Source organism: Urocitellus parryii, chromosome 1 (assembly GCF_045843805.1).
Source record: "Urocitellus parryii isolate mUroPar1 chromosome 1, mUroPar1.hap1, whole genome shotgun sequence".
NCBI lineage: Eukaryota > Metazoa > Chordata > Mammalia > Rodentia > Sciuridae > Urocitellus > Urocitellus parryii.
Genome location: NC_135531.1, coordinates 155,242,633 through 155,314,721, shown reverse-complemented (window position 1 = coordinate 155,314,721; position 72,089 = coordinate 155,242,633). Strand labels below are relative to the sequence as shown.

At 39.3% G+C, this 72,089-nt stretch overlaps 1 protein-coding gene across 1 annotated transcript; it reads right to left on the bottom strand.

Moving 5' to 3' along the window:
• Window positions 1–32,879: 32,879 nt before the first annotated feature.
• On the bottom strand, window positions 32,880–71,624 carry LOC144255599 (arginine--tRNA ligase, cytoplasmic-like). The gene is given in 17 exon segments (XM_077800361.1): window positions 32,880–33,026; window positions 33,802–34,049; window positions 34,442–34,614; window positions 54,317–54,409; window positions 54,412–54,427; window positions 56,773–56,882; window positions 57,354–57,532; window positions 59,950–60,054; window positions 61,360–61,489; window positions 63,606–63,726; window positions 65,051–65,064; window positions 65,066–65,173; window positions 65,622–65,722; window positions 66,522–66,630; window positions 68,066–68,254; window positions 71,221–71,365; window positions 71,590–71,624. Coding segments are annotated over 17 exon segments (1,986 nt in total). The 3' UTR covers window positions 32,880–32,916.
• Window positions 71,625–72,089: the final 465 nt, after the last annotated feature.

Genomic DNA, 72,089 nt, shown 5'->3' with positions numbered 1-72,089 from the left:
TGGTTCATAAGTAAAACAAATCTCCATTAGCAGAAGGGTCATGAAAAGGAATATGAGGAGAAGTTAGCATATTTTTAATGCCAATGATTTGAAGAAAGACTGCTGCAAGTACTTTTCTCTGTATGTGGGGAAGCTGGGGGTTTCCCCTTTGGTTCTTCTCTTTATACTGATTAAAATAAGGAAATTTAAGTATGGTAAATTGATTGCATGTAAAAAATGCAAAAGATTGCTTGGATTGTAAGATACGGGAATTAATTACTTTCTAAATTTCTTTTTTCCACCCTATTAACATTGATCACTTAGTGCTATTTATCAACCAATGAGGAATGCTGAGGGACACTTTATTACATGATGAACTTCATAATGTGCTTCCAAAGCTCTGTAACCCTATTGTAATCATTTTGCCACTGGACACACATGCTCATCACACACAATATACTTTTAATATGAAATGGGAAAAATTATTGAAAATGAGAACATAATTGTGATCAGGACAAAAAGCTGAGGTTAATGAAGTCAAAATGTTTCAATGAAAATTGTACATACTGGTAAATATTTTTGTCTCCAACAGTTGTTAAAAATTATGAATGTATGTCATTTGCACAAATAAATTCTTATCTACCTCCTTGTCACCTACAAGACATTTGGCATTTTGTCCTCCTGTTGCCTTTATAAGAATGTATTTTTCTGTCATTTTGTAAATTTCTTTGCAAAAAATTCTGTGTTGTTCTTTTGATGCACTTATGCCAATATTTGATAGACAAGTTTGTGCATATGATAGTGGACTAACTTTTATTCTTGTCAGTAGTACCCTGATTTCTCTCAACTGTAGCTACAAGAGTTCCACCAATTGACCTGAAGTTTATGGCTAGTCAATATCATTTTACTCTCCTTTGCTTTTCATTTAATTTATTCATGTTGAATATAATCTACACCCTCATTCACAAACCTTGAGGGGACATTTCCCTCTTCTCACAGTTTCTCAGAGATTCCCCTTACACTGGGAGTCCTCACAGTGGGTATGAAGGCAGGAAAATCCAATCTAATACGTTTCACTTCTTTTAGGATCTGATCTCCTCCACTGTATTTTGCTCTTTCCATATCTTTTCTCTGCCTGGCTTAATGGCCCCAGACAGATCAGGGGAGCTGCACCTCCAGCCTGATCTGAATGGCCCATTGCCCTCAGTGCCTACCCCAGCTAATCCTACCTTGTCTAGAGGTCTGAGTCCATTTATTTTTTTTTTCTTTCTTAATTTTACTCATCAATAGTTTGTAGTCTTATGTGCACAGATTGTTCACCTCTTAGGTTAAATTTTGTCCTGAGTAGTTGATACATATTTTTTTTAGATTTGTTCTTTCTAGTTGTACATGATAGTAGAGAATATTTTGACATATTTATATGGAGTATGATTTGAGACATGTTATTGTGATGCCTTCAGCTTTTCTCCTCTTCCCCTGGATTGTTTTGGCTATTCTTGGTCTGTTATTTTTCCAAATCAATTTTAGGATTGTGTTTTTCCTAGTTCTGTGAAGAACATCATTGGCATTTTGATGGGGATCACACTGAATATGTACAGTTCTCTAGGTACTGTGATACTTTTGACAATATTAAGTCTTCCTATCCAAGAACTGGGAGGTCTTTCCATCTTCTAAATTTCTTCAACTTGTTTCTTCAATTTCTTTCTTCAGTGTTCTATAGTTTTCATTGTAGAGAATTACATTCTCTTGGTTAGATTGTCATTTTTAAAAATTTTTTTGAGGTTATTGTGATAGTTTTATTGATTTTTTTCTCAGCAAATTTATTTTTGGAGTGTAGGAAGGCTATTGATTTTGATCTTTTATCTTAGTATTTTGCTAAAGTTATTTATCATCTCTAGAAATCTTCTGGTGGAATTTTTGGAGTCTTATAAATTTAGAATCTTGTTATCACCAAATAGAGATAGTTTGACTAGTTCTTTTCCTACATGTATCCAATTAATTTTCTTTTTCTTTCCTGTGGTGAGAGATATATACCCATGTTTTGTTCCTGATTTTAGAGAAAATGTTTTCAGTTTTTCTCCATTTAATATAAAGTTGGCTTTAAGTTATTCATATACACCCTTTATAATGTTGAAATAAGTTCTTTTTAATCCCTATTTTATCCAATATTTTTAACATGAAGGAGTGCTGAATTTTATCGAAGATATTATTCCACATGTATTGAGATGCTCATGTGATTCCTGTTCTTAAATATGTTTATTGTATTTATGTTGTTTATTGCATTTACTGATTTATATTTGTTCAACCAACCATGCATCCCTGGGATAAAATCTAGGAGATTCTTCTGTATTACCTTCTTAATGTATTTTTAAATGTGATTTGCTAAAACAAATGTTAAGAAATGTTGCATCTGTGTTCATCAGGGACATTGTTCTATAGTTTTCTTTTCTTGATGTGTTTGTCTGGTTTTGGTATCAGGGTTCTACTGGATTCATAGAATGTAATTGGGAGTGTTCCCATTCTTACAATATTATGGAAAATTTTGAAAAAGACTGGAGTTAGTGTCATTGACATAATGGACAAGTGTAATACCTTGGGGAAGAGACAGATGATCAAGATCTCTACAAACTAAGCTGTGACACAGACCTGGAAAGTTTTTGTACCTCTGAGGAAGGACAATGAACGTACACTGCTGGCCTTGTCAGCTGAGAGCAAATTGTTTCTGGATAGGAAAAAAAGCATTTTCCAAATCAATAGCCACATACCAAGTACCAGGAGTCACCACCTGAATAATCGTATGATAATAAACTTCCATTCTCTGAGAACCATCTGTCTTCTGCTCAGACCAGATAGGAGAGTTAAATGGGGCTGTCATGGGAATCACCACCCCTGCATCCCTCAAGTCCTTGATGTTGGCATAAATCTCTACAATCCTCCAGGGATGCGCTATTGCTGTTGATTCACTATTTTCCCAGGTATAGGCAATCTCAGAGGTTTTGCTTTAGACTTTCCCACCATAATAGCCCTCACTCCACAGATTAGAGAACCAATGTGTGAATTTTTCCAAGTGCGAAGTCTATCTATCCTGATTATATGTTTTGAGACTCAGAAATAACCACAGGATATTGGGGGGGGGGGCACTGGACCCACTGTGAGTTGGACCTTGGCCAAAACTTCACTGATCATCTGACCTCCATAAGCCCTTACATGTAGTGGAAGGGTATAATGACGTTTTGGATCTCCTAGAATCAATATCACTTCAAAGCCTGTGTCTAGTTGTCCCCAAAAGTCTGATCATTGCCTTTTCCCCAGTGTATAGTTACCCTGGTAAAAGGACTTAGGTCCTTTTGGTGAAGGATGGGAGAAAGATTAACAGTAAAGATTTTTGATATTGTACCAAGGTCCTCCCTCAAGGGGACCTGGCCTCACCTTCATTCAACAGGTTCTGGATCTGTAAATTGATCCAAAATTGGGAAGTGGTTAAGTGGCCGTGATTCTCTGGTGTTGATTTGAGGCAGACTTTTGTACAATTTTCCCTGGAAATTTTCTGTTAATATAAGTCAAGTAAGAATTTGGTGGGTTTCCCATTTATGTGGCTTCTAGAAACACCATGCTTAATTAACCAACATCAGAGATTTACAAGAGTTAGGCCATTGTGTTCATTTCTTACTCTTTGCTGTCCATTATGCTAACTATGACCACCCCATCTTTGTCACCAAAGGGGCACTTTGTCACCAATGAGGCCACTTGTCCTCTTTCTACCTGAGATTCAATCATGCCCATCACATTGTAGTCTTCCATTGATTGACCCCAGCTCCCACAGTAAAGACTGGCATGCAGAGAAGAGCAATGACAGAGCCCTTCAGGGATGCTGTTGCTCCACTCATAAATGTGTTTCTTATACTTTTGGTGAAGCACACATGTTCTGGACTGTCCAGGTATAGAGGAGAAGGTGGCACATGACAGATCCACTCCAGCATTCCAATCTCTTTGAGACTCTGCATTTCCACATCAATAAAAAAAACAAGGTGAAAGGATATTTGCAGAGTTGACACAAAGTCTAAAGACCATGCCACTCACCAGAATCTCACACAAGAGATTTATTGTCAGTAGCACACCAACAAGGCTGTTCTTCTGAGGAGAGCAGCAGCCTGTCGGCACTCACATAGCATCTTTAGAGCCCACAAGACGAATTTCATAAGCTATGTAAGAGTTGTGTCCTAAGATGGAGTGGGGTTTATCCTTTAGCAGGCTGTGTGGATGGCCTCAGGTCTGAGTCTAAGCAACTCCATTTTAAAAACTCCAGTTTGAAACTTGCAGTCTCACCAGGCACACCTATGGAGCCCTGCAGTGTATCCCACAGACACCAACAAGTCACTTCTTCCACCCTGACAAACTCAGAGTGAAGCCTCTGGCAGGCTGTCTTCGCTTAATAAGAGGGAAAGATGAAAAGTTCAGGCTCTGACCACGGACCAGATGTTCTAACCCAGGGTAAGTGATGTCACTGAGAGGCCCTGGTGGCATTAAAGGGGAGTGAAAAGCCCTAAAATTTGGTATAAATAATGGAGCAAATGAACAGATATTCAGTCAGCTGATGCCCTCACTCTGAGAGCGTGATGAGGACCTGGACAGACATCCCCAAACTTTTCACCATTTGCTGATCCTCTGCATTTTCCTCACCACTCTCAGACTCTACTGCAACATCTTGAACCTAGTGAAAGCTACAACTTGTCCCCTATGACCCTCTCCTTCATTTTCTCCACCGACTATCAGCTCCATCCCAAGAGAAGCCTGCCTTGGTTCCTGACCTGATCACCATGGTCTGAGTGAGTGTGCATCTGCTGGACTTAAAACCTAAGGCTGGAGACTTTTGATCTGACATCTGAGCTTAGCATGCAGACGGAATATCTGTCATGATCCTGTCATGATTAAGTGTGTTTGCAGTGCTTAGAATTAATCTAGAACTGTTTGTTCTGAATTGATTATATCTATTGGTGTGCTTAGCATTAAGAGTTGTGGTTTTCTTGATTAAGAGCCTATAGAGAAAAATTTTATTGAGTGATTTGAGTAAATAAAGCATTGACTAGGGCAGAAGCATGTGGACATTCTTTATTTCTCCCCTTGGACTGCTTAACTCTCACCTTTTTTCCATCCCAACATAGATACATGTTCTTATGGAAAGTTAAGCAGCATTGCCTCAGAATCAGAACTTTGGAACCTTTAGATAAAATGGCTCCTGACCTAAAATGGTGATTCCAATGCCAATATTGATCTGATCTGATTCTAATACAAGGATGTCAGTCATTTCCAGATCACTTATAGTAGGTCATCTTTGGACCCATACATCAGCTGATCATCTGAACAAACTAATAGTACCCTTTTAAACAATGCAAGTTATTACATTAAATCTAGAATCTCTGCTTAATGGGCCAATATCAATAGACTCAGCCTGACCAAAGTTTATGTTCCTCCCACCATTATCCCACACTCTTATAATCCATTCCCACACATGTTCCCCAGACCCCTACTTGTATAAATTAGAAAACCCAAGAAGTTCCTTCAGAGTGTGGGGTACCTCCTTGGGGGTCACACTCTGTACCTCACCTCTAGGGGCTGCTTAGATTTGGATCTAGTTATAGGCCAGGAGGCAAAAGTGGGTGGTGAATGTGGGTCCTAAGGAGTATGAATATCTTCATGCTGAGCAACTGAATCACAGAAGGTTTTTACTGTTTCCAGAAGCAAAGCAGGTCTAGTTCCCTCCAGTGAGGGTGGAGAAACCAATGCCACACAAGGTGTGGGTAGGGATGTCTCAGTTGTGGCTAAAGTGGGGGCTCAACAACTTCTGGTAAAGTAAACCCATCAGAGTATGGGAGATGAGTAACCCCAGCACCTTCAGCCTCCTCCCATACATCACCATCTAAATTTGCAGGATCCCATTCTTTTCCAAGCAGTGCCCTCACTTTAACTGCAGACACCTTCCAAGGCTGAGAGTTAAACTTCTGCGTAATTCAGCCAATTGCAGGATTAGGGTTTGTGTTTGGTTTTCAGCAACCTCAGCCCTATGACTACAAGACAGAGAGTCTCCTTCAGAAAACACTTAGCAGCTTTCAGATCAGTTATGCATGACTGCAGCTAAGAAACTGAATTTTTGAGATGATAATTCTCCTTCTTAGTTCACTCAGTAAAGCCAGAATCAACCAATCTACTGCCGAAGCCAAGTGCCAATGTCTTGGCTTGGCACAGAATCACGAGCCACCACACAGCTTTGTAGGTTCAAACAGCAATTCTTTATTCCCGATCTCACACCAGCCTCCACACACGTTCAGGGGCAGTCTAAATCTGCCCGCACAATTCACCTACTCCACGAGGCTTTTTCCAAATCCCATTGAGAACTCAATGGGAATAAGCAGCAGGAACACCCTAATCCCAGCAGTAATAATCTTCAACCTCAACTTCCCTAAAACCCATATTCTTAAACCGGGAAACGCCTTAAACCAGGAACACCCTAAACCCAAGGACCGGGATACTTCCTCAAACCTGCAGGATACTTCCTCAAACCTGGATCCACCCTCGATCACCTTGAGCAGGGTCATCTTTCTCAAACACACAAGCAAGGTCGCAGCAAATTTCCAAGGCAAGTCCATTTAACATGGGGTACACTGGCAAGGATTACGATGCGTCAATACCTACTTGGTAATGGCCCTTAGCAATCTACATCATAATATTTCTTAGGTTTTCAGAACTGCTCAAAGATATCACATATAGAGTCACTGAACACCTTGATTGTTTTGAAGAGAGAGAGAGAGAGAGAGAGAGAGAGAGAGAGAGAGAATTTTTTAATATTTATTTTTTTAGTTTTCCGTGGACACAACATCTTTATTTTTATGTGGTGCTGAGGATTGAACCCAGTGCCCCTCGCATACCAGATGATCACGCTACCACTTGAGCCACATCCCCAGCCCCATGCCTTGATTTTTACAAGTGGCAAATTGGGAGTATCAAATTCATTTACTTCACAAATCTCTTTAAACAATTCACACCATGGATTATCAGTACTCTCCATAGTACCAGTAGGAGAATTGGTAACTTTAGGTCTAAACAATTCAGCCAATTCCAGAACCTCAATTATACACTCAATTTATAACCTAGTGTCCTCTTCTCTGTCAAGGTCCTGTCTTGGAAACCAGAGTGTGAGGCCTTTAATTTTGGTCAGTTCTTTTCAAGACTATTTTTAGCTTTTCAGCACAGCTTCATTCTAAATAAATTTTACAATACTTTTTTTCCTGAACGGAAAAGAAGGCTAAAATTTTTGACAATGATTGCATTGAAGCTGTAGAACATTTAAAGATCTATATTTTTTAATAATATTAAGACTTCTTATGCTAGACACAAAACATCATTCTGCTTACTTATCATATTTTTTATTTTGACATTATTTTTGTTATATTTTCATGTAAGAATCTTTAAGCTTTTGATTAAATGTATTTTATATTTTTTGATACTGTGGTAGTAGGACCAAATGTTACTCTAAATTACAAAGTCCTAACAGGTATAATTCTACAACAAGGAGTCAAGAGGTTTCAACTGTATTTCAATTAAAGTATTGTAAATAATAAATATTTCATCTTATTAATATAAATTAATTTATCTAAATTCAAAAATTTATAAGGGTTATTATTTCAAGGTATAAACAAAAAAAAGGATCAATGGGTTAATAAATTATTTAAAAAGTTCTAATATAAAAATATATTTAATATAAAACTTTTCCAGATAAAAAAGTCTTTATTTGATAAAATATAATTATAATACATTTAAGTAAACAACAAAAGGGTCTAATTAAGTTATATAAATGTCTATAAATAAAAGGCAAATATTAAAAGGTTTATATGTAACTAAGTTGGTTATATATGTAACACAAATAGTTAAAACTATTCAAGGTTGTTTTCTAAGGACAAATATTAATGTACTGATATATTTATATGTTAAAATGACAAAAACTTCTAAAAATATTAATTACATTATGTCTGTTAAGTTTTATCCCCTGTAACAAGTAATCTTGGAGAAACTAAGGTTTTTACATCTGTGGTTAAACAGCAACTGTTATTTTAAAGAATTGTCCTACATTAAAAAGTCTAGATTTTCCTTTAAAAACTAATCTTGGTTAATATAAAACATCAATGAAAGTGTGGTACATTACTCTTCTTTATGGATTAAATGTGTTCATATCTTTCAGGTAAACAAATCTATAAGGTAAAAGGTTTAAAGGTACATTTTATCAAGCTGGTATTCTTCAAACTAAAATTGTAAATGGTAATTTAAACTTATAAAGATAATAGATTTTATTGGGGATTTATTTATATTATTTGATGTTTTATAACCAAATCTTATGTTAACTTTTACACTAATATATAAAAATTTAAAGGTATTTTAAAAGATAATGAAAGCCTGATCTGTTTAAAGATTAATATTATAAAACATTTTGCCACTTTTCTACATGGAAAAAAAATGTTAAGGGCTCTCAGCCTTTCCTTAATTAATGCCTCAAATATATGTCATATTGTGCTAGCTAACATTCATACAGAGTCAGAAAACAATATAAGTAAACTTTATAAAATGATATCTAAAAAGAGAGACAAAGATCAGCTTTAGAACTAAAACTCTTTACCTAAGATTGTGAAGAGCCCTGCCTTACCTGAGATAAGTCTCTGCCTCCCACCTTACAACATATCAGAATAACTTCAAAGTAGGCCAGATTTCAGTTAAAGTTATATTCAAAGATTAATTTTATTACAAAGATTACTGTGATCTCAAAAATATAATGAAAATATAATGTATAACCCAGCCAAGGTTCAAAATTATATACAAGCTAAATAAGTTTTTACTATCATCAATTTCACTTTGTATTTTCATTATGACCAAAAAAAAAGTGACCACAATACTCAGAGCAACCAAGAGACCTTTACTGTGACAACATCTGATTAACACAAGAGAGAGAGAGAGAGAGAGAGAGAGAGAGAGAGAGAGAGAGAGAGAGAGAGAGAGAAGGAAAAAGAAAAAATGAGAGATAGGGAAAGTGAGAGAGAAAGGAGAGAAGAGAGGAGGACCTGGCAAGAGAAAATTTTTATAGCCAAAATCTAATGTGGTATCTGGATCTGCAAGCTGCCTTGTTGGTGTACAGTGATTGGATCACAGTAGATGCTAAGGTGTCATCTTCTGCCTTCAGGCAGATCTCCAGCATTAGATAAATTAATAAATAAAATAAGGATATTGTGTTTTGTAAAAATTAACTGTAAAGTTATAAACATTAAAGTTAAAGCTCAACATTCTTACTTTAAAACTGGTAAAACTGACTTGCTGGATGTTTAAGACCAAATTTAAATATTAAGGTTAAAATAAAGAGGCCAAAGAAACCAATATTTGGCTCTTGCCCTCTGAGTCAGGCTGAACCCAGGACAGGGGGAAAGCTTTGCAACTCTGGGCCACATAACCTCCCAATAAGGGAGATTAATGAGGCCACTGAAGAACAGAAAGCCAATGAGTGTCCATGCTGCAAAAGAGGAGGGTCATTGAAAAAGGAGACATGCCTGATGCTTCCAAGGGAAGCCATATGGTCAGCAAGACCTTGACCCATCCTAATGCAGATGACATTAACAGAGCTAAAATGCTGCTCACAAGTTCCCAAAAAAATGTCCTCCAAGGAAACTCAGGTGACTCTTACCAATAGATAGGAACAAGGTCACTGTGACCAGCTTGGTCTTGAACACCTAGCAAAAACAGTTAAAACCAAAGCACAGTCATTCCTGGACATTTAAAAAGAAACAACAGTTATTATAATGTAACTTAAAATGTACACTAGTGTTAGCATCCCCCCCAAAATAAGTAAGACTGTGTAAGAGGGGTCCGGCAGAGTGTCGGAGGGAGAGACCACACAAGAGACTTACTCCATGCAATTGGCAAAAGGGGATTTATTGGGGATCCATTCCAGCGCGCTGGGGCTCCGTGCTTACTCAAGAAGGGAGAGCAGCCCAGAGCCCAGAGCAAAGGTCAAGCAGAGCTTAAGTACACTTTTTGGAGAGGGCGGTGGGCTTTGCATACATCAGAACAAATCATCATGAGGCGCGGGAAAATTGAACAACAACTCTGAGACGTGATTGGCACAATCATTGGCAGGAACAGGTGGGGCGGGGGTGATTCGTCATTCCTAAGCAGGTTACACATTCAAACTGATTGGTTCGGGCCCTGTGAGGAACTGCACAGGGCCCTAGGCTAAACGGCCAGTAGGGCATTGTTTTAACTATCTCAGGAATTCCAAGTTCTGGGTGTAACAGAGGAACTTAATAATACCTAATCTTTTACATTCAAGCTTTCCAGCTTAGAACTTTACCCTTTCAACTGGAGACAACAGAAGAAAAACTCTTAGGCAAAAATGCCTGATAACTACCAATAAACATTTTATTCAGTTTAAGGCCTATAGATCTTCCTAACTTCCTACATAGGTAGTTGTAATCAATGTTTATTAATAAAATTATCTAGCCCTAAGTAACAAAAGGATCTTTATTGAACACAGAGGTCATGCCAAAACGTATTTTTACAAAAATCAGATGACATTAACTAATTTAACTAAATGTTGTGTCTACATTCCTGATAATTCTGACAATGTTAAAGATTTATGTTCCCTAAAAAAAGTGCCTTATTAGGCTTTGTTAGGCCTTGTAATGGGGACAATTTCTCAGGTCTTCTATCTCCTGGTAAACAATTATTAATTTCTGTCATTTTCATGATATTCATGGACAGGTTCCAGATGCTACAACTGCTATTTTGTGTTAATCTTACTTCAGCACTCATGTCTTTTTGTTTCCCTCATAGAAGAGCCCACCCCAGGTGACTTTACATCCTGTTCTTCCTGAACCAGACTTTTACCATGGACTCCTTGACCCACTCAGTTTCTAAAAAGGGACTCCAAATTGCTTGCCCACTGCACATCACCCCCTTTCAGCTGGAAGTAGCAAGAACGGTCATTGCCCTTTTCCTTTACGGCAGTTGGAGGTCCCTAATATTAGAGGAAAAATTACAGTCAACATAGATATTCGCCAATATGTCTAGCTCAGGAAGATGTACCTGGGAAACCATTCCCAAGATCACCCTGGGTGATCTCCCATAAAGAGACACTTGCTTCCACAACCCAACTTATAAGTGGGACAACTCCCCATTCACCAAAAATTGTGCTTCCCAGGTCCCACTTTGAACTCCCTGCCTATATCTCCAAACTTTCAATAACTCTGAACTATGTAACCTACTATTTTGATGGAGTAAATGGAACAGAACACCTGGACTTATTTAAAGGCCAGGGCCCATTGATTTATCAACATAGACTGGCTGACATGCCCTATTTTAGTTCCCCTCCTGGCTGGTTTGGGAAGTCCTTCAGCCATCAAATAGATATAAATTTAGAAAAAAACTAGAAAGGTCAATCTCCAAAGTAAAGGTTTCACTAGATTCTCTGACAGAAATAGTCTTACAAAACAGATGAGGTCTAGATGGTCTCTTTCTGAAACAAGAAGGACTTTGTATGGCTCCAGGAGAAACTTGTTTCTCTGCAAACTATTCTGGGATAATAAAGAACAGTTTGGCGCTTGTGAGAAACAGGTTAAAGGAAAGAGATGAAGCACAAGAGACTTCAGGCAATTGGTTCCAAAACCTATTCTCACTGTCCCCTTGGTTGACTACCATCATTTCAGCCATAGTTGGGCCCCTAGTCCTACTCCTGATTGGGATTAGGACCCAGCCTTTTAAAAACCCTCCTAAACCATATACAAAAGAATGTAGGTGAGGTCAGGCTTATGGTCTTGGGAGCCCAGTATAATCCCTTAGACACAGAAGGATGAAAAAAAAAAAAAAAAACCCGAGGCCTAATGATGTGCAAGATTGACATCAAACCTACTAAAACCAGTGAGGAATGTGGTAGTAGGAGCAAATGTGACTCCATCTTGTTTTATGACTTCATCCTGTAAAACAACCATTCCAAGTAGAAGAGTCATGACTGGAGCAAGATGTTATTTTCCTTTTGCTATAGAAACCTTTAAGAACACGGAACTACCTAATGGGGCATTGTTTCTGTAACTGGGGTGACTGGGCTAACTGTGATTGGTTAGGCTTCCCCTCTGCTTAATTGCACTGTCCCGCTTCTGTAACCTGGCTTGCTTGCATTGGCTAGACCCCCCGAACATCCCTTTTACAGTTTTCAGGCATATAAGGAGTGCCCTTGCAATTGTAATCTGGCTTGCTTGCATTGGCTAGACCCCCCAAACATCCCTTTTGCAGTTTTCAGGCTTATAAGGAGTGCCCTTGCAATTGTTCAGGGCTGATCAGGAGAATAGCTTTATGTTCTGGTCAGCCGCCACAGGTGTGCTGCAATAAAGACTTGATTCGATTATATGTGAGTGGTCTGGAAGTCAGTTCATGAAAACCTGGGACGAAGCTTTAACTATAACAATACAAAAATCAATGAAATCACTTTCTTGGTTTCCATTTTTGATTAGTCATTGTTACATGTAAAATACTGTGCTGTATAAATTCTTTTTTTATTTCAATCTCTATGTTTTATTTATTTTGAAATTAAAGGTGAATTTTTAATGGCACATTTGTGGTGTATGTAATTTCCGTAATTTATCCTGTTAGTTCATTTGAGACAATTTCCTGTCATAGATTCGTAAATTTATTTATCAGACTCCTTTATATCAGACCACATACAGGTGAATTTTCTTCTCCTCAGATTCTGTGTTTGTGAGCTTGCTCATTGTGATTTTCCCACAAATGTGACTCTGGACTCTGTACTTGCAGCCCTTAAGGACCACTCCTAAATGCAAGAACAGTGAACTATCTGAGTTACCCCGCAGTGCACACTCCTCGTTTAGGAAGGAGGGAGCAGGACTCTGCCTTCTTGTTTGGGCTCTCAGTTCATACACTAATGTCCTTTTCTCTGTCAAGGTCCTGTCTCAATGCTGTCATTATTCTGCTCTTGGTGCTTTGCTGTACAAAATGCCACCTAGGTGAGGTGTTAGGTGCTGTCCAGTGTACCTGACAAGCCTTGGGTTCTGAAATATCCTACTAGGAGAATACACAGGTGTGAGGAGCTTTGAGTGGCTTGTGTCACAGTGTTGACGGTGATGATCTCAGTGCTGTTGAATGAACACACAGGGTGCATTGAACAATACCTCTGTTCCCAGAACAGGGTCTGTGTGGTTTGTGAGAAGGCTGTGATCAGTTTTGATCAGGGTTGTTGGGGCCTAACTGCATTTCTTATGAGAGCAAAGAGACAGTATTTCCTAATTCAGCATTTTCAGTTTCATTAGAGAACATATCAACCGTGAGGAGTTACAATAGTTTGTTTCTCTTTGAGGGTGTAGTTGAGGCCTAGTTTGGTGGTGTACACCTATAATCCCAGGGACCCAGTGTTAAACCACGATGCAAAGAAAAGACCACCAATTCAAATTGTAAATCAAATTAAAGCAAGCTTATCTTTGTATATACAGGACGTTGGCCAGGACTGTCTCCCAAAAACCCCGGCTAGAAAGTAGCACCCTAGTTCTCTAGGATCACAGTTTTATAGCACAAAAAGTTTCAAAGGTGTGTCATGAGAACTTACACATAACAGGATTTTCACAAGCATAATACAAAAGAAGATAGAAAGTTAATTATCTACATGGCTTAAGATTTAAAGGTAGGGACTAAGTTTAGATCTCAACATCAGAATTTATGAGGTACCATTGATGTTTCAAAGAGGGTTGTTATCTGGTCAGGGAAAGCCAGGCATGGGTGAGTTCAAGGCATAGGCAGAAATTCCACATAAGTTTAGAAATTGCAGTAATTTATAGTAAAACAAAAATTAACTTTTCATGACTTTGTGACGAGATGGCTCCCAAACTTAACAAGGAATTAGGCTGGATTCATCACAAGGAGTCCAAGGCAGAAGAATCTCAAGTTCTAAGCCAGCCTGGGCAATGTAGAAAAACCATGCCTCAAGTTAAAAAATTAAAATTGCTATGAACATAGTTTAGTTAAATTCCCTGGGTTCAATAAGCAGAAATAAAGAAAAACAAAGAGTGCTATTAAAAAGAATATTCAGAGTGGTATTTATTTCCATATTATAGAGGTATAATGAAACAACAAAATTTGTTTACATTTAATTTGTATGATGATATATATATATATATTTCAGGTATATAGGAGAAATTTTGAGCCCACAGAATTATGTGGAACATAAATGGAGTGAGGTTGGCTGGGGTAAGTAACTTCTGGTCAGCTACTGCCCAGCATAAATATTGCACTCCAGGGCATTATATACTTGATGGTTGCAGAGGGCAGATCCTAAATTTTCTCACCACAGACATAAAAAAATAATGATAAATATGTGAAGTGGTAAACGTGCTAATGTGTCTGAATGTCTCCTGCTTCTTCTTCATATCTCTGTCCTCTGGATAGAATGGAATGTCCTAGTGTTCTGTTGAGCAGTAGTGCTGAGAGAGGGTACCTTGCCTTATTCCTGATCTTAGATGCACTGATTTCAGTCTCTCCATTGATCATGTAATTTGTACTTCATTTGGTTAATTTGATGTATTACACTGATTGATTGATGTAAGTTGAACCACCCTTGCATCCCATTTATAAAGCCCACTGGCTCAGGAGTATGACTTTTTAAAAATGTGCTGTCCAATTCAATTTGCTTTATTTTTTCCAGGATTTTTGTATTACTAGTTCCTTGGGGATATGACTCTTTAATTTTTCTTTTCTTGTTATGTCCTTCCTTGTGGTTTCAGGGCAATGATTGCCCTCTCAGAATGAATTTTGGGAGGGCTACTTTCTCTTCAGTTGTTCAAAAGAGTTTGAGAAAGATTGCTTTAAACTCTTGAAATGTTTTCTAGAATTATCTAATAAGTCATCTCTCTAGTTTAATTTTTCAAAGGGAAGATTTGCCAATTAAAATCATCTTTCTAAAAGATCAAACTATCAAAGTTTTAGTTTCACATTATTTGAAAAAAACATGTTAAAGTAAGCAGAATTCTCTCACAGAAGCATGTGAAGTGCTGCCTCTTAATGCCAGGAGCTGAGTTCTCCCTATGGCAGCACAATTAGCCCAACAACCTCAGTACTCTCTCTTCTTTCTTGGCACATTGCTCTTGCAACATGCTTTGGGGCACTAATTTTCTCAGTCCTTTTGGCCACCTAATTTCTCCAAAGATACTGCCTGCATCAGAATCCTGAGGCTTACATCAGATTCCTCTGGGTGTTGCCTGCTAGGTGCACCAGGGTTCATGTGGTGGGGATTCTCAGTAGGCAGAACTCTGAAGATGAGCTCCCAGAGGTTATCTGCCATCTCCTTAGCTTAATGAGTCTCATGAGTATCCTTCAAAAACTTCATTTGCCAGATTCTAAAACTTTCCCTCATTATTCCAGCCTTTGCTTGTCTCTGTGTTTTGCTCATTATTGTGCTTCTGTCCTGTGTGGCCCTCTAACTATACCCAGAGGGGTTAGAAGTGGTTGCTCTGAGTGAAGGCTGTCTGCAACTTTCCAGGCCTGCAATTCAAAAATCTCACCATGAAGACCAGTGTTGAAAATATTTTCCCTTAAGCTCCTCTCCAGAAGTTTGATAGTTTCAGGCCTTACTTTTATGTCACTGATGCATTTCAAGATGATTAAACATGTGATGTAAGAAAAGAAGACAGTGTCATTCTTTTACTGTGGGTATTCCTTTTTTCCTCAGCAATGTCTGGAAGAGACTCCTCTTTCACAATGTGTCTTCTTGGTGCCCTTGTTGAAATTTTTTCTACCTGACCACATATATTTGGCTTATTTCTTAGCTCTCTACTCTGTTCCATTTATTTAGGTTTCTACTTTTGTGCCTGTGTTGTACTGTAGATTGCTATGGCTTTGTAAAAATTAGAAAGTGTAATGCCTCCAAATTTGTTTTTCTTTCTCAGTGTCTCTATGAACATTTCAAGTTTTTGTGTCTCCATAATTTTTTTTCCATTTTTTGTGTGAAGAATGTTTCTGAGATTTAATAAAGACTCCATCAAATCTACATTTATTCAGGCAGCTTGGATATTTTAACCATATAAATTCCATATAATATCCATGAACATATGATATATTTCCATTTATTTATTTCCTCTTTACTTTTTTTTCACCAATGCTTAGTTTTGAGTGTAAAAATCATTCACTTCCTTGCTTAATTGATTTATAGAGTTATTTTTATGCAATCAGAAGTGAGGTTATTCTCTTGATTTCCTTTTCTCCTAGGTAATTATTTGTGCAGAGAAGTACTACTGAATTTTGTATGTTGATTTTTTTCTAGATTTTTAAAATTAATTAATTTATATGTTCTAATTTGTTACACATAACAGCAGAATGCATTTCAGTTCATACTCCACAAATGGAGCACAATTATTCATTTCTTTGGTGGTACATAAAGTAGAGTCACACCATTCATGTCTTCATACATGTACCTAGGGTAATGATGTCCATCTCATTCCACCATGGTATGCTGATTTTGTATCATTCACTTTCCTGAATTTATTTATTAGTTCTAAATTTTTGTGGTGCCTTTGAAATGTTCTACATATAAATTATGTTATCCACAAACAGAAATCATTTTATATCTTCCTTTTTGATTGGGATGACTTTGATTCCTTTTTCTTTTCTGATAAAAGTTCCTTTTTCTTTTTCTGTTCTTCCTAGTACTTCCAGTACTGGGAGGTAGAGCTGTGAGAGTGGGATTCCCTGTGCTGTAATGCAGAATCCAGCCTTATGTTAAAGTCTTTAACACATTTGAGTTGGTATATGAAGGAAGTGCTGGGAGTTTTCAGTGCTATTCTGCATGTAGAAATCTGGTTGTCCATATACCACTCTTAATCCTCATACTAATATTTCATAACTTCTGTGTATTATAACTGCATTTTAAAAAGGGGTTTTGGTTTGTTTGTTTGTTTTGATTTGTCTTTAGTGGTGCTGGGGATTGAACAAAGGGGCTTGTGCATGTAAGGCAAACACTTAATCTACAGAGCTATACCACAGTCCCTGAAAGTTTTTAATGCTGACATGCATTTCACTTTCTATTAATACAAAATGTGTCCTTTCACATATTTCTACATGTATAATATTATTCTTTTTTTATGTTCATTCACTTTAGGCTTGTGTAGCCCTGATGTCCTCTTTACCTATTTCCTTATGATATATGTCTTCTCTCAAATAAGACCAAAGAATATATTATATTTAAAATAATATATTAATCTATTTGTTTATAATAGGTTTTAAATATACTTTTATATATTAGGATTGTGTTTGACTTTATAATATATTATATATATTATACTTTATAATATATTATTTATTCTTCTTTTGTGTGTATATTTTTGTGCATTATACTTTTGTGTACTAGCGGGACTTTGTTACATATTCACACATGCACACACTATAACAATGTAATTGGCCAATATCATTCCTCAGTACTTCCCTTTTTCCTCCCCTCCTCCCTCCTCATAAAAACTTTACTCTACTGATCTCATTTCTATTTTTAGGAGACTTTCCATCTTTTTTTTCTTTTTTTCTGTCTACTTCCACTTATACACTTGACCTTCTGAGTTTGACTTATTTTATTTAACATAATGATCTCAAGTTTCATTCATTTTCCTGCAAATGACACAATTTCATTGTTCTTTGTGGCTGACTAAAACCTCATTGTATACATACAACACATTTTCTTTATCTATTCATCCATGGATGGACACCTAGGCTGGTTACATAGTTGGAAGCTGTTTTGAATTGTGCGCTATAAACATGGGTCTGCATGTATCCCTGTAGTCTGAGAACTTTAATTCTTTATAAATCCTGAGGAGTGGTATAGCTGGGTCAAATGGTGGCTCCATGCCCAGTCTTTCATGGAACCTCCATACTGACTCCCATAGTTGTTGTACTAATTTACAGTCCCACCAACAATGTAAAAATGTTCCTTTCCCCCACTTCCTCTCCAACATTTATTATTATTTGAACTCTGCATAATTTCTCTGTGTATCTCCCCTACAGGAATGTCTTTAGGTCACTTGAACATCTCTATCTGGTTTCTGAATGCTCAAGTCTTCAAGTGCCTATGTGTGGAATACCTTTCCATTCATCCGTGCCTACTGTGACTTCTTTCTGCCATGTTTTGTAATTTTCTGTTCATGAGCCTGTCACCTCCTTTTCCAAGTTAATTCCTGAATGTCTTATTGTTGTACCCTTGATTAATAGTGTTGCTTCCTTGGGGTCCATTTACAGAACACACATAAGTGGTTTGAAGCCCAGCTGTACCCACTGCCTTTGGCCTCAGTGAAGTGAGCCTTTCTCATGTCATTTTGGAGATGAGACAGCTGGTTTCCCATCTCACTGAGCACAAATCCAACAACCCTGCAGCTGCTGGCCAGCTGTTTAGCACCACGGTGAAGTATACAAATGCCCCCTTTGCTGTGTTTTCTTTACATTAGCTAGTTCCCTGAGAAAGCCTACAGATAATGCTCGTGGATCTTGATGAAGGCAGAGTCCCATGGTTTCTCTCCCCAAACTTAACTCTTTCTCCCTGTCACCTCCGACTCTCAGTTGTCACCTGACACCTATGGAACATGAGCAAAGGAGAGAAGTACATTTCTCCTCCTCTGCCCTCTGACACACCTGAACATGATGTTCTCCAGTTAGAGCTCCTCCAGGGAGTGCCCACCTTGGACTTTGGCCACTATCAAGAGAGAGACCTGAAATCCATATTGGAAGGAAATCAAGGCAAAAGACAATTATGTTTATTCTTTTTGTTGCTATTATTAAGAATATTTTCTTTATTTCTTCCAATTACTCCTGGTTATGTTATAGAAATCACTGTCTTTCTCTATGGTTTGCATTCTGCATCTTAGCTGCACTCATTTATTAATTATAGCAATTTATTGGGAAAACTTTAGGATTTTTTTAAACAGATAAGATCATGCTATTGGAAAATTAAGATAATTTTGTCAGTTATTTTGTTAGAGGTATTTTATTTATTTTTATTTAATTCATTATTCTGGCTGTGACATATAGTTATTCATTAAATGAAAGTTGTTAAAGTAGGAAATTTTTCTTGTTCTGATCTTAGAAAGGAACTTTCAGACATTCATCATTGGTCATTGTCTTTGCTTTGAAATTTACTGTAAGACTCTGACTGTTCAGAAGTAGTATCCTTCTTATTATTCTTGCTATTCAAATTCTATCCCTGTTCCTAAGGTATCCCTAAGTGGATTCCCATTTCCTTCAATTTCCAGTTTAATAACCTATCATGAAACTATACTGAGTTTTACAGAGTGCCTCTTCTCGACCAGTGGAGAGGATCATCAGTGATTTTTCTCCCTTATTCCTGCTATTGTGTATTGTGACGTGATAGATTATGTTTGTGTGTGGGCATTGAAACTCTCTTGCTTTCTGGGATAAGTGCCAGTTATTTATGCTGTGTAACACTTTCAGTGTGCTGTTAAACTCTGTTAGATAGTACATTTCAATGTTTTATTAGTATAATCCATTTATTCATATGTTGGGGTTTATTATGACATAGTCATATAAGCATGGAACATAATTTACTCTAATCCAGTCCCCAGTGCCTCCTCTTTCCCTCCTCTCCTCCCTCCCTAGTTCCACTTCCTCTGCTCTTCTGATGCTCCTACTGCTTATAAATCTGTTAAATTGATCTCCATAGATACCCATAAAGGTACAAACTCTGTGATATACTCAATATGTAGATAGCACAATTTGATAAATTCATTCTACCATTCCTCTTTTCTCCCATCCTTATTCCCTTTTTCTCAGTTCCCTTCCTCTATTCCACAGACTTCCCTGCTTTTTGATTGGATTTCCCCCTTTTTTCTAATTTTGCTCTTCCACACATGAGGGAAAGCACTCAATCCTTGATTTCTGTGTCTGTCTTCTTCACTTAGCATGATTTTCACTAGTTCTATCCATTTACCTGAAAGGGCCATGATTTCATTCCTCTTTATGGCTGAGTCAAACCCCATTGTGTTTTTGTACCGCATTTTCTTAGTCCATCATCTACTAACAGGCTTCTGGTCTAGACCATGACTGGCCAGAGTGAATTGCTCTGCTGTAAACATTGATGAGCCCACTTCCCTGTAGTATGCTGATCAATACCAAGGAGTATTGGATCAATACCAAGGAGTATGATTTAAAAAATACTCACCAGGGATATCTGTTTTGTGTTTAATATTCTATTTTTTTTATCTATTAGATTCTTTATTCATTGGATTAGAAATACAGTTTAAAGGAAATGATTCTATAAATCATTAAGTTTAACTCTTCTGTGCATACATACCAATATAAATATAGTTGACATCCAGATAATGAAATTATGATAAAATGTTTTGTGGTAATGTTTAGACAGGTTAAAGCAATGACTTTGTCCTGAATAAATCATGTCATTATATTTCCACCATACAGGATTTAAGTAATTTGTCTAGTTTTACCAAAATAATTTGGCAGAGGTTACATCAATTTACATTTCTGCCAACATGTTATAAGAGGGTTCATTTCTCTTATGCCTTACATAACATTGGATATTATCAAATTACTTAAATCTTTGCCAATCTAGTTAGTGAAATAGCATCTTTTCAATTTCCTTTTCTTTTTTATTATATATATATATATATGTGTGTGTGTGTGTGTGTGTGTGTGTGTGTGTGTGTATTCATTCTAATTAGTTATACATGTGATAGTAGAATGTGGGTCAGATGGTGGTTTCATTCCAAGTTTTCTAAGGAATCTCTGTACTGCTTTCCAGAGTGGTTACACCAGCAGTTTATGAGTGTACCTTTTTCTCTGCATCCTCACCAATGTTTATGCTTGTATTCTTTTTTTTTTTATTGTTGGTTGTTCAAAACATTACATAGTTCTTGATATATCATATTTCACATTTTGATTCAAGCGGGTTATGAACTCCCATTTTACCCCGTATACAGCTTGCAGAATCACATCAGTTACACTTCATTGCTTTACATATTGATAAACTCATGTCTGTTGTATTCTGCTGCCTTTCCTATCCTCTACTATCCCCCCTCCTAACCCTCCCCTCCCCTCTTCTCTCTCTACCCCCACTACTGTAATTCATTCCTCCCCCTTGTACTGTTTTTCCCTTTCCCCTCACTTCCTCTTGTGTGTAATTTTGTATAACCCTGAGGGTCTCCTTCCATTTCCATGCAATTTCCCTTCTCTCTCCCTTTCCCTCCCACCTCTCATCCTTGTTTAATGTTGGTCTTCTTCTTGTGCTCTTCTTCCCTAGTCTGTTCTTAGTTACTCTCCTTATATCAAAGAAGACATTTGGCATTTGTTTTTTAGGGCTTGGCTAGCTTCGCTTAGCATAATCTGCTCTAATGCCATCCATTTCCCACCAAATTCTATGATTTTGTCATTTTTTACTGCAGAGTAATACTCCATTGTGTATAAATGCCACATTTTTTTTTATCCATTCGTCTATTGAAGGGCATCTAGGTTGATTCCACAGTCTTGCAATTGTGAATTGTGCTGCTATGAACATCGATGTAGCAGTGTCCCTGTAGCATGCTCTTTTTAGGTCTTTAGGGAATAGACTGAGAAGGGGAGTGGCTGGGTCAAATGGTGGTTCCATTCCCAGCTTTCCAAGAAATCTCCATACTGCTTTCCAAATTGGCTGCACCAATTTGCAGTCCCACCAACAATGTACAAGTGTACCCTTTTCCCCACAACCTCGCCAGCACTTATTGTTGTTCGACTTCATAATGGCTGCCAATCTTACTGGAGTGAGATGGTATCTTAGGGTGGTTTTGATTTGCATTTCTCTGACTGCTAGAGATGGTGAGCATTTTTTCATGTACTTATTGATTGATTGTATGTCCTCCTCTGAGAAGTGTCTATTCAAGTCCTTGGCCCATTTGTTGATTGGGTTATTTGTTATCTTATTGTCTAATTTTCTGAGTTCTTTATATATTCTGGATATTAGGGCTCTATCTGAAGTGTGAGGAGTAAAGATTTGTTCCCATGATGTAGGCTCCCTATTTACCTCTCTTATTGTTTCTTTTGCTGAGAAAAAACTTTTTAGTTTAAGTAAGTCCCATTTGCTGATTCTAAATGTTAACTCTTGTGCTATGGGTGTCCTATTGAGGAATTTGGAGCCCGACCCCACAGCATGTAGGTCGTAGCCAACTTTTTCTTCTATCAGATGCCGTGTCTCTGATTTGATATCAAGCTCCTTGATCCATTTTGAGTTAACTTTTGTGCTTGGCGAGAGAAAGGGATTCAGATTCATTTTGTTGCATATGGATTTCCAGTTTTCCCAGCACCATTTGTTGAAGATGCTATCCTTCCTCCATTGCATGCTTTTAGCCCCTTTATCAAATATAAGAAAGTTGTAGTTTTGTGGGTTGGTTTCTGTGTCCTCTATTCTGTACCATTGGTCCACCCGCCTGTTTTGGTACCAGTACCATGCTGTTTTTGTTACTATTGCTCTGTAGTATAGTTTGAGATCTGGAATCGCTATACCACCTGATTCACACTTCCTGCTTAGTATTGTTTTTGCTATTCTGGGTCTTTTATTCTTCCATATGAATTTCATGATTGCTTTCTCCATTTCTACAAGAAATGCCGTTGGGATTTTGATTTGGCATTGCATTAAACCTATAGAGAACTTTTGGTAATATCGCCATTTTGATGATGTTAGTTCTGCCTATCCATGAACAGGGTATGTTTTTCCATCTTCTAAGGTCTTCTTCAATTTCTCTTTTTAGGGTTCTGTAGTTTTCATTGTATAAGTCTTTCACCTCTTTTGTTAGGTTGATTCCCAAGTATTTTATTCTTTTTGAGGATATTGTGAACGGCGTGGTTGTCCTCGTTTCCATTTCAGAGGATTTGTCGCTGATATACAGGAATGCCTTTGATTTATGCGTGTTGATTTTATAACCTGCCACTTTGCTGAATTCATTTATTATCTCTAATAGTTTCTTTGTAGACCCTTTTGGGTCTGCTAAGTATAGAATCATGTCATCTGCAAATAGTGATAATTTAAGTTCTTCTTTTCCTATTTTTATGCCTTTAATTTCTTTCGTCTGTCTAATTGCTCTGGCCAGTGTTTCGAGAACTATGTTGAACAGAAGTGGTGAAAGAGGGCATCCCTGTCTTGTTCCAGATCTTAGAGGGAATGCCTTCAATTTTTCTCCATTCAGAATGATGCTAGCCTGAGGCTTAGCATAAATTGCTTTTATAATGTTGAGGTATGTTCCGGTTATCCCTAGTTTTTCAAGAGTTTTGAACATAAAGGGATGCTGTACTTTGTCGAATGCTTTTTCTGCATCTATCGAGATGATCATATGGTTCTTATTTTTAAGTCTATTGATGTGGTGAATAACATTTATTGATTTCCGTATATTGAACCAACCTTGCATACCAGGGATGAATCCTACTTGATCATGGTGCACAATTTTTTTGATATGTTTTTGTATCCGATTCGCCAGAATTTTATTGAGGATTTTTGCATCTAGGTTCATTAGAGAGATTCGTCTGTAGTTTTCTTTCTTTGAAGTGTCTTTGTCTGGTTTCGGAATCAGGGTGATGTTAGCCTCGTAGAATGAATTTGGTAGTTCTCCCTCTTTTTCTATTTCCTGAAATAGCTTGAAAAGTATTGGTATTAGTTCCTCTTTAAAGGTTTTGTAAAACTCTGCTGTATACCCGTCCGGTCCTGGGCTTTTCTTAGATGGTAATCTTTTGATGGTTTCTTCTATTTCCTCAATTGATATTGGTCTGTTTAGGTTGTCTATATCCTCCTGACTCAATCTGGGCAGATTATATGACTTAAGAAATTTATCGATGCCTTCACTATCTTCTATTTTATTGGAGTATAAGGATTCAAAATAATTTCTGATTATCTTCTGTATTTCTGAAGTGTCTGTTGTGATATTGCCTCTTTCATCCCGTATGCTGGTAATTTGAGTTCTCTCTCTTCTTCTCTTCGTTAGCATGGCTAAGGGTCTGTCAATTTTATTTATTTTTTCAAAGAACCAACTTTTAGTTTTGTCAATTTTTTCAATTGTTTCTTTTGTTTCAATTTCATTAATTTCAGCTCTGATTTTAACTATTTCTTGCCTTCTACTTCTTTTGCTATTGTTTTGCTCTTCTTTTTCTAGGATTTTGAGATGAAGTATGAGATCATTTATTTGTTGGTTTTTTTCTTTTTTTAAGGAATGCACTCCAAGCAATGAATTTTCCTCTTAGAACTGCTTTCAATGTGTCCCATAGATTCCGATATGTTGTGTCTGTGTTTTCATTTAACTCTAAGAATTTTTTTAATTTCCTCCTTGATGTCTTCTAAAACCCATTGATCATTCAGTAACCTATTGTTCATTCTCCAAGTGATGCATGATTTTTCCTTCCTTCTTTTATCCTTAATTTTCAGTTTCATTCCATTGTGATCAGATAAGATGAATGGTATTATCTCTACACCTTTATATTGACTAAGAGTTTCCCTGTGACATAATATATGATCTATTTTTGAGAAGGATCCATGTGCTGCTGAGAAAAAAGTGTAGCTGCTTGATGTTGGGTGGTATATTCTATATGTGTCAATTAAGTCTAGGTTGTTAATTGTGTTATTGAGTTCTATAGTTTCCTTATTCAGCTTTTGTTTGGAAGATCTGTCCAGTGGTGAGAGAGGTGTGTTAAAGTCTCCCATGATTATTGTATGGTGGTCTATTAGATTCTTGAACTTGAGAAGAGTTTGCTTGATGAACATAGCAGCCCCGTTGTTTGGGACATATATATTTATGATTGTTATGTCTTGTTGGTGTATGGTTCCCTTGAGCAGTATGTAGTGTCCCTCTTTATCCCTTTTGATTAACTTTGGCTTGAAATCTATTTTATTTGATATGAGTATGGACACTCCTGCTTGTTTCCGCAGTCCATATGAGTGATATGATTTTTCCCAACCTTTCACCTTCAGTCTATGTATATCTTTTCCTATCAAATGCGTCTCCTGCAGGCAGCATATTGTTGGGTCTTGTTTTCTGATCCATTCTACTAGCCTGTGTCTCTTAATTGTGAGTTTAAGCCATTAACATTTAGGGTTATTATTGAGATATGGTTTGTTCTTCCAGCCATAGTTTGTTTATTAATGCTATTAAACCTGATTTGTTTTCCTCTTTGATTATTTTCCCCCCTTTACTGTCTTACCTCCCACTGTTGGTTTTCATTGTTGTTTTCCATTTCCTCTTCCTGTAGTGTTTTGCCAAGGATTTTTTGAAGAGATGGTTTTCTAGCTGCAAATTCTTTTAACTTTTGTTTGTCGTGGAATGTTTTAATTTCATCTTCCATCCTGAAGCTTAATTTCGCGGGATACCCGATTCTTGGTTGGAATCCATTTTCTTTTAGCGTTTGAAATATGTTATTCCAGGATCTTCTAGCTTTTAGAGTCTGTGTTGAGAGATCAGCTGTTATCCTGATTGGTTTACCCCTAAATGTAATCTGCTTCCTTTCCCTTGTAGCTTTTAAAATTCTCTCCTTATTCTGTATGTTGGACATCTTTATTATAATGTGTCTAGGTGTGGATCTCTTATGATTTTGCACATTCGGCGTCCTGTAGGCTTCTAGGATTTGGGATTCTGTCTCATTCTTCAAGTCTGGGAAGTTTTCTTGTATTATTTCACTGAATAGATTGCTTAATCCTTTGGTTTGGAGCTCTGTGCCTTCCTGTATCCCAATGACTCTTAAGTTTGGTCTTTTGATATTATCCCATAGCTCTTGAATGTTCTGCTCATGGTTTCTTAGTAGACTTGCTGAGCTATCTATGTTCTTTTCAAGTTGAAATACTCTGTCTTCATTGTCTGATGTTCTATCTTCTAAGTGATCCACTCTGCTGGTAGTATTCTCAATTGAGTTTTTAAGTTGGTTTATTGTTTCCTGCATTCCTAGTATTTCTATTTGTTTGTTTTTTATTACCTCTATCTCCCTGTGAAATTGATCTTTTACTTCCTGGATTTGTTTGTCAATGTGATCTTTCATTGTCTGATTTTGCTGTCTCATGTCTTCCTTGAGACTCCAGATCATCTGAAGCATGTATGTCCTGAGCTCTCTATCTGACATTCCATCTGTTGCAGCTATTACCTCTTCTAAAGTTGAGTTGACCTGCATTGCCTGTGGTCCTTTCTTTCCTTGTCGTTTCATACTGCTGGCGTTTCTTTCTGCTTGGTGAAATTGTTGTGTCTTTGATATTTTCCCTCTATTTATTTATATTGCTCTTGTATAGTTGAAAAATCACCCTTGCAGGGCAGGTAGTGGCTGTGATCCTCCTCCAATTAGTGTGATCCGTCTACCATGCTGGCAGGCCCTAGGTCTGCTTTGCTGGTCGGTCAAAGGTCCACCTACCCAGCAGGCGCCAGGGGCACCTGTGTCACTCCATAGGTTGCTGGGCCTAACCTCCCGATGGGTTGCAGGTTCGCCTAGCTTGCAGGCACTTGGGGAGGCGCCGGTTCCGCCCCTCAGCAGGCTTTGGGCCCTCTCTGCTGGTGTTCACAGTCCCGCCTACCTGCAGACACTGGGGAAGGGGACGGGCCTAGCCCTCAGCCGTCCGCCAGACCTGTCCTAGTGGGTCCTGTCCGCGTTCCCCGCAGGCGCGTGTAGCTGCTGTCACTTGGCTGGTTGCTGGGCCTGACCCGGATTACTATTTTTTTTTAGTTCCTTACACACTCTAGGTACTAATTCTTTGTTTGATGAATAGTTGGCAAATATTTTCTGTTATATAGGTTCTCTTCACTGTTATCTCCTTTCCTGTGCAAAAGCTTCTTAATTGGCTGTAATCTTGTGTATACGTTTTTTTTTCTTTTGTTTCCTGTGTTTTGGGGACACTACCCCCGCCCTCCCCTAAATCACTGTCTATATTGATGCTGTAGTTCCTCCTGTTTTGCTTCCTTTACTAGTTTCAGGTCTTCCATTTTGATCTTTGATCCATTTTGATTCTTCTGTAGAGTGAGGAAGGCCAGGTTTCAATCTGTAGCATATTAATGTCCATCTTCTCCAGTACCATTTACTGAAGAGGCTATCATTTTTCTAATGTCTATTTTGACACCTTTGGTCCCATAAGTTGGGTGCTGGTATGTGGAACTATTTCTGGGCCTCTCTTTTGTTCCATTTGTTTTTCATGCTGTTCTGACTGCTACGGCTGTGGAGTATGTTTGAAATCAGGCATTGGGATGCTTCCAGCTTTGTCCTTAAGATTGCTTTGGTTATTTGGGGTCCTCTGTGTATCCTATGGATTCTAGAATATGAATTTTTCTAGCTTTGTGAAGACTGTCTTTGTTATGTTGATGAGGATTGTATTGAATTGATAACCTGCTTTGGGTAGAATGGGTTTTCTCACTATATTCTTCTACTCCGTGAATGTGGAAGGTCCTTCCATCTTTTGTCTTTTGTAGAGTTTTTTACCTCCTTGAATTTATTCCTAGGTATTTTTTATTGGGGGAGGAAGGTGGGGTTTACCTGGGATAGGACTCGGGAGTACTTGATCACTAAGTCACTTGATCCCCAGCCCTATTTTGTATTTTATTTAGAGACAGGGAATCTCTGAGTTGCTTAGCACCTCCCTGTTGCTGAGGCTGGCTTTGAACTTGAAATCCTCCTGCCTCAGCCTCCTGAGCTGCTGGGATGATAGGTGTGTACCACAGCACCTGGCTATTCCTAGGAATTGTTTTGGTAGCTATTGTGAATAGAATTGCTTTCATGAGTGTGTGTTGCTTGAGATTGAATCCAGGGCCTACTGTGTGGAAGCTACATCCTCCGCTCACTTTCCTGATTTTTTTTTGCAGCAGATTTGTTATTAGTGTATAAAAAGGCTACTAATGTGTGGGATTTTTGTATCCTGTAACTTGAGTTTGTCAGTTCTAATAGCCTTGTTAAAATTTTTTTCAATACATAGAATCCTGTCTGCAGACAGTTTAACTTCTTCCCTATTTCTATGCCTTTTATTTCCTCTTACTCTGGCTGAAAAAAACCCCAGCTCTACATTGAACAAGAGTGGCAAGAGTAGCCAGTCTTGGTCTTGTCCCTGATCTTGGAGAAAATGCTTTGACCTTTTCCCCATCCAACAAAATGCCGACTGTGGATTTGTCATGTAGCCTTAGTTACATTGAGGTAGAATCCTTCTATTCCTAATGTATTCAATGCTTCTTCATGAAGAAATATTGGATTTTATTGAATGCTTTATCTGTACCTATTTATGATTTTTTTACCCCTTATTCTGTTGATGGGTTGTATTATATTTATTGACTTGTATCATGTTATTTATATATAATTATATATATATTATATAATATATAATATACACATTATATTAATCATATCCCTGGGGCAAATCCAGCTTGATAATGGTGCGTGATCTTTCTGATATGCTGTTGGATTTCCTTTGCTAGTGTTTTAAAGTTTTTTATTGCTGTGACCAAATGCCTGAGAACAACAACTTCGAGGGGAGTAAGTTTATTGTGGCTCCTGGTTTTAAAGGCTCAGTCCAAAGCTGGTGCACTCGGTTGCTCTGGGCCCTGGGTGAGGCAGAACTTCAAGATGGAAAGGTGTGGCAGAGGAAAGCGGCTCAAGATGACAACTAGGAAGCAGAACGGGTGAGCACTGCTCACCAAAGACACAATATAAACCCCAAGGCTTTAGTGGCTCATCATCTTTTTGTTGGTTCCTAATTAGGTTGTGCTTGCTGAAGGTTGGAGGGTGGCCTTGGTGTCATTAAAATATGACAGTGATGTTAGCTACAGTGACTCTTCCTCTCCTGAACAATTTCTGTGGCATATGATATTTAGTAGCATTTTTTTTGGGGGGGGCACTCATCCCCTGAGCCACATCCCAGCCCTACTATGTATTTAGAGAGTTGCTAAACGCCTCACTTTTACTGAGGCTGGCTTTGAACTCGTGATCTTCCTATCTCAGCCTCCCCAGCCGTTGATAACTGGGCATGGTGGCGCACGCCAGTAATCTAGTAGCATTTTACCCATACAGAACTTCCTTCAAAATCCTAGTGAATCCCCTAAACCCCTGCAGCTGCTCTATTGACTAAGTTCATGTGACATTCTCAGTCCTGGATCATTTCAACGATGTTCACAGCCTTTTCATCAGGTACAGATTTTATGTCAAATTTTCTTTGCAACTTCCCTGCCATTAAAGTTGTCATGAGATTGCTGCAGTTCAAATTCTTGGGCATCACTTCTAATCCTAGTTCTCTTGCTATTTCTTTTGTACGTCTCCATCAGAGTTCTTGGGCAATCAGGTGCATTGGATAAGCAGTAATATTTTGAAGGCAATATTTTTTTTCTGAGCAGTAGGTCTCACTGGTGGGCTTAAAATATTCAGCAAATCACATTGGTATGTTATCTAGACTTTGTGTTCCATCTATACTGCAAAGACAGAGGATTTAGTCGAATCATTTAGGGTCTAGGATTTTGGGAGTAGTACATGAACACTGGGTTCAACTTAGTCAACAGCTTCTTGTAACAAGAATTGGCCTGGCCTCGCCTCTGAAGCCAAATATTGATTTTTCTCCAGCTATGAAAATCCATTTCTTCTAAATTAAGGCTATTTCATCTACACTAAAAATCTGTTTTTTTTTTTGTTTTTTTTTTTTAGGGTAGTACTTCTGTCAGTTACCTCAGCTAGATTTTCTGGATAACTTGATGCAGTGCCTAGGTAAGTACTTGCTGCTTCCCCTGTTATGGAGATGGCTTTTTTCATAAAACCTCATGAAACTGTCTTCTGCCACTTCTTCACCTCCCTCAGCATTAATGGGATCGAAGGGTTAAAGCCTTGCCCTGGATTAGGCTTTGGTTTAAGGGAATGTTGAAACAACTGGTTTGATCTTCTATCCAGACCACTGAAACCTTCCATTAGCAATAAAGCTGGTTCGCTCCCTTATTTGTGTTTGCTGTAGTAGTACTCTAATTTCAGTGACTTGGGGGCTGAGGCACGTTCAAGGGCAGCCTTAGCAACTTGGTAAGACCCTGTCTAGAAATAAAAATTAAAAAGGATTCCATGGTAAAGTAGCCCTGGGTTCAATCCTTGGTACCAAAAAACAAAAACATTCAAGAACTTTATATTTACCCCTTGGCTGTTTGGTGCACCAAAATGTGACAGACATGATGGGAGCACATGGTATTAGAAAATGCATGTAACGTACCCTCTTAATGAAGGGCTACAGCATTCAGTTTGTTTAAAAGTAAATAAATAATAAACCCCCTAGCTATGAAACATGTTATGCCTATGTTGTAATTTAGGATGTGTGTGGAAACAGATAATTTTATTAGGAATAATGAATACAAACGTGTTCATCTGAAAAAGTATTTTTATTGGCTAAAAGAAAAAAAAGTCTCCCCCGCAAGAGGTCAAGAGGCAAGGGTCACAGAAGGGCCCTTAGACTTGAATGAGATTAAGGATTTTGCTGGACTGGTGGCACACACCAATAATCCCAGCTACTAGGGAAGGTGAGGCTGGAGGATTGGAATACTGAGGGCAGCCTGGGCAACTTAGACCTGTCTGTTTTGGGGTGGGATGTGGCTTAGTGGCAGAGCACTTATTAGCATGTGTGGGGCCCTGGGTTTGATTTCAAATACAGTAAACAACAAATCCACAACAGGGACAACCCCCCACAGAAACAAAAAAAATGGCTTTTCCAAATCAACATACTAGTGAGCATTAAAAACTTGCTAACCAGGGGCTGGGGTTGTGGCTCAGTGGTAGAGTGCTTGCCTGGTATGTGTGAGGCACTGGGTTTGAGTCTCAGACCTTCATTTTATTTATTTATATGTGGTGCTATCAGTAACTATTTTAAAAAACAAAAAAACCCCAGGCTAACCAGAGCTCTATTTCCTAAGGAAAAGTTCTTGATGTTATCTAACATTTGTATTTCTGTAAATTGTGGTAAAACAAAGTTTGGTCTTAGGCACATCAGAGACTGACTTGCTCTTGAGCTTTCTAGCATGTGAATCAGTCATGACTGTCGGTTGATTTTTAACATGCTCCTGCATTCCGTCATCTTTACTCTTCTTTAGTGGTAAGGTCCATAGATTCCAGGTCTAGGGAGAAAGTGTGAAGTTGGTAGGCTGAGAAACTGCTTAGTCTCTCCATACCTGATACAGTGAGCTGGTGTGGACACGTCCATCTGGTACACACCAGCCTGCACATGTAGCTTGCTAACATCATTTCTAAGGTTCTTTTTGAGTCTGGAGCCCCGTAGCAACAGTTAACATTTATTAAGCATTTGTCATTCTACTGTGCTGACTTCTTCCCATGAATTCGTTAGTTAATGGAAATGCTCACTGACTCAAATCACTGCTGAGGCCTCCCCCCACTCTCCCGACTACTGCCACCAACAACCTCCTCCTGGTTTGCTAAAGCAACAATTGCATGAAGTGAGACAATGTGCTAAGCCCAGGGACGATCCTTGACTGCTCTAGGTAAATCACTGCAATCTTAGTGTAGACATTAATGCTTTTCTAGTTTCCCTTGGAATGGAGCTAATCCAGGACTTGAGGAAATTTCCAATCTGTTTTCTTGCCCCCTCCCTCTGAAACAAAGTATTTTACACTCCCAGTGTCATTGGATTGCAAAAATGAGCTTGAATTTGGGAGTTATACATACATGGGTATGAATCTTGGTTTTGTTCCAGAGCAAGTAATTACCACTGCGGAGTCTCAGCTCTGTCACAACCTACCAACAAATACTGGAATGGAACAACTGAGGTATATGAAGGTCTTGGGGCATGAGATCTGTATCTGATTAAAGTGAAAATACATCCCTGCCGACTGCAAATTGGTGCAGCCAATTTGGAAAGCAGTATGGAGATTTCTCGGAAAGCTGGGAATGGAACCACCATTTGACCCAGCTATTCCCCTTCTCGGTCTATTCCCTAAAGCCCTAATAAGAGCATGCTACAGGGACACTGCTACATCGATGTTCATAGCAGCTCAATTCACGATAGCAAGACTGTGGAACCAGCCTAGATGCCCTTCAATAGATGAATGGATAAAAAAAAATGTGGCATTTATATACTATGGAGTATTACTCTGCATTAAAAAATGACAAAATCATAGAATTTGGAGGGAAATGGATGGCATTAGAGCAGATTATGCTAAGTGAAGCTAGTCAATCTTTAAAAAACAAATACCAAATGACTCCTTTGATATAAGGGGTGTAAACAAGGACAGGGCAGGGACGAAGAGCTTGAGAAGAAGATTTACATTAAACAGGGATGAGAGGTGGGAGGGAAAGGGAGTGAGAAGGGAAATTGCATGGAAATGGAAGGCGATCCTCAGGGTTATACAAAATGACATATAAGAGGAAAGGAGGGGTAAGACAAGATAATACAAATGGAAGAAATGATTTACAGTAGAAGGGGTAGAGAGAGGGGAGGGGAGGGGAGGGGAGGGGGGATAGTAGAGAATAGGACAGACAGCAGAATACATCAGACACTAGAAAGGCAATGTGTCAATCAATGGAAGGGTAACTGATGTGATACAGCAATCTGTATACGGGGTAAAAGCGGGAGTTCATAACCCACTTGAATCAAACCGTGCAATATGATGTATTAAGAACTATGTAATGTTATGAACGACCAATTAAAAAAAAATACATCCCTGCCAATAAACTCCAGGACTATGGTTCCTAAGCCTACATTAGTCCATGGCCTCCACTGTCATTTTGGGAACAAAGTGCCTTTTTTAAAAATAATACTAGTTGTTAAAGAACCACATTTTACACAGATAATTAAGAAAATGTTTTTAGTAGTTTTGGGATCCACATGATTGCTTTTTTTTTTTTTTTAACAAACAGTGCTAATGGCCACTTTGGTAAAAACACAGTATTCGAAAGGGATTACATCCTTTGGACAGGTTTTATTCCCAGGATATCGAACCCCTTGGCCATGACAGCAGCTACTGCTTCACACAGCAGCATGCGCCACATGTTCACCTTCAATACTTCTCCTGAGAAGAGAGAAGAGACACTGATTAGCTTGGTTTTTATGTAGAAAAATCAGCTGTGTAGTCTAACTACAACCACCTGTAGACAAACCAAGAAGAAAAAGAACTATAGAGGTCTGCAATAATGAAATGTAGATTTTATATTCTCTTGTACAACTCAATTCTCTTCTAGGATTGATAGTATTTAGGGTCATAGTTGGTTCAGACAATGTATTAACGAACTTTTAAAGAAATTTCACTCAGGCACAAGCCTCACAAATGGCTACTTGCCTTAACACTTTTAATGTACTTCATTAACCATGGAAAGTGTCAGAGAACCCAAGGTAGGAAAGGATCACCTGTTGTTTTCCAAAGGCAGTTTTCTTGGCCTGAGAGTATAGCTCAGTGGTAGAGTGCTTGCCTAGCAAGTGTGAGGCCCTGGGTTTGATTCCCAGTACTCTACCACATGCTCCACAAACAAAAAAAACCTAGAAAGGCAGTTTCAAATACGTTCTTGGCCTCTCTAATACTCCGCTTTTGTTGACAGATCCCTGGGAATAGGGCATTCTCAACTGTCTTTCTTGAAGTTGTAAGGTTCCACCCACCCCCCAATGCCTGAGTGGAGATGCAATGTTTCTGCTAGCATTAGTTCTCGTTTTGTCCATTTTTGTATGGATTACTTTGCAATTCTTTGGGGAAAAGGGAGGATTTCTATGAATAAACAAATGGGAAATGCAACCCGGCCCAAGTTCCCTCAGAGCACCCATTCTCCAACATGGACAGAGGATAAGATGCTCACCAGTCTGTCGGTCCTTCTCTACACAGTAGCAGCTATCATAGAACTCTGTGAATGTAGTTGCCAGCTCGTAAATATAATCACAGAGTGTGTGGAGAAATAAGTCATCTAAAATCTTTTGTAAAATCTCAGGGAAGCGTAAAATGCACCGGCCTAGTTTCCACTCCTTCTCATGGTCCAAAATGATCTTGGTCTCCCGAGCAGCTTTGCGGAGCATCTCTTCATCAATATTGGCCAGTCGTGCAATAGACCTGGAATGCCAGACAAGCACTACTGATCCATTTTGTCAGGCACACACATTCTTCTCCATGAGAACCCACGTAATTGATTGCTGATAAGACATGACTGATGTAAATCAGAAATTAAGAGATTCTTATAAAATAGACAATGCATTTACTCTGGGGCACATCACTAGTCAAAATAAGCTGGTCTGAAGTGTTTTACAATACTGGAAGGGAATATTCTAGGGGGGCAGGTGACGCCTGTTTGGTATTTAAATCTGCCAGAGTAAATGGGAACAGGCTAAGAGGTTCCATATAACTTGTAATTCTAAAAGGGAACACATTTCCAAAGACACTTGTATATACAAAACATACATTTTGGAGCAACTAAGAATACTTTGTTTGCTTCACAATAAGATTACCTGATTCTAGTGAAGGCATACAACAAGTAAGCAGCTGTGTTCCCTCTGTCATCGAGCATTTTGTCAAAGGAGAAGATGTAGTCATTCAGCTGGTTATGGGAAAGGTCAGCATATTTGATACAACCATAAGCGACAGATGTCTGAGCAGCTTTCAATTCCTCTGCAGTTAAGACCTTTGGGAAAAACAAAAGAGCACTTCTTAGCTTACTGACCAGTGCTTTTGCCTAGATATCCAATGGGCAGAGTACTGGGGTAGGAAGCATCTAATGGCACACTTATCAATAAACAATGTTTCTACGAGAAATGTGATTGGAAAATAAGCTATCAACACTTTGCATTCAATAGATATGAAATCCAAAGCATAAGTTAGTATTTATGGTATGATGTGGATATAAATTATTGATTATAGAAAACTATAGTAAAATAAAACAAGAATTTGAGTGGAAGAAGTAATGTATTTAAAAAAAAATTAGCCATTTATTATTTCTGTTCCGGCCATGATAGATGAGGTTGAGCAGACCAACCGTGTGACGTCTGGGTAAATCAATTGTGAAAGTTGTCAAAATAAAAACAGGGTTGCTGGTATCAATCCTAACAAATAAGTATGGATGGGAAGTTACAAAGGAAGTGTTGTCCTAAGATTGCTAGACAGCAGCTAGCACAGAAGAATCTGCAACTGTTTGGTGATGGAACCCTGCTGATTTTATTTAGGAACTGGTTTGATAAGGAGTATTTAGGTAAAAGACTTGTCTTTTTTGGAGTCATTTCTAGCACATGGACACTGTCCTGAGGAGTACCCAAATTTCCATAGCATTTATATTCTGTTAAGATTTCCTCTAGTGAGTTTTTTTGGTTCTGTGCACCTAATTTAACATTGATTTACAATTTGTATGGGCCTTAATTTTGGTTATACATGTCTATACGTGATTTGCTAATTAACTTCATGTTTCTCAAAATCTTCTGAGCCAAAATTAACATTCTAAATGGTGGGCTCAGGATGGCTAGTTAAAAGCTGCTGGGGTAGTTACCACATCTATGTGAAGAGAACCATGAAGAGGTAAGACCATTTCTGTCACTCTGTAGCTAGGTCATCTATCAGGTGAAAAAGAATCTTGGGCATAGCATGCTTACCAAAGCAAGACACTCTGCCTAAACCCTGAACATTCCCTAAGATCGTTCTTAAAGGATTTTCCCTAAAAGTATGCAAAAGTCCCCCCCACAGGGACTCTAGATGGTCAAACTGTAAGATAGTTCTTAACATAGTTTAAGTCATCTCTTTTCTGATGACCTGTTTATGCTAAAAGGGGCATGAATTGAGAGTTTTTCTCACCTAACAGCTAAGCTGATGAAACAACTGGAAATTCCTAATCTAAAAGGAAAGAGCGAGATTGGTATATATAGAGTTCCTCAAATTATGCCTCTTAAAACAACCTATACCTTGGTTAAAATCCTGAGCCATAACAAAAGATCTCCAACTTGCATATGAGCCAGGAAAAGCTTGAGGGGGAAGATAGAAGAAAACCTACAGTTTCTCAAAAACCTTTCTAAAAATGGTTCCTGATCATTAGATCAAACAAAATGAAGATAACTTATTAAATTCAAGGTCACTTGGAGGTTTATTATTCCAGCCAGTAAACCCCTAAGCTCATTTCGGGCTGGGGCCTCAGTTCAGTGGTGAAGCATGTGCCTAGCATGCAGGATGCCCTGGGCTCCATTCCCCACATGCAAGAGGTAGGGGCAAAGGAGGCTTCTTAAAGAAAACTTATGGAAACAATATCTTTACTTGCCTTCCTATGATTAAGCTTAGCCATATGAACAGGTGACCCTAAATTGACCTATTTGTTAAAAAAAAAAAATTGGATTAAACTGTTGAAGTCATTTCTCTTGTGAGAGTCCGAAATGAACTATTTACATGTAAAATCCCCTAAGAAAACGTATTCAAATTGACTAACAGACTTATGAACACCCAAATAAACTTTAGTAATTAACTCAAATGCCTTTTAGTTCATATGATTTAAGTACATATTCAGTAAATTTGGTAAAATAATGTCTTCAATTGTGGCCATCCAGGCTTGCCTTTGAGTAGGCAAGGCTACTTGCTATATCCTTGAAGTGCTTTACTTAGTATGCAAATGGATTAAATACAGCCATTTAACTTCTAGGGTATGTTTCTTGGAAAAACACTAAATCTTTAAAAGACTATGCCTAATATCTATTCATAGAATAATCCAGATCTGATCGTTAAAAACATGAACATAATCACTTTAGTAAAGCGAAATGACTGTTTACAAGGTAAAATACTGAAACACCAATTGCTAAATATCAATTCAAAATTAAAGATGATATATTTTATTCCACATTTAACAAAGTAATTAAAGAAAAGATAGATGTTTGGAGTTATATCAAACTGTTGGTACATGGTAAACAATTCCCAACCATTTCTTCCTTGGTCTTCACTAGGTATTATGGTTTAAATAACCTTAAGTGTTGAAAATTCTAGGGGTTGTGGTTTAGTGGTAGAGCACTTGCCATGCATAAGGCACTGGGTTCAATCTTCAGCACCATATAAAAAAGATGTTCTGTCCATATATAACTTAAACTCTAAACAAATTTACCTTGAATAATTTTTTTATAATTTGAAGTATGTTTATTAAAGGACTGTTTTAAGTTATAAATCTAAGGAAGGAAATAAATGGGTAGAAAGGAACTAGTAAGTAGGAGAGAAGCAAAGGAAGAATTCTAGGTAGTAGAAAAAAATTGTCAAATAAAATTACTGGAAATAGAAGGCAAAACCAAAGGTTTAAGCAGATTGTAAAGGATCTGAAGGACTCGTGCAGAGTTTGTGAATGACAAATTTTAAAGAAAATCTCATTAAGTTGGTTATAAAGTTGTTCACAGGTTTTTCTAAAAACCTATGAAACAAGAACTTTGTTGCTTTAAGTGGAATATTTCTGTACTTAGTAAAGTTGTAGCAGTTTTTGACCTTTTAAATGTTCCTTTAAAAATATGTATGAATAGTTTCCCATCTTAAAGGTTGAGGACAAGTTGATTGTCTAAGCTGTTCCTGATGTCACCACCCCCTTGCTAATTTTATTATTTACATTCCTCTCTAACATGATGGACATGGTAACACTGGACACACATTCTTCCACTGCATATATTCAAGTCCCTTTTCATTAGGTTTGCTTATAAATGATGTACATGGGTTTCTCATAAGGAGAAGCAATTATGATGTAGGAGGTTTTATTTTTCCCTTTGGGCAACTGGCATAGAAAACAAAGCCTTCTATTTGACAATTTTTTTTTTGGAGGGGTGTGTTATTGGGAATTGAAATCAGGGGCGATCGACCCCTGAGCCATGCTATTGCTGACACTGGCTTTGAACTCGTGATCCTCCTGCCTCAGGCTAACAGGTGGGCATCATCACCCCTGGCCCCAGATGTAATCTCAGTGTAGCTTACATTTCTCTACTTGCTAGACATGTTGAACATCTTTTCATATATTGATGGTTCATATTTCTTGATGGGTGTTTAGTTCCTTTGCCTATTTACTGATGTATCAAGGCCATGTTAAGTTTTTGAAACAAATGGAAACATGATGCACCAAGAGGGAAGTATATAGCAAGTCAATGCTCACAACAAGTGGACCTCAGATAAACAATCTATCGTTGCATCTCAATGAAAATGATCCAACTAAACACCAAACTAAAGAAATTAAGATCAGAGGAGAGATATAAATGTAATCGAAACTTAAAAAAATACAAAAAGATTGACAAAACAAAGAGCTTGTCCCTCAAAGATGAATTGTAGTTGGAGGGAAGACTTGAATAAATCACACAAAAAGGCAGGTTCTGGAGAAATAAAGATTGTTATGAAAAACTATGCCACCAAATATAACTTGGAAATAGACACATTTCCTAGATATTACTTACCAACAATGAACACAAACTCAAAAATACTTCAAAGTAAGGACACTGAATTTGTAACCAAAAGCCAAGAACTCGATGGCTTCATTGTTAAGAACAACTAATACCAATTCTTATTTCAAGATAAAGAGGAAGACATTCTTCCAAACACATTCTGCAAGGCCTAAATTAGCTTGATACCAAAACCTGGTAAGAACACAAGCTACAGACAAATATCCTTGATCACAATTCAAGTAGAACTATTCATGCAAACTACTTGATGGGGGGGGGGAGCCACATGGTGGACAGACCAACATTTCTGGGTTTTAATACTGTAAGATGCTTTGAAGGCAGGAAAGAGTTGACTGGATCATTTGATCAGTGTAGAGACACACCTGTTGCTTAGGGGAAAGGAAAATAACTACAGGTCTTCACACTTTCAGAAACCCAGTATGAGGCCTGCCATGGCAAAAGTCCAGTTGTGGGCAGAGGCAGGATGAGAAAGATTACTGTGCGGGGAGCAAAGGCAGAAGAGCTAGGAGTTCATCTTGGAGCTGAGTACTAGGAAAGAGGCCCCCTAAGCACAGGCCCGAGGGAACCTCCTGGTAGCAGGCAGGGCCTTTGCACAAATGGGACAGACCTAAGGTCTGTTCTTGAAACGGGATGCATCCAAGTCTCCCAGTCATGGGTATTTGTGTAGGTTTTGCCCCAAGCCCAACTTTGTCAGCCTTTGTGGCCGTCTTCACCACACAACCACAGGCAGCAGAGCTATCCCCGGCAGGTACTTATAGACAGTTTCTAGATGTGCTCTAGCACCAAGCAGAGCTGTACCTCAGTGGGATAAACTCACCTTTCTGACCTGCCTCACTGCCAACTGCTGCATGGGCATACCCAGGCTTACTGTCCTTCTCTATGGACAAGGGGCTGCCTTTGCCACTACTGTGCACAGCATAAATATGGAACAAGACTTCTACACTGGGAGGAAAGTAAACACAGGACTTTGCCAGGCTCATGAAAACTAACATTGGCCAGATCCCAATCCCAGAGTAAGACACATAGCCCCAGTCCATTAGAACACTATTCTGGCCAGCAACACCCATACCTGGTTGCAGTAGTATCAGGCCCCAAGTGTACCACATTAGTAAGCGGCCCACAGCAGCACTGGCCTTAGTCCTCCCTTCAGTGCTATGCAGAGCTCATCAAGCCATGGACTCGGGGTGGCAATAGTGGTCACCACATGGGGGTAGCTCCCTCCACAATAATTTGGCCTGACCACAGGCTGTTGACTTTGGCACCAGGAGTCTCTGGGATAGAGGGATGGAGTATCCTTTAGATATTCCCACAGACAATGCTCACTGAGAGGACAACTATGTAGTTGGACAAACCTGGCTTAGCTCCCACTCTATTGCTGAAATAATAACATAGCACCGTGGACTTGTGGCAAACCTAGGCATATAGTGCCACCTAGTGCTCAAATAGAACTGTTCTTAAAACAGTTTCTGGGAAGATGGGCACAAATTAGGAAGAACCTCATCCTGTAAGCTCTGGCTGATGTCTCATACTGGGCAAGCATCAAGGACATTCTGGGGGCCATGGCCTAGTTTAATGTACTAAAAAAGGTACCAAAACCTGATTGGATTAGTAAACTGTGGGAGGAATTCCTAGATAGAAAAATTTAAAACAGCTCTTTTAAGGGAAACAAAAGCTGCAAGAAAAAAAATCTGATATCATAATAGAAAGATATATACAACCGAAACATAAGTCATAAAATTCACTAGTGAGCTAGTAAGAGTAACTATACAAAAATCTGAGTGCTCTACAAAGATGGCCTATAAGCCACAGCTTCAGTATGAAGACCAAAACCACTGCTGAGCATGGTGGCCCGTGATTATAATTCCAGCTACCTGGGAGGCAGGAAGATCTCGAGTTCAAAGCCAGTGTCAACAAAGCAAGACGCTAAGCAACTCAGTGAGACCCTGTCTCTAAATAAAACACAAAACCGGGGCACTCAACCCCAGTACCAAAAATAAAAAGCAGTAATCAAAACAAGATGTTGGTAAAAAACCAGAGACAAAAGCCTAGAAGTAAACTCATACACCTACAACCAATTGATTATTTTTCTTAAGGACTGAACACAGAGCAAGAACACTCAGCCCTTCTAGCTGATTCTTGGCAAAGGTGCTAAGAACATGCAGTGAAGCAAGGACAGTCTTTTTAACAAGTGGTGCTAGAAAAAATTGGTTACCTGCAGAAGCATGCAAACAAATTAAATCAAAACACTAAAGATCAACCTGAAACTACTGGAAGAAAACATTAGAGAAATACGTTATTGGAATGGACCAGGACCCAAAAGCTTCTGCACAGCAAAGCAAATGAGGCAAACTGTATTTGCAAATCACATCTGAAAAGGGATCAATACCCAAAATAATTCAAACAATAGCAAAACGCCCTAATACTCCAAAAAGATCTGAAATGTCCAATTAATGGGAAAAAATGTTAACCTTATAGTTTTGATTTACATTTCTGTAGTGTTGATCAACTCAGAATGGTTATTATCAAAAAGACAAATGACTGCCTGGATGTGGGAAAAAAGGGAAACCTAGTACACTAGTGGTAGGCAGGTAAATTAGTACAGCCACTATGAAAATTGGTGGCTTCTCAAAAGACAAAACAGTAGTGCTGTATGATACAATAATCCCTCTACTGGGTGTGTACCCAAGCAAATGAAATGGGTATGTGGAAGGAGATACCTGACTCATGTTAATTTCAACACTGTTCACAAAGCCAAATGTGGAAGCAACCTAAGTGTCCATCAACTGATGAATGGATAAGGAAAATATGATAAATATACACAAGGGAATACTAGGCATGCATAAAAAGAGAACAAAATCCTGTCATTTGCCATAAAATAGATGAGATGGGAGAACATTCTGTTAAGGGGAATAACTCAGGCATAGAAAGACAAGTAGTACATGTACTCTTGTGGAATCTAAGTTCATCAAGTTCAGAGTGGAATGGCATTGCCACAGACATGGGTACTTATTCCATGCTGTGATACTGCAGAGTAATATACTGTATATCTCAAAAAAGTTAGGATTTTGAATGTTTTCACCATAAAGAAATGATATATGTCAGAGGAAATAATATATACACAAACATCACATGGTACCCCAGAGAACAATTTTTAGGCTTTTATGTATCATTTAAAAAAAAAAAAACCCACACAAATAGTTATCTCCTACTCAAACAAAGGTGCCAAAAACATTCATTGGAAAAAAGATAGCTTATTCAACAAATGGTGCTGGGAAAACCACCTTAACAAAGTGGATCAAAGGCTTAGGCACTAAAACAGAGACCCTGCACCTACTAGAAGAAAAAGTAGGCCCAAATCTTCATTATGTCAGCCTAGGATCTGACTCCCGTAAGACCTCTAAAGTGCAAGAAGTAAAATCAATAAATGGGATGGATTCAAACTCAAAAGCTCCTTCTCAGCAAAAACAATGTGAAGAGAGAGCCTACAGCCTGGGGGAAAGTCTTTACCACATGCACTTTAGACAAAGCATTAATCTCAAGGATATATAAAGAACTCAGAAAACCCCCATAAATGTGCTAAGCAACTCAACAGACACTTCATAGAAATATGATCTATCCACAAATATATGGAAAAGTATTCATCTGTATCAGACGCAAATCTACTCTTAAGATTTCATCTCACTCCAGTCAGAATGGCAATCATCAAGAATAAAGGCAACGAGATCCAACATGGCGATGGGCACGGAGGTATCAAGTCTCTGACCTCTCCAGCTGCGCGGGCATAGGGAGTCTTAAATCGTCTAAATGCTGTTTGCTCAAGATCACTAGGCATTGCTGAGCTAATGTGGATCTGGGGCGAATAGCCTGCTCCTATCAGAACACACACTGAGCCCGGAGTGGCCGAATTCAGGCTCCTGTTCGGCTGCGTCTCGCAAACTGCTCTGGCTCAGTGTTAAGGAACCCGCAGAAACTGCTTCTCGGTCCGGGTCCCGCCAAATACTGTGGAGGTAAATACCAACCAAGCCTTCATAGGCAGTGGCAACAGGATTGAGACGGGGCTTGAGAGAGCCAGTCAGGACCCACCAGTTGCTTTGGTCACCTGGCAAAGGGAACGAAATGCTGCCATTCGCATGGGATACCAACATGGCAGAGAACTGATGTCATCAGAAAGCGGTGGAAGAGATAAATTCATTGATACCAGCAGCGACAGGTGTGTAATCCCCTAGCCCCCACTTCCACACAGCGGGGAAACCTCAAGGGCCCCTCCTAGCTCTCCCGTGAGCACGATAGTCAGACCAGGGATTCAGGAGTGGCGCGGAACTCCCGGGCTACCACTCCCACCAGCGCAGACAACTGAGGTCTCTTGCACCAGCTCCTGGGGGCGTGGCTACCGGAGGGCCCAGGGCTCTCAGCCCCAAGCTCCACAAGCTTAGAGGCTGAGGGACTGGCAAGCAGGGATAGTGTGCCCAGTTGTTCAAGAAGATAGGGCTCCTGTGAGCAGCAGACCTGGAGTGAACGGGGCCAGTGGCGAGGTGACTAGACACAAGAAATGGCCCAAGGCACTCAGGAGTGGAGACCCACTGCACAGTGATTGGTTCCCACGCACTGAGAGAAGCTTGGCCCTGTGGGCACAGCTCCACCTACTGGAAGAGAAGTTAATTGAACTCTAAGACTGCATTTTTTTATTTATCACTTTTTTTTATTCTATATTTTTTTTCATTTCCTTATTCCCCTTTCCTTGAATTCTGTTTACTCTCATTCACTTTAGTGACTTCTTCCCTTCTAATACCTTTCCTCCCAAGCAATAAGACGCTATTTATGTGTAATGTACTAAATGTGTATAGGTCAATGTTCCGGGACATTATATAGTGCTATCAAGACCTTAACTTCCGATACAGGCTAGGGGGAAACCAGAGACACCTGACCTCCAACCCCTCCTCCCAGTAGCAGCCAAAAGGAAACCTGGCTAGCCAGCGCTGGGGGAGGGGCAAGCAGAAAGAATCAAAGTGATAGAGTGCCAGGGATCCCAGCAGCCTGCAGCAGGGCCCGGAGAGCCAGGCCAACTGATTCGCGTGGCCTGCCCTGCGGCTACAGAAGGCGTGGCGCCCCAGTGAAGCCATTAATTGGCAAGCAGGGAGGTTAGGGAAGGCCATTAGGTGGAATCCCACCAGCCAAGCCCACACGGACCCTTGGGCCGAGCACGGGTTCTCAGAAGGGGAAGGAAGCGGTACAGTCCCATCCCCCACAGCGGACACTCCGCCGAGCCAGTCAGCGGCCACCATCCGGGAAAGCTGAAGGATACACCGCCACTCTCCTTCAGAGTGCGACATCAAAACAGGTCGGTGTCATTCAGCTCACCCCCCAGACAGCGGGAATTCGCATAAAATCTCTCCTAGGCTTGCCGGGAGAGGGAGTATCAAGCTGAGCCTCCATACAGGCTAGGGGGAAACCAGAGACACCTGACCTCCAACCCCTCCTCCCAGTAGCAGCCAAAAGGAAACCTGGCTAGCCAGCGCTGGGGGAGGGGCAAGCAGAAAAAATCAAAGTGATAGAGTGCCAGGGATCCCAGCAGCCTGCAGCAGGGCCCGGAGAGCCAGGCCAACTGATTCGCGTGGCCTGCCCTGCGGCTACAGAAGGCGTGGCGCCTCAGTGAAGCCATTAATTGGCAAGCAGGGAGGTTAGGGAAGGCCATTAGGTGGAATCCCACCAGCCAAGCCCACACGGACCCTTGGGCCGAGCACGGGTTCTCAGAAGGGGAAGGAAGCGGTACAGTCCCATCCCCCACAGCGGACACTCCGCCGAGCCAGTCAGCGGCCACCATCCGGGAAAGCTGAAGGATACACCGCCACTCTCCTTCAGAGTGCGACATCAAAACAGGTCGGTGTCATTCAGCTCACCCCCCAGACAGCGGGAATTCGCATAAAATCTCTCCTAGGCTTGCCGGGAGAGGGAGTATCAAGCTGAGCCTCCATACAGGCTAGGGGGAAACCAGAGACACCTGACCTCCAACCCCTCCTCCCAGTAGCAGCCAAAAGGAAACCTGGCTAGCCAGCGCTGGGGGAGGGGCAAGCAGAAAAAATCAAAGTGATAGAGTGCCAGGGATCCCAGCAGCCTGCAGCAGGGCCCGGAGAGCCAGGCCAACTGATTCGCGTGGCCTGCCCTGCGGCTACAGAAGGCGTGGCGCCCCAGTGAAGCCATTAATTGGCAAGCAGGGAGGTTAGGGAAGGCCATTAGGTGGAATCCCACCAGCCAAGCCCACACGGACCCTTGGGCCGAGCACGGGTTCTCAGAAGGGGAAGGAAGCGGTACAGTCCCATCCCCCACAGCGGACACTCCGCCGAGCCAGTCAGCGGCCACCATCCGGGAAAGCTGAAGGATACACCGCCACTCTCCTTCAGAGTGCGACATCAAAACAGGTCGGTGTCATTCAGCTCACCCCCCAGACAGCGGGAATTCGCATAAAATCTCTCCTAGGCTTGCCGGGAGAGGGAGTATCAAGCTGAGCCTCCATACAGGCTAGGGGGAAACCAGAGACACCTGACCTCCAACCCCTCCTCCCAGTAGCAGCCAAAAGGAAACCTGGCTAGCCAGCGCTGGGGGAGGGGCAAGCAGAAAAAATCAAAGTGATAGAGTGCCAGGGATCCCAGCAGCCTGCAGCAGGGCCCGGAGAGCCAGGCCAACTGATTCGCGTGGCCTGCCCTGCGGCTACAGAAGGCGTGGCGCCCCAGTGAAGCCATTAATTGGCAAGCAGGGAGGTTAGGGAAGGCCATTAGGTGGAATCCCACCAGCCAAGCCCACACGGACCCTTGGGCCGAGCACGGGTTCTCAGAAGGGGAAGGAAGCGGTACAGTCCCATCCCCCACAGCGGACACTCCGCCGAGCCAGTCAGCGGCCACCATCCGGGAAAGCTGAAGGATACACCGCCACTCTCCTTCAGAGTGCGACATCAAAACAGGTCGGTGTCATTCAGCTCACCCCCCAGACAGCGGGAATTCGCATAAAATCTCTCCTAGGCTTGCCGGGAGAGGGAGTATCAAGCTGAGCCTCCATACAGGCTAGGGGGAAACCAGAGACACCTGACCTCCAACCCCTCCTCCCAGTAGCAGCCAAAAGGAAACCTGGCTAGCCAGCGCTGGGGGAGGGGCAAGCAGAAAAAATCAAAGTGATAGAGTGCCAGGGATCCCAGCAGCCTGCAGCAGGGCCCGGAGAGCCAGGCCAACTGATTCGCGTGGCCTGCCCTGCGGCTACAGAAGGCGTGGCGCCTCAGTGAAGCCATTAATTGGCAAGCAGGGAGGTTAGGGAAGGCCATTAGGTGGAATCCCACCAGCCAAGCCCACACGGACCCTTGGGCCGAGCACGGGTTCTCAGAAGGGGAAGGAAGCGGTACAGTCCCATCCCCCACAGCGGACACTCCGCCGAGCCAGTCAGCGGCCACCATCCGGGAAAGCTGAAGGATACACCGCCACTCTCCTTCAGAGTGCGACATCAAAACAGGTCGGTGTCATTCAGCTCACCCCCCAGACAGCGGGAATTCGCATAAAATCTCTCCTAGGCTTGCCGGGAGAGGGAGTATCAAGCTGAGCCTCCATACAGGCTAGGGGGAAACCAGAGACACCTGACCTCCAACCCCTCCTCCCAGTAGCAGCCAAAAGGAAACCTGGCTAGCCAGCGCTGGGGGAGGGGCAAGCAGAAAAAATCAAAGTGATAGAGTGCCAGGGATCCCAGCAGCCTGCAGCAGGGCCCGGAGAGCCAGGCCAACTGATTCGCGTGGCCTGCCCTGCGGCTACAGAAGGCGTGGCGCCTCAGTGAAGCCATTAATTGGCAAGCAGGGAGGTTAGGGAAGGCCATTAGGTGGAATCCCACCAGCCAAGCCCACACGGACCCTTGGGCCGAGCACGGGTTCTCAGAAGGGGAAGGAAGCGGTACAGTCCCATCCCCCACAGCGGACACTCCGCCGAGCCAGTCAGCGGCCACCATCCGGGAAAGCTGAAGGATACACCGCCACTCTCCTTCAGAGTGCAACATCAAAACAGCGGACACTCCATCCAGGCAGTCAGTGGCCACCATCCGGGAAAGCTGAAGAATACACCACCACTCTCCAACAGCTTGTAACATCAAAACAGCCAGCAGCAGGACCCCGGAGATCCAGGCCAACTGATTCGCGCGGCCTGCCCCGCAGCTACAGAAGGCGTGGCGCCTCAGAGAAGCCATTAATTAGCAAGCAGGGAGGTTAGGGACTGCCATTAGGTGGAATCCCACCAGCCAAGCCCACCGCCCACGCCCGGAAGAGGCCCAGCGATCTGCCAGCATTGTAGTCACGACACCCCAATTGTAATAGGGACAGAGCAGAGCCGCCTTCCACTCCCGGAACAGGCCCAGAGAGCCGCCAGCGTGATAGACACGTCACCCCAATTGGAGTAGGGGCACAGCCGCCGCCCGCACCTGCAAGGGAGACTTTTCAAGTATACAAGAGCAACATAAATAAATAGGGGGTAAATTTCAAAACACAACAGTTGCACCAAGCAGAAAGAAACGCGGGCAGTATGAAAAGACAAGGAAAGAAAGGACCACAAGCAATGCAGGTCAACTCAACTTTAGAAGAGGTAATAGCTGCAACAGATGGAATATCAGATAAAGAGTTCAGGATATATATGCTTCAGATGATCTGGAGTCTCAAGGAAGACATGAGACAGCAAAATCAGACAATGAAAGATCACATTGACAAACAAATCCAGGAAGTCAAAGATCAATTTCACAGGGAGATAGAGGTAATAAAAAACAAACAAATTGAAATTCTAGAAATGCAGGAAACAATAAACCAACTTAAAAACTCAATTGAGAATACTACCAGCAGAGTAGATCACTTAGAAGAGAGAACATCAGACAATGAAGACAAAGTATTTCAACTGGAAAAGAACATAGACAGCTCAGCAAGTCTGCTAAGAAACCATGAGCAGAACATCCAAGAATTATGGGACAATATCAAAAGACCAAATTTAAGAGTCATTGGGATACAGGAAGGCACAGAGCTCCATTCCAAAGGAATAAACAGTCTATTCAGTGAAATAATACGAGAAAACTTCCCAGAATTGAAGATTGAGACAGAATCCCAAATACTAGAAGCCTACAGGACGCCGAATGTGCAAAATCATAAGAGATCCACACCTAGACACATTATAATGAAGATGTCCAACATACAGAATAAGGAGAGAATTTTAAAAGCTGCAAGAGAAAGAAAGCAGATTACATTTAGGGGTAAACCAATCAGGATAACAGCTGATCTCTCAACACAGACTCTGAAAGCTAGAAGATCCTGGAATAACATATTTCAAACACTGAAAGACAATGGGCTCCAACCAAGAATCGTGTATCCGGCGAAATTAAGCTTCAGGTTAGAAGATGAAATTAAAACCTTCCACAATAAACAAAAGTTAAAAGAATTCGCAGCTAGAAAACCATCTCTTCAAAAAATCCTTGGCAAAACATTACAGGAAGAGGAAATGGAAAACAACATTGAAAACCAACAATGGGAGGTAGGACAGTAAAGGGGGGAAAGTAGTCAAAGAGGATAACAAATCAGGTTTAGTAACATCAATAAACAAATATGGATAGAAGAACAAACCATATCTCAATAATAACCCTAAATGTTAATGGCTTAAACTCACCAATTAAGAGACACAGGCTAGTAGAATGGATCAAAAAACAAGACCCAACAATATGCTGTCTACAGGAGACGCATTTGATAGGAAAAGATATACATAGACTGAAGGTGAAAGGTTGGGAAAAATCATATCACTCATATGGACCGCGGAAACAAGCAGGAGTGTCCATACTCATATCTAATAAAATAGATTTCAAGCCAAAGCTAATCAAAAGGGATATAGAAGGACACTTCATACTGCTCAAGGGAACCATACACCAACAAGACATAACAATCATAAATATATATGCCCCAAATAATGGTGCAGCTGTATTCATCAAGCAAACTCTTCTCAAGTTCAAGAGTCTAGTAGACCAACATACAATAATCATGGGAGACTTCAACACACCTCTCTCACCACTGGACAGATCTTCCAAACAAAAGTTAAATAAGGAAACTATAGAACTCAATAACACAATTAACAACCTAGACTTAATTGACATATATAGACTATACCACCCAACATCAAGTAGCTACACTTTTTTCTCAGCAGCACATGGAACCTTCTCAAAAATAGACCATATACTATGTCACAGGGCAACTCTTAGACAATACAAAGGGGTAGAGATAATACCATGCATCTTATCTGATCATAATGGAATGAAACTGAAAATCAATGATAAAAGAAGAAAGGAAAAAGCAAGCATCACCTGGAGAATGAACAATAGGTTGCTGAGTGATCAATGGGTTTTAGAAGACATCAAGGAGGAAATTAAAAAATTCCTAGAGTTAAATGAAAACACAGACACAACATATCGGAATCTATGGGACACATTGAAAGCAGTTCTAAGAGGAAAATTCATTGCTTGGAGTTCATTCCTCAAAAAAAGAAAAAACCAACAAATAAATGATCTCATACTTCATCTCAAAATCCTAGAAAAAGAAGAGCAAAACAACAGCAAAAGAAGTAGAAGGCAAGAAATAATTAAAATCAGAGCTGAAATTAATGAAATTGAAACAAAAGAAACAATTGAAAAAATTGACAAAACTAAAAGCTGGTTCTTTGAAAAAATAAATAAAATTGACAGACCCTTAGCCATGCTAACGAAGAGAAGAAGAGAGAGAACCCAAATTACTAGCATACGGGATGAAAAAGGCAATATCACAACAGACACTTCAGAAATACAGAAGATAATCAGAAATTACTTTGAATCCTTATACTCCAATAAAATAGAAGATAGTGAAGGCATAGATAAATTCCTTGAGTCCTATGATCTGCCCAGATTGAGCCAGGAGGATATAGACAACCTAAACAGACCAATAACAATAGAGGAAATAGAAGAAACCATCAAAAGACTACCAACTAAGAAAAGCCCAGGACCGGATGGGTATACAGCAGAGTTTTACAAAACCTTTAAAGAGGAACTAACACCAATACTTTTCAAGCTATTTCAGGAAATAGAAAAAGAGGGAGAACTTCCAAATTCATTCTACGACGCCAACATCACCCTGATTCCGAAACCAGACAAAGACACATCAAAGAAGGAAAACTACAGACCAATATCTCTAATGAACCTTGACGCAAAAATCCTCAATAAAATTCTGGCGAATCGGATTCAAATACATATCAAAAAAATTATACATCATGATCAAGTAGGATTCATCCCTGGGATGCAAGGCTGGTTTAATATACGGAAATCAATAAATGTTATTCACCACATCAATAGACTTAAAAATAAGAACCATATGATCATCTCAATAGATGCAGAAAAAGCATTCGACAAAGTACAGCATCCCTTTATGTTCAAAACGCTAGAAAAACTAGGGATAACAGGATCATACCTCAACATTGTAAAAGCAATCTATGATAAGCCACAGGCCAGCATCATTCTGAATGGAGAAAAATTGAAGGCATTCCCTCTAAGATCTGGTACAAGACAGGGATGCCCTCTCTCACCACTTCTGTTCAACATAGTCCTCGAAACACTGGCCAGAGCAATTAGACAGTCAAAAGAAATTAAAGGCATAAAAATAGGAAAAGAAGAACTTAAATTATCACTATTTGCAGATGATATGATTCTATACCTAGCAGACCCAAAAGGGTCTACAAAGAAGCTATTAGAGCTAATAAATGAATTCAGCAAAGTGGCAGGATATAAGATCAACACGCATAAATCAAAGGCGTTCCTGTATATGAGCGACAAATCCTCTGAAACGGAAATGAGGACAACTACTCCATTCACAATATCCCCCCAAAAAATAAAATACTTGGGAATCAACCTAACAAAAGAGGTGAAAGATTTATACAATGAAAATTACAGAACCCTAAAGAAAGACATAGAAGAAGACCTTAGAAGATGGAAAAACATACCCTGCTCATGGATAGGCAGAACTAACATCATCAAAATGGCGATATTACCAAAAGTTCTCTATAAGTTCAATGCAATGCCAATCAAAATCCCAACAGCATATCTTGTAGAAATAGATAAAAGAATCATGAAATTCATATGGAATAATAAAAGACCCAGAATAGCAAAAACAATACTAAGCAGGAAGTGTGAATCAGGCGGTATAGCGATACCAGACTTCAAGCTATACTACAGAGCAATAGTAACAAAAACAGCATGGTACTGGTACCAAAACAGGCGGGTGGACCAATGGTACAGAATAGAGGACACAGTAACTAATCCACAAAACTACAACTATCTTATTTTTGATAAAGGGGCTAAAAGCATGCAATGGAGGAAGGATAGCATCTTCAACAAATGGTGCTGGGAAAACTGGAAATCCATTTGCACCAAAATGAATCTGAATCCCTATCTCTCGCCGTGCACAAAAGTTAACTCAAAATGGATCAAGGAGCTTGATATTAAATCAGAGACACGGCATCTGATAGAAGAAAAAGTTGGTTATGATCTACACGCTGTGGGATCGGGCTCCAAATTCCTCAATAGGACACCCATAGCGCTAGAGTTAACAAATAGAATCAACAAATGGGACTTACTCAAACTAAAAAGTTTTTTCTCAGCAAAAGAAACAATAAGAGAGATAAATAGGGAGCCTACATCCTGGGAACAAATCTTTACTCCACACACTTCAGATAGAGCCCTAATAACCAGAATATACAAAGAACTCAAAAAATTAGACAATAAGATAACAAATAACCCAATCAATAAATGGGCCAAGGACCTGAACAGACACTTCTCAGAGGAGGACATACAATCAATCAATAAGTACATGAAAAAATGCTCACCATCGCTAGCAGTCAGAGAAATGCAAATCAAAACTACCCTAAGATACCATCTCACTCCAGTAAGACTGGCAGCCATTAGGAAGTCAAACAACAATAAGTGCTGGAGAGGATGCGGGGAAAAGGGCACTCTTGTTCATTGCTGGTGGGACTGCAAATTGGTGCAGCCAATTTGGAAAGCAGTATGGAGATTTCTTGGAAAGCTGGGAATGGAACCACCATTTGACCCAGCTATTCCCCTTCTCGGTCTATTCCCTAAAGCCCTAACAAGAGCATGCTACAGGGACACTGCTACATCGATGTTCTTAGCAGCTCAATTCACGATAGCAAGACTGTGGAACCAGCCTAGATGCCCTTCAATAGATGAATGGATAAAAAAAATGTGGCATTTATACACTATGGAGTATTACTCTGCATTAAAAAATGACAAAATTATAGAATTTGGAGGGAAATGGATGGCATTAGAGCAGATTATGCTAAGTGAAGCTAGTCAATCTTTAAAAAACAAATACCAAATGACTCCTTTGATATAAGGGGTGTAAACAAGGACAGGGTAGGGACGAAGAGCTTGAGAAGAATATTTACAGTAAACAGGGATGAGAGGTGGGAGGGAAAGGGAGTGAGAAGGGAAATTGCATGGAAATGGAAGGCGATCCTCAGGGTTATACAAAATGTCATATAAGAGGTAAGGAGGGGTAAGTCAAGAGAATACAAATGGAAGACATGATTTACAGTAGAAGGGGTAGAGAGAGAAAAGGGGAGGGGAGGGGAGGGGAGGGGGGATAGTAGACAATAGGACAGACAGCAGAATACATCAGACACTAGAAAGGCAATATGTCAATCAATGGAAGGGTAACTGATGTGATACAGCAATTTGTATACGGGGTAAAAGGGGGAGTTCATAATCCACTTGAATCAAACCGTGTAATATGATGTATTAAGAACTATGTAATGTTATGAACGACCAATAAAAAAAAAAAATAGCACAAAAAAAAAAAAAAAAAAAAAAAAAAAGACCTTAACTTCCCCCAAATACTCCAGACCATTCTCCTGTTAATATCCCTCGTCAGTAGAGCAACCTTCCAAGGTTGCCAAAAGATACCAACCTCAATACAATCACATCATTTGACCTAAATGTAAGTCCCAAGACCAAACCGCAGACCTCTATATGCCATCAGAATCCGTACACAGTTTAGGAAACGAATGAATCTACACTAAAGTGCAACAAAACTCATCATCTCTAGTCATAGTCTCCCATCACAAAAGAGACCCCAGAGACACACAAAACCAAATAAATTTATAGGAGTAAACAGTAACTTAGCAGTCAAACAGAGCAAGAAGTAACATAAGCAGCATGAAAAAGCAAGGAAGAAAAGGAGTACAAACAATGCAGGACAGCCTAAATATTCAGGAGGACCTAGAGGCATCAGAAAAATGGCCAAATAAAGAACTCAAAGAATACCTTAGACAGATGGAATGGAATCTTAGGATATGAGACAGCAAATTCAAACATTGAAAGAACTCATTGATACTGAAATACACAAGCAAATAAAAGAAGCAAATAAGCATCTTTATCAGGAGATTATAAAAAAAATCAAACAATATTAGAAATGAAGGAAACTATAACCCAAATTAAAAACTCAAATGAGAGTATCATCAGGGATGAGAGGGGGGAGGGAAAGAGAGAGAGAAGGGAAATTGAATGGTAAAGGAAGGAGAGACACTCATTGTTATACAAAATTACATATAAGAGGAAGTGAGGGGAAAAAAAACAAATGAATTACAGTAGATGGGGGAGGGGGATAGTAGAGGTTAGGAAAGGCAGCAGAATACAACATACACTAGTATGGCAGTAGGTAAAAAAAGTGGATGTGTAACCGATGTGAATCTGCATTATGTATATAGGGTAAAAATGGGAGTTCATAATCTGCTTGAATCAAATGTATGAAATTTGATATGTCAAGAACTTTGTAATGTTTTGAACTAATAAAAAAAATAAAAGCAACAATAAATGGTGAGGATGTGAGGGAAAAGGCACACTCATACATTGCTGGTGGGACTGCAAATTGGTGCAACTACTATGGAAATTCTTCAGAAAATTCAAAATGGAACCACCATTTGACCCAGCTATCCCACTCCTCAGTCTATACCCAAAGGACTCAAAAGCAGCATACTATAGTGACACAGCCATGTCAATGTTTAGCTACTGTGAATTGAGATGCTATAAACTATGGAACCAACCTAGATGTCCTTCAATAGATGAATGGAGAAAGTAATATTCCCTTGTATATATCCATATTTTCTCAGTTTAAAAAAGAATGAGTAATGGCAATTGCCAGTAAATGGATGGAGTTGGAGAACATGCTAAGTAAAGTAAGCCAATCCCCCCCACACACACACACACACAAAGGTTGAATGTTTTCTCTGATATGTGGATGCTAACTCACAACCGCGGGGTGAAGAACAGTTACCTTAAATAGAAGGGAGAGGATATGGGGATAGGAAGGACAGTATATTGAAACAGACATTACCACCTTATGTATAACTGATGTGATTCTACAATATGTATAATGAGAATTATACTCCACCTATGTATATCAAAGTGCACAAATGCATTCTATCATGTACAACCACTTAAAACAGTTAATGTGACATCGTAGCTCTGCTGCCTTTTAACAAAGAAGGAAAAAGCCATGACCTTTGGTAATAGCCAAGAACAATACTTTCACAACAAATGCTCAGTACAATTCATGAATTCATTATGCACTAAAATCTGAGCAATATAAGCCTGGCCTAGTTGGACTGACTCCTTGTAATTTTCCTCAAAAATGGAAAAAACGACAGTGTGGCACACTCCTGTAATCCCAGAGATTCAGAAGGCTGAGGCAGGAGGATGCAAGTTCAAGACCAGTCTTGGCAACTTAGCAAGACCCTGTCTTGAAAAATTCAAAGGACTAGAAATATAGCTCAGAGTTCAATCCCTAGTATCAAAGGAAAAAAATTATATATAACGCACAACATACATTAAACAAAAAAGGCCTTGGATTACCTTGTCCCTCTCTTTTTCTTTCAATTTGTCCATAGACCGTTTGAGTCCTTCTTCCAGAAGGTCTATGAGGCGTACCGCTTCCCCTGACCTGACCGTGTTTTAAACTTCTTCCTAAAAAAAAGTCACAACTTAATGAATTTGAAAATGACCTTTTAATTAGAAATATTCAAACTGAAAGCTTGAGGGGCCTGTTTGAAATCAGTCTCTATGCTAAGGTAACAGTGCCCCACTCCACATGGCAATTAGGGAGGGTGGCAAAAGACAACTGTTTGTACGTGTGTCACCTCCAGCCCCCAGCTCAAAGCACCCTATGGGTTAGCCCTAACAGTGGTCTACCTTCAGTTTCCTAAAAGGAAAAGTAAAAAGATTTAATTTATGCATTTTCCTGGAATACGACATTTTGCTTGGTAGTTTTAACCTTTTAGGAAAATTAGTCAAACACATGTTTGCTTCTAGAATTACTTATATTTTTCTATATAGTAATTGATCTTATTTAGTGGTTCTCAAACCCAACTGCTTTTTTTCAACATTTCTTTTTAGTTATACTTGGGTACAATATCTTCATTTTGCTGTGGTGCTGTGAGGATCAAACCCAGTGCCTCACATGTGTAAAGCAAGTGCTGTGCCACTGAGTCACAACCCAACTATATTTTTGAGAGTTTTATGACAAAAGGATTCTAGGGCCCCATTCAGACATACTGAAATTAGAATCTCCCTGGATGGGGCACAAGTAAGTACCGACTAGCAATGATAATGGCAACTGAGAAAACTGGATTTTACCTGTTAAACAGAAGTTTGCATGACATCAAGTACTTTTTTAAAAAGTTCAAATATAACATACAAAAGCATATTTTTCTATACAACATAAAGCGTACCAAATGTGATAGTGCCTCTTATTTTTACAGCGTGATTTACAAAGGCTCTATTTGCCTTTATCATCTTCATTGATATTTTTCTTTATTCAATTCCCACCCTCAACAACCGGCAATTGAACCCAGGGCCTCACACATGCTGGGTAAAAGTGCTCCTCCACTGAGTTATACCCCCAGCCTGCCAAATCTCCTAAATGTTCAACAAAATGCTGATGAAGGCTTCCTACTCTGTCTACTTTGCAACATCTGGTCCCATCCGTTATTCCCTCCTCTCAACTGTCTTCCATTTTTGTGACAAGGAGGGATGCATATTTGAATACCAACAAAGCTTTTAAAAACACAGATGACAAACACCCACTTTAGAATTTTCGAATCCTACAGTGGGCCCTGGCATGTATATATATCTTCCTGTACATAACGTGAAATACCATGTGAAGCAGGTGCTCAATAAAAAGGTGTCCAAGGAATAGGAGATAAAAAGATAAATTATGTCCTAAATATTAAAACAGAATCTGAGCATTTTAACATATTTAAAATACAGTGAGCTGCATTTAGCTATTATTTAAATTATAGTATCCTAGCCTTTTTTTTTTTTTAAATCATGCAGAGAGTAGAAACAAACTGATTTAGGATACCTCAGCCATACATGATAAATGAAATAAATACCACCTAAACATGTATCAGAAAACAGTTCAGGAAATAAGATTCCCTGGTTTAAGCACTCTCAGGACCATAGGATCCAGTGTCTTGATTCCACAAAAAAGTAATACAATATTTCCAACAAATTCACTGACTGCTATAAAATCTCTACCAAAATAATATCTGTGGACAAACTAACTTGTCTTTCATATGCTCACATCAGGGCTTTTGACCACTCTCCAGCCAAATCCAGTCACCTCTTGTGGTTTTCAGAAGCATTACCACCTGTGTGATGTTAATATCTAGGCATTATTAAATATCAGTTTTTAAGAAGTGCTGTTTAAATGGCAAGTGATCCTAAAATACTACTGAGTGTTAAAGTTTTAAAATATGAAAAGTTTTGTGCCTTTGGACTGATGAATTTCACATATAAATAAAATACCTAAGTGTATTTACCTTTTTATAGAGACAAATGTGAAGAATTAAAAAATGATAAGACATTATTAACATGTAGGCTTTAATAACATTTTTGAGATGGCTAAAGAACAAAAGCAGTGAATCAAACCTCAACTGAATCAAGCTTTTACCAAGTGTGCAACTGTGAAGGAAAAGACATTTACAAAATGTCTAGACTGAGTTTTTGCATAATTTTTCTGAATTCTGAAAAGGTACCACTATAGATTTTAGAACTTAACAGATTATGGATTTCTGTTCTCACAGATTTAAGTCTCGAATTTCCTTTTCAGTTGACTTCATACATATGTCCCCTTTGAGACTATCCTCTGGCAGTGATGAGAATATACAGAATGGCTCAGCTGAATTTATAATGTACAGACTAAAAAACTGAATTACCTAATATGTTATCAAAAATTAACAACTAGGGCCTCTTCCAGAGAAATTGGTGAATCAGTATATTATTACCATCTTCAGGTTTCCCAGACTTACTTGTCTTCCCCAAGTACCACACCAAATCCAGCATGGGACACTCGAGTTACTTTAGGGTCATACCAACCAATCATCTGAGCAGCAGCAAATATTGCCTGTAAGTGCATAGACTATAAAATGTAGAAAAAGAGTGTTACCTGCTAGTTTTCTAATAATTTTTTTAAAAAGGGCTTATTAAGGCTTTTATGCCTAGAAGATGCCTATAAAACACAAGTCATTCAAGTTTTGTGGCATGTTATATTAAAAGTGTTTCTTTTACTCATTATGTGAGAAACAGTAAGAGCAAAGCTGTTACCATACTTTTCACAAAGTTTTAAAAGCAAATGAATTAAAGGTAAGTTTACACACAGTAACTTCAATTAAATTTTAATTTAAACCCCATCCCTATTAAGACCAACTGCTGAGGTTCAAAGACATCACCTTTTCTTTAGAGAACACCTTGAAAACTGTTCCTTTTCCCACAATATACTGATGTTCCCGATCTTAGCACTGAACAACTGTAAATATTCCCCAAATACAACCTCACCATATTGTCTACCTCCAGACCAACAATGTAAAAACAGACAAAACTACAAACTTACTTGTCCATTGTCTACAACATAGATAATCATATCTGCCTTTTCCTCAAATAGTCTTTGTTTAATAGCAGCCAGGTCAGACGTATCATAGGTGTAACCTCCATCAGATTTCACTATGGTTAATGGTATGGAGCACCCTGGGACAAACACAATCTTCCTGCCATCATCCATTTGTACAAAGCCTAGGGGAAAAAACAAACAAACGTCACTAATAATGCTAAAAGAGCTCTGAAGGTACTGGAATCTTGGTCATTTTGAGGACTAGCTAACTAGTCTATGAATATTTTAGAAAATATTTCTTAGCTGCGAAAACCACAAAATTTTTGTCTTATCATGACCTACTAGAAGCCTTGGAAAATGGCTAAGGTCAAGGCTATCTGGGAGTGCAGGGTGCTGTCACAGTACAGGTCAGATAGAGTAGTTTTCTGGACTCACTCTACACTTGGCTCCCAAGCCCTTCTTAGGATGTGTAACTGGAACTCACTCGCTGTGCAGGCCAAAGGCATGAAAGTCTCCCAAACTAGAGCCAGATGCTATTCCTATACAGACATTTTATAATGTGATCAAACAGTTGGATTTAGCTTTTGGAATGAGAAGCAGAAAAAATGAATTATATATTCATGATGAAAAATGCAAGAGTCTTGGTTTTAGGAAGAGACAGGAAAGAACATGATGATAATATCACCTATATTTAAGTGCCACTATGTGCCAAATATGCAAGCCTTAAATTTAACCTTTGCAGCAATAATGCAGTAAATAATTACCCAGGTTTAGTTTCCTAAACTAAGAAAGTATAAAGTAAAATCAGTGGTTTAAAACATAGGCACTGGGATTGTGGCTCAGCGGTAGAGCACTCCTCGCCTAGCATGGGCAGGACCCGGGTTCGATCCTCAGCACCACATTAAAAAAATAAAGGCTCTGAAGACAAACTGCCTAGGTTTGAATCTGATTCATCATGTATTAGCTATGTTACCTTGGGAAGTTCCTAACTTCTCTGTGCCCATTTTCTCATCAATAAAAATCATTAGTGGTAGAGCACTTGCCTAACATGGGCAAGGCCCAGGGTTCAATCCCCAGCAGTAGCAAAAACAAACCCCAATCACACTTATTTTAAAAGTAATGGTTCCAGGCTCTGATTATTACCATTTTCCCATTTAAGGAACCAGCTTTCCTTGGAGATGTGGCTGACTGCAGATCCAGGACAGGAAATCTGTGAATGAGCCTGGAATATTGTACCAGAGCACATCAACTATCAGACTACCATGAGGAAAAACATGAGGGGGGCTACCATTAACTGGGGTAAATTAACTATTACAAAGGACAATTACGGCAACGGACTGAAAAAATATGTATCTTTTAGATACTGTAAAAGCTTCATTTGCAATAATAAGTCAAACTCATTGTATTTATGAAATAAACATTCTCACAACTAATAAAAAAAACAAGCACTTCTTTTGATTGTCTTAATTATGTGAAAAAGTTATACAAAAAGAATTCCAGGTGACAAAAAAAAAAAAAAATTTAACAGCAGTCAAAACCACCAGGGAAAAGTCTGATAGGAAACTTAAGGGATAGATCAGGCTGATAACTAATCACACTAAATTAGTATCACAAAAACAGTGAACCAGAAATTGTTTTCATTTATGCAAAAAAAAAAATCAGGAAGCAAAAAAGCAAACGTAAAACTGAATCCAAATTTTTGGAAAATAATCTCATATTTGGAGGCTTACGCAGGAGGATTTCCAGTTGTAGGCCAGCCTGGGCAACTAGTAAGACTCTGTCTCAAAATAAAAATGGGCTGGGGATACTGCTCAGTTGTAGATCATTTGCCTTAAAAATACACAGAAAATATAGACACAGGAATTATGCAACATAAGAAATTCTATAGGACAGTTAGGTCCAGTTTATTCAACAGTAAAAGAAGTAAAAATGGGCAAGGGGGAAACCCATGAATTTCTAGAATGTAACATACATAACATCATAGGCAGACTTAAACTAATGATTAAAAAAATTATTTACCTTAGGAAATGTGAACTCCAATGCTATTAAGAAATTATGAAGCTATGCTAGTGGCACACGACTCTAATTTCTCATTCCAGCTACCTTGGAGGCGAGGCTAGCCTCAGCCAACTTAACGTCCTGTCTCAAAAGGGGAGAGGCTGCTTGGGATGGGAGGAATCATTCACTTTCATGCTGTGATAGGAAAGTCCCTTCTTCTAAAACTTTCAGAGACACATACCAAAGTAATTGAAAGCTGAAATAGGATGTAAGAAGTATGTATGGGAAGGCAGCATTCATAATCATTGAAGCTGGCTGACAAGTGCTAGGTCTTGGGAATTAGGCAAAAGTAGAGAGAATTTACTATCTTTGAAAAATTTTTAAAATATGCCCCTCCCCTGTACCAGGGGTTGAACTCGGGGAAACAACCACATCCCCATTTTGAATTTTATTTACAGAAAGGGTCTCACTGAGTTACTTAGCGCCTCAACATTGTTGAGGCTGGCTTTGAACTCATAATCTTCCTGCAGGGATTACACGTGTGTGCACCACCTTGCTTGGCTAAAAAAAATTTTTTTCCCCCCACAAGAATAGTGCCTACCTTTATCTTCAAATTCCTTTACAACAGCATTCATCCTATCTTGATAGAAAGATTCTCCTCTCTCTATCAAGGAGATGTCCAATGCATCATAGATTTTATTAAATTCTAGGGGAGAAAATGCCACAAAGGAAAATGAATAAAAACAGGAACCATGCACCTTACAGCACGATAAAATTATTTGACACATACGTAAACAAGAAAACTAAATGTATGACACACATGGGTAAGACAATTGTTAAAATGCTAGGACTAGGGTTGCAGCTCATTGGCAAATCAAATGTTTAGCAATGTGAGGCACAATCTGTAGCACTAGCCTTCCTGCCGCCCACTAATAGATCATCAACATCAATCAAATATATCATTTCAAAAATTCATTTTTTTTTTTGGTGTGTGGTACTGGGGACTAAACCAGGGGCCCTTACCACTGAACTACACCTCCAGTTCTTTTAATTTTTAATTTTGATATGGTCTTGCCAAGTTGCCCAGGCTGGCCCTGAACCTGTAACTTCTATGGCCTCAGCATTCTCAGTAGCTGTGATTACAGGTATGGGCCACCACACCTGACCCTAAAAATTTATTCTTTAAAAAATGTAAATAAAATATTTTTCTACTCAGCAAACATTTACTGAATTTTCTTATAATTCTTTTTAAATCTGTATCACATGTCTGATACCCATGTGTCAGTGACACAGGATTACCTACTGTAGCATCATAAAACATTTTATTACCCAGTGTCTCTAAGCAGTCATTAGCCTTCTTAGAGACTATGGACTATTTTATCCATTTACTATTTTAGCAATCTTTAAAATTACTGTCAAGTGTGAAAACTTGAAATTGTCTTACAACTATAAATGAGTGGAGACCATGGAAACACTGGTGAAACACTCTACATTTTGGGCCTACACAATTCTGGATAAATCCACTCCACAGTGTTATACAGCTCTGGCATAACATTCTTTCTTTTTGGTGGTTCTGGGATCAAAATAGGGCACTATGCATGCTAGGTAAGTACTCTTATTGAATAATATCCCTGGTTGAGTTTTATATTCTAATGTTTGCATCTGCCTGTCTTCTTCTTAGTTACTTCAGAAACATATTTAAGAAAATATCTATTAGCTTATTCTCAAAAATTTATGAAGTGTCATTCAAGATCCATAGGGAGGCCAGGCATGGTGGTATACACCTGAATCCCAGCAACAGAGAAGGATCTCAAGTTCATGGCTAGTCTCAGCAACTGAGACCCTGTCTCAAAATAAAAAGGGCTGGGAATACAGCTCAGTGGTATAGCACCCCTGGGTTCAATGCCTAGAACAGTAAGGAAAAACACAGAAAAAGAAGCCATTTGAATAAAGACTGAAGGAAACTATATCATAGTACTTGAGGATGAAGGAATGAAGCTCAGAGACTCACCTTCACGGGACACATCACATATAAGCTTCCAAGCTTTTATAATATCTGGATTTTTACTCTGGAGAAGAACAACACATTGGTATGCTCGCTTCTTAAATTCCTCCTCAGTATCGAACCTCTTCTTAGACTCCTGTTTTTTAATAAAAGCATGGTGTATAAGAATCCAACCCTGTATTTCTAGATAAAAAAATTATGCTTTTCTAAACACACCATGAAAAAGTGAAGATTTAGAACAATGGAACAAATGTTCTACCAAAAGTCAATTACATTATCACAGGCACTAGGGCAATAGCTCTGTGCATGGGGCCCTATGGAAAGACCCCAGCTCTGTCCAAAGGAAAAAGAATACTCTTACAGATTAAAATGACAAGCAGCTGTATTCTTTCAATATTTTCTTGAAAATACATATAACTATCACTATAGTTTTTGTTCTACTTTCCCAATCCACAAAAGCCTTTTGTGTTCAAAGAGGTACAATACTTTTGTGTTCAAAGAGGTAGTGAACCCATGGGACTGAATTTTCTGTGCCTTAATCTCCACCTTGGATATGGTGATTTTTATCAATTAAAAAGAAAATTGTTTTCATTGTTTCATTTTAGAAGCCAATAGAAGCTTACTGAAGGGGAAGGACAAAAATCAATCTCAAACTATTTTGGTGTATAATTCCAGATTTTTTTTTTTTTTTTTTTTTTTGCTAATCTATACCTATGTTTCAAGAAACACTGAAAGTCACTTTTCCTTACTGCAGTTTATAAATTTTAGCAATGGATTACAAATAATTTCTTGTATTAACAGGTCTGCCTCATTATATTAAAAAATGAGAACCCCAAATAATTTTATTGTAGCAGTTTCATATCAATAAACATTTTGCTTATTTTCATTAAAAAATACCAAAAGAAATGAACTCTACAAACATTTACTTTTCAACAAAGCAATCTTATTTTGGGGACTTTAGGGCAATATTGTAAAGTTTGTTACACCAATCCAACAAAGTAATGTGTAGTTATGTCAAAGCAATATACAAAAATGTACAATGTTAAATAAGCACAAAAATATGATAAATGATATAAATGTGTATGAATTAGTCAAGGAAATCAAAGAAAGGTGACCACTGTGGGTCTTTTAAAATTATGGATGATGTGTAAATCTGTCTTCTAAAAGCTTTCATATATACTTAGTATTTTTAAAATACTCAATATTATTTTTTAGATGTTGATAGGCCTTTATTTTATTCATTATTTATATGCAGTGCTGAGAATTGAACCCAGTACCTTACACATAGTAGGCAAGTGCTCTACCACTGAGCCACAACTCCAGCCCCTCAAAATGTTTTAAACATTTAAAATGGACTTTCATTAACAGCCCCCTGCACAGCTTGGTGGCGTGTGCTTATAATCCCATATATTTGGGAGTCTGAGGCAAAAGGATGCCAAATTTGAGTCCGAATTCAACTCAGAGAAAACCTGTCTTACAAAAAAAACGCAGGGGGTGGTTGGAGGCTGGGGACATAGCTTAACGGTAGAGTGATGGTGAGCTCAATCTCCAGTATTGCAAAAAAAAAAAAAAAAAAAAAAAAAAAGAACATATTCACTTAATAGATAATGTGCTATAATTTAGTTTTTAACAACACCAAAAAACAAAGATGATGTTAAGGGGTGAACAGCTTTTTTTCTATGCACAGAACCAAATGCAATGGATCCTGCGGCACTGTACAATTTTTACAAAAACAAAGTGCAGTGGCTGGCATGGGTGTGGATGCCTATCTATGATCTTGGCTATTTAACAGGTTGAGGCAGCAGGATTTAAATTTTCCATAAGACTGGGCATCTGAACAAGACTCAAAATTTTTTAAAAAAAAAATTAAAATCCAGATAGGCATGTAGCTCAGTGATATAGTGCCCCTGTGTTCAGTCCCAAAAACTACAAAAACAGAACAAAGGATCCAGGAATCAAGTTTTTCAAGTAGGTGAACTCAGTCAAGCAGCTTTCATTTTCATCTGTAAATACTGTTATGGCTGGGCCAGCGTATGTACACATGTCTGTTAAGTACTTTACATGTTTATGTTTCTTGCATGTTTACATGTTAAGTAAGTTGAGTTCAAGAGGGTCACTTCTGTATGGGTGAAACCATGACTTTTAACCCCATTAAGCTCCAGTCATTTCAAATATTATTTCGAACTTCCCAAGGAAAATGGATAATTATGACAAGTGACAGATACAAATATATCAGATAAATGGTATCAAACCTTATAAAAAGCCTGAAGATCCCCAATAGGAGGTGAGACTGTCATATAATCTGGAAATTTATCCTGCAGGTGAGCAATAAGCATGCCAAACTGGGTCCCCCAATCTCCTACATGGTTTAACCTAATACCAATCAGAAAATATAAAATAATTTACAAAATGACAAAGATGTTTAAATAAGAACAAGTACATTCCATGAGAAACGATAACATTTAAGAGGTAGCACATGACATGTAGTAATAACTATTGACTTGATTACTTCCTCAAGTGGACTGCAAACATCAAAAGCAAAGCCTTTGTTGGTTACTTTTAACTTTGTAAACCTAGTCACAAGCTGAAGATAGCAGGTCACCAAGATTTGCAGAATTCTTATCAGTGGACTGCAATCTGTTTAGTGAATTAGGACAATCATAGTTGAATCAATGTCGGTTATTCTCACAGTATTATAAAAATTTTAACTTTCAATGAATTGTTTAATGTAAGTTAGACCAATGGTTCCTAAATAACAATGGACAAAATTCTTCCATCAGATCCACTCAAGTAGATGATTAGGATAATGAGATACTCATTTATCATTGGTTTCCCTTATTTGCCTCATGGTAGCCAGAGTAATCTTTTTGTGTGTGTGGGGGGGGGCAGGGAGCACCGGGCATTGAACTTGGGTGCACTTGACCACTGAGCCACATTCCCAGCCCTATTTTGTATTTTATTTAGAGACAAGTCTCATTGAGTTGCCCTAGCACTTTGCTGTTGCTGAGGCTGGCTTTGAACTTGCAATCTTCCTGCCTCAGCCTCCTGAGCTGCTGGGATTACAGGTGTGTGCACCCAGCCCAGAGTAATCTAATTAAACTCTGGTTGTTCTCCAATGGCTTCCCACTGTACTTAAATATCTGCAAGACAACCTCAGCTCCCCAACAGCTTAGGAGGCTGAGGCAGGAGGATTCCAAGTTCAAAGCCAGCCTCAGCAAAAAGCGAGACACTAAGCAACTCAGTGAGACATTGTCTCTAAATAAAATACAAAACAGGGCTAGGGATGTGGCTCAGTGGTCGAGTGTCCCCAGTTCAAACCCACATACCAAAAATAGAAATATCTGCAGAATGAGTGCATGGAGGAGGTTCATCCTAGTTTAACCCGGAGTCTTAAAAATTGTAACAAGTAAAAACAGTTCAAAGGAGATGTCCAGGATACATTAAAAAGCTTAATTGGTGATTGTAAAGCAGAATTAAGCTTTACAAACATTAATTTAATCAAAGGATTGTTTTCTCAACTATGATGTATCATTTTCTATAGAAATTTCCAGAGCTGGGGGATATAGCTCAGTGGTAGGACACTTACTTTGCCTATCAAGTGTGAGGATCTCGGTTCAATCCCCAACACTTGGTGGGAAGAGGGCGGGGGCGCCCAGGGGAGAAGAAAATTTGAAATTCCACAGGCAAAAACACATACCTTAACACATCATTAGCCTGCAAATTCGAAGAGGCGGCTCGTACTCTCTCCTATGATAGTTGACCTAAGGTGGCCTACATGCATTTCTTTAGCTATATTGGGAGAGGAAAAGTCAACTATAACCTGAGATGTATGAGAAAAAAAAAAAGGAGTATAAGCATTTTATTCTGTTAACAGACTAACATTTAATAATAAACTCAGACCTAAACATCAGTCTGGGTTATGATTCAACTATGCTAGACTTTCTGTTGAATCTACTTATATAGTTTTAACTGAAAAAGAATCAGAATTTATTTATATAAATTACTATTTTAGTATTGCCTGCATTTGTATCAGGTAGCTACTTTAAAAGCTTATGAAGTTTAAAAAAAGAGAAGTTCAAAAAACTTAAGGCTAATTAGAAATACTACTTCACAATTACATTAAATAAGAGCAAGTACATTCCATTAGAAACAATAACATTTGTAATCAAATATTAATGATTAAGTGTCAAAAAAAGAAAGTCATTCCTAGTTATAGCACTCTTCATGAACTTCTAAGATATTACATCAACAGAAGACTGTACATATACCTTTTTTCTCTCTTCAAGGGGAGGTAGCTGAACTCCATTCACCAGAAGATTGGTCAACTGTTCTGATACAAAATCCTTTCTTAGATGGACATTAATAAAACCTAATAAACAGTGGAAGAAAAAATTTCAGATAGTCTCCCATCTTGAATGACTGGTCACTCCCAAGAATTTTTCCCAATTTCACTTATGTTGCCTTCAGAAAGTTCATCAGGCTTTGGTAAAACATTTCAGGATTCCAATATCACCTAATATTTTCACTAAAGCCCTCTTGTGATTTCTAGTCTCAGTATCTATTTCAAATCTTCACCCTCTCCTGAGAGCTTCCTACTTAATTCAGGACCTTTCCACCTTCAGCAGATAATCTGTTCATCTCTTGACAGAAAAGAGGATTTCTTTTTTGATATTTTATTTTTAGTTGTAGTTGGATAAATGCATTTTATTTATTTGTATGTGGTGCTAAGGATTGAACCCAGGGCCTTGCATGTGCTAGGCGAACACACGACTGCTGAGCCACAACCCCAGCCTAGAAAAGAGAATCTTTTGCCATTGTCTATTCTCTTACTGCCGATAAAAACTGAACCACAGAGAGAAAAAAACTAACTCACCCAAGATCAGGCAGTTAGTAGTGAAGTCTAGACAAAAACTTCAGCATCTTAACTTGTAACCAAGGTGCTTTCCCATCTTGTTCAGTGTATAAGTGTTCCTTTTTTTTTCCAGGTGGTGCTGGGACTGAACTTAGGGCCTCCCAAATGCTAACTAAGTGCTCTCTGGACCAGAGAGCATGCCCAGCCTCAATGTGTAAACTTTAACTGTTTTCCCTCTCTCGCTCCTCCCCCCTGCCCAATTTCAGAAAGAATTTATCATCAATACAATTATTATAAGGATAAATTTGTATCATACCAGGACCAGCAATTTCAACTTTTTCAATACATTCATTGTTCGGCAGGTGTCTAGTAATGTTTTCGGCAATTTCTCTTGGATTAACTTTCTGTTCCTTGGTTTTGAGCATCTATAATACAATATAAAAAGTTACACAACAGGTTTTAGCAAATTACTTGGAAATGCATAAGAGACAAAACATGAGATGTACTTTGCAAAAAGACTCATCACATGCAGAAAGTATCAATAATGCCAAGAGAATAGAAGAGCAGCAAAACCACATGATCTCCACTTCAAAATAAGTTATATCTTCTTTAAAAAGGTCCACGTATGTGTGTATAAGTCTATAGTTATGAAGCCTGATGCTAGAATATTTATATTTCTGATGGTCAAGTCACGAAAGTGTGCAGTATTCAGACTTGAGTAATAAATAGCACTCTCAGAAAAAGGTGTGGACTTGTTAGAGTAAGCGTTTCATATTCAACAACAACAACAAATACAGAAAGCCGAAAGTTACAACAAGCCTGGTGTAATAAACCAGAGACACATTAGGTAATATAATTATTCAAAATAGGAAACTAGGTCAGGCTGATGGCACATGCCTATAATCCCACTCAGGAGACTGTGGCAGGAAAATTCCAAGTTCAAGACCAGTTGGGACAACTTAGACCTTGTCTCAAAATTTTAAAAAGGGCTGTGGATGCAGTTCAGAGGTACAGAACTCTTGGATTCAATCCCTAGTACTACAAAAACAAAGGAGGGGGAATTCTGTTTAAAAATATAACACATAAGCCTAAGTCAAAGATACCACCACTGTGCCAAATATTTGATGGAATGTTAGGTATTAATTGTCTTTCTTTCTTTTGGTAGTTAAGATCAAACCCAGGGGCAATTTACCACCGAGTTACATCCCAATCCTTTTCATTTTGAGACAGGGCCTCACTACGTTGTTGAGGGTCTTGCTAAGATGCTGAGGCTGGAGTTGGGCTTGTAATTCCTCCTGCCTCAGTCTGCCAAGTCACTGAGATTATAGGCCTGCACCACCATGCTAGGCACCAGCAATTGGCTAACTTTATTAATTACTTTCAAACAGTCATTAAATATACTCAGCAATCCTGGACATAACAGGAAAAACCAGAGCAAAACAGTACCAAACACTGCTCCTTATTAATGACAATAAAAAAATAAAACTGAAAATTCAAATTTGTGCTTTTAATTTTTTTAAAGAACATTAGGAATATGTTAAACTTTTCTTTTGGAATTAGGGATTGAACCCAGGAGTGTTTAACTCTGAGCCACATTCCCAGCTTTTTTAAAATTTGACAAAGGTCCTCACTAAGTTGCTGAGGCCAGCCACGAACTTATGATCCTCCCGGGTTAGCCTCCTGAGCTGATGGGATTATAGGTGTGTGCAGCCATGCCCAGCTCAAGTTTTTCAAACTTTTAATGTGGGAAGTGTCTTTTTCGTTATGGATACAACAACCTGCTATGATTCACGTAAATGGTAATGACGACCATACCTAAAAGAATCAAATCACCCAGAGTGAGTCATAATAACACATCACCTGAGAAATGCCCATGGCACTATTACACTGATAGTCCCCAAACTTGGGCTGCTGACTTGGTGTCACTATCAGAGGAGGATTTTCCAGGTCTGGATATGCGGCCTTAATGGCACAACCAAAGACTTCTTGTAGGCGGCTATTGATGTTAATCATATTTTTAGTTGGTTTGTTCCTCTCTGCCTGAAGACTCTGCAGGAAAAGAATGGAAATGTATCAACAAAATATCAGCATACAATTTCCCCAAATACTGTCAGGAACTTTCATATGTCTCCTACATGAGATCAGGATACATTGGCAGGCCACAGTTTGTGAGCTCACATTAGAGTTCTTTGTAGTAAACCATGCCAAACTGAATGAAATTCTTGCTGAATCTTGGTTTAGATTTCATTGAGATTTGGGACATTTAGAAAATGTCTATCACTCTTTGTCTTTAGATCCTGCCAGAGGTCCTGAGTCACAAGAACAGCTTCCCTAGGTGCTATGGACTTCATGATACTGGTATTCTTGAGACAGGGTCTTGCTAAGTTGCTCAGGTCCATGCTTAGTTGCCTAGATTTGCCATGAACTTGTGATCCTCCTGCCTCATCCTCACACTGAAATGACAGGCACGTGCCAACCTTCCCAGCCTTCCCCCAATGTTTAAGTGGAACACCAGGGCAGGAACTCAGCTTGTGGAATTCACAAGTTAGCTTGTAGGACTGGAAAAATTGAACGTCAGCATCTTTCTCATTTAACACTGGTCAAAAAAAGCCACCATGGAGACACAGAAAGTCAGAAAATTTTGAAAATAATATAAATGTTTATTATTCTAACATTGAATACAACAAAAATAGAAATAAAATTACAGAAATGCAAAATTACAGAGATGCAAAATTCCTTAATAAAATACTGGCAAACCAAACTCAAGAACATATTTAAAATATTATACACTATGATCAAATGGAATTTGTCCCAGGGAATGTCATTTACTATTGGGTTCAACACATCTACACATTTACACAATGAATGTGATATGTCACATTAAAAGAAAAGATAAAAGTTATATAATTATTTCAACAGCATATAAAATTACTTGAAAAACTCAATATCTCTTCATGATAAAAATAAAACTCACAAATTAAGGGTAGAGAGTATGTATTTCAACACAATAATGGTCATATGTGACAAACCTTCAACTAACATCATACTGAATGGGGAAATCTGAAAGCTTTACTCTAAGACATAGAAGAAGACCAGGATGACCACTCTCATGAATTTTCTTTAGTACACTACTTTAAGATCTATCCAGAGAATTAGATATTAGAAATAAATAAGAAGCATGCAAATTGAGGAGAAGAAGATCAGTTATTATCATATGATAATGATGATATCATTTTATAGAGAAAAAGATCTAAAAACTCCACCAAAAACTGTTGGAAATAATAAACAAATTCAAGAAGTAATAGGATACAAAATAAATACACAAGTATTAAAAAACAAAATACAAAATAAATACACAAGTATTAAAAAACAAGTATCATCTTTACAGAGTAATAGCAAAATTTCTACAAAACAAATAAAGAAGTCAATATATTTTAATGGCTTCAAAAGATATCTAGAAATAAACTTAATCAGGAGGTTAAAAAATCTAGATTGAAAAGTATAAAATATTCATAAAGAAATCACAAAAATAAATGAAAGTTATACTATGTTCATGAATTGAAATAATGAATATTGTTAAAATATTCTTACTACTCAATGCAAACCCCATCAAAACTCAAGATCTTATTCATAAATGGAAAAAAATTCTAAAACTAGAATGGAATCGCAGAATATCCTCAATACCGAACCTAATCCTGAGAAAAGGGAGCAAAATTAGAGATATTCATTCTGTCTGACTTTCAAATCCATAGAAATAAATCCATGAAATTACAACTAAATTATTTTTAACAATGTTGCCAATGACACACATTGGGCAAAGGACCAAAATTAGAAATTCACATTTACAAAAGAATTAAACCAGGCCTCTGTCTTTCATGTTACTCAAAAATCAAATCTAAATGATTTAAGATATAAATGTGAGAACATGGTCTGCACCATACACAGCACCTTCTTTAGGCAGTTGCTTGAGCTTCATAGGAAGAATCTGGTGAAGGTTTAACATGGGGAATTGTTATTAGTGCTGATAGAGAAACACACAGCCACTATATTTGCTAGCAGCACCCAGGAATTGCTGACCATGCTCTGCCTTCCCCAGAGCCTCTGAGGTCCTACACTTCTTATTTCCTCCTAGTTCAGATTGACAATCCAGGGTCTCAGGGTCTCTGCCTAACATCACACAAGTGACTCAAGAGAAGGCCATGTCCCCCCAGGGTGCAGCAGAGCACCTCAGTGCTCTTGGAACACAGTGTCCTCCCTCTGCCATGGACAGCTCAGATCTGGTCCACCCACTTTTTGTGTCATCAGGGAAACATGAACATGATCAGGAGACTTGCTTCCAGCATTGCTGTGACCCCATAATTGACCCCCATGTGAAGCAAGGACAGTCCTCATTCCTCTGCAAAGTTGCAGACTTGGGACATCTAATGCAGCTTCCTACCACCATCTGAAGCATAAGAAGGAATACATACTCCTATGTCCATGAATAATCTGAAATAAAAACACATTACTTAAGATGTTGCAATAAATAAGTGCTATATGCATGTTTTTAAATGAAAACACATTTCTTCTCTCCAGGAAAACAAATGATAGAGAAACACGGAGAAATGTCATTAGACCTAACAGAACACCTCAACAGCAGGTCAGCAAGCCCTGCACAGCCAACACAACAAGGGAGGGGGACCCAAGATGGCAAGTTAGAGGGAGGATGCAGTCTGTGTTGCTCTGTGACCTGCAATTCTAGTAGTGGTATACAGTTTCTCTGCTAGTTATTAGAGGACCTCCAAAAGCTGCTTGTGCAGCAATCCTGGCCACTGTGCCCACGCAGGTCTCTAGGCCTCAGTTCAGTGCAGGACTCCCAGCTGCTCGCCCACATAGGACCTCCATCTGCTGTGCAGTGGTGGGACCACTGGCATCAGTACACACACAGGATCCCTGGCTGCCCACTCACACAGGATACCCAGCCACTGCCCACACATAGGGCCTCCAGAGGCACTCCTATGTGGACCCCCATCTACCAATATGGGGCTCCCCTGGTAGTCTCCATCTTGGGACACTGCAACCACTGCCATAGTCCACTTCATGCAATAGCCTGCACCTGGGGGTAAAGGACGAAGCCTAGAGACACAGGACGAGTTCTGGGGATAGCCATCAGCAACAACACTGCAGGCCAAAGAGCTGCGTTTCTGAAAATGTCACCCAACTCCACCACTCAACCCAAGCCAACCCAACACCCCATCTGTGAGAGCAGCTGCCTCCATCATGGGACACCTTTGTCACCATATTAACTTGGGGGAAATCCCAACTTGGGACATGGGCTGGGCACTAGAAGCAAGATCAAGGTACCTATAGTCCCCAACTACCCCTCTTCCCCTGCCACCACTAACCTGGCATAGGGCTTCAGGCTACACGGCTGGTCCATATCCCTCAAAGCCTGGTCCTGCTCTGCCAGCTACAAAACAGCTCTCCGTAACAGGTTTGCGTCCCCCAAAGTGCTTCCCACATACCTCCAGAGAGAGGTTCCTGATTGGAAAGTAGTAAGGGAGGGGATGAGGGAGATCCAGTTTAGAGACTTAGAGACCAGAAACTGTGAGGGGTACATGTGATACAAGGAGATAAGACCAAGTGCCCACATCACAGGAGCAGGCTCCAAAGGAGATCCTTGAGGTGCAGTCTCCACTGGGGACCAGCAAATACTATACTCCAACTTGAGGACCTCTGCCTCCAAGATCAACCCTCCCACTCTAAAAACCTTCACTGTCCTGAGAGTGGAGACACCAGGAAACAACACACAAGCCGACCTATCAGATGAGAAGGGAAGCAGGAAAGATCCTGACCTCCAACAAAAACAATCCTTCTATTTTCCTTCGAGATTTTTTTCTTCTTT